The sequence below is a fragment of the Adiantum capillus-veneris genome, chromosome 28 (genome assembly GCF_014529385.1).
Source record: "Adiantum capillus-veneris isolate H3 chromosome 28, ASM1452938v2, whole genome shotgun sequence".
In the NCBI taxonomy this organism is placed as follows: Eukaryota; Viridiplantae; Streptophyta; class Polypodiopsida; order Polypodiales; family Pteridaceae; genus Adiantum; species Adiantum capillus-veneris.
The window spans coordinates 1233225-1305313 of record NC_140958.1 but is presented as its reverse complement, the minus strand read 5'-3'; positions in this window follow the sequence as shown (position 1 = coordinate 1305313).

Sequence of the window (72089 nt, the reverse complement as noted above, 5' to 3'; positions counted from 1 at the left end):
AATCCCCCTTTTTTAAAGATGCAATTCCTTGCACACTTTTTTTGCTTGCAGAGACTAGCTTTTCTGGAGCTTTTGAGATTTACCCCAACTTCGAAAGCTTGTAATTTTTTTTTTTCCAAGAAAAAGATCCTTCTATTAGTTAATGAAAACTGCCCATAGGGCTACATCCACCTCTGCTAGAGAGGGCTACAACAAGCATGATGGGGAGACTCTCCCAATGAAAAAACAGCATATATACAATGGGGCTAAATCAAGAGATGGGAGGAGGGAAGAGCCACACAGGTGGATAGTAGTGCCATCTGAGCACCCCCTGGACCATGGTGTAGAAAGGCCCAGGTCGCCAGAGTCGAAGGAAAGCCTCGCGGCGCTCCCGCATGCGGTCGGAGCTGCCCTGTAGTCTCTCAAGCTTTCCTCTCAGAGTATGGATCAGCTCTAGCCAAAAGTCACGAACAATCTCTGCTGGTGGCACAGGGCGAGCCTCAAAGATGCGGAAACAACGGGCCCGCCAGATGAACCAGAGAGCTAGGCCGCTGATGAGCTCCCAGCACTCCTCTCTCTCACTGCACCACTCCTGTGGAGTAAGGTCTGTAGCAAGCTGGAGTGTAGGTCGCCCCCCCTGTATCACTATCATCCTACTGGTGGAAGATAACTCAAACTGTAGTGCCAGGCCCGTGAGGGTGGACCAAGCCGCTGCCCCCCAAGTGTACTATTGAGTCGTGGAGAGGGCAGGCATCAGCCGAAGAACTCGTAGCCACACCTGCTGGGCCGAGGGACAGTCCCAAAGATAGTGTCGCTGACTTTCCACCAACTGGTCACAGGCTGTACATGCGGCCGAGAGACCACTATGCACAAGCCAGCTCCCTATTGCTATGGATCTGTGTGCAATCAACCACTGGAACAAAGTGACGCGCCTCGGCTGTCTGGAGTCCCACAGACTCTGCCAAAAAGCTACCAAGAACTCAACTGTGAGACCCTCCTCCTGCCAATGCCGTGCTGCAGCGGGGCGGGCCTCTCTCTGCGCTGCAAGTATATGACGTCCAAGCCGAACAGTGTACTGAAAGAAAGGGACTCCTGGGCGGTCAGCAAAAGAGAAGGGGTCCCTCCAAATCCACTCACCAAATCCACTCACCAGGATCCCACTGTACTCGTGCCAGTGGACAGCACTCCCAAGCCCATAGCCTCCAGTGTCCTGTCTCGAGAGCTGCTGGGTCAGAGTCTATGACGCAAGTCCTCCCACAGATGCCCACAACTCAGATCCTCTCGAAACATCACTCTGCTACCTACGGGGCCTCTACTGTAACTCGCTGTAATCGTCCCCCACCCTGAAGCTCGAAGAACAGGGTTGGGACAGTCTCTGAACAAGCCCTGACTGAGATGAGAACCTCCAGTCGTGTGAAGGCTCCCATCCATCGGGGTGCTACTGGCTCGAGAGGCGTGAGCCACTCAGCTGGAACTGACTCGGAGATATCCTGACACATGCTCTGAACCCCTCTCATGCCCTATAGTTCGACACCCTGCACCTCCTCTGACAAACCTGTGAACTCTAGCCAATCACCTAGAGAGCGCGCTGGACCTGCTGCCATGGGACCCCAAGAAACATGAGGCCTACTCCCAACCAAGTGGCCTCTCTGGGTGCTAACCATGGGGTTCCAGACGAGGGGCTGTTGTAGGCGCTCCTCTGTGCATGTCGGCTCTCTCTGCTCTAGGCCACGCCGTAAGAGCTCCCAAGAGCAAAGCAAACTCACAGCGAATCGGTCCTCTAGTCTCCTGCTCAAACCAACTCGGCGCAACTCTGTAAAGATCCATCTGGTCGAAGGTTGCCAAGGGCCTCCTGACTTAGGCACCCTGGCACGAAGCCTCTGCAGCAAGAACTCTTTCCGGGGCTCCTCCCCTGGAAGAAGTCCTCTGACGACGAACTTCCCAAGAAGGGCTCTGCTCTACTGTGCTGGATCAATGATCCCAAGCCCTCCCTGAGAACAAGGGAGTGTGATGACCGACCAAGCCACCTTGGCTCGGGCAACTTGAGTGTCGCGACCTGACCAAAGGAAGTTCCTGATCAGCCTCTCTACCTGGCTGATACAAGAACTCGAGAAGATCCAGCAAGAAGTGATGTACCACATAGTTGCCAACAACACCTGGTTGTTGGCAACTACTACTCTACCTGCCAGCGAAAGTCGTGCTGAGCTCCAGTGTAACAGCTTTCTCCTGATGGACAGGAGAAGAGGAGCAATCTGCTTCTCGGGGGACAAATACAAACCAACCTGACAACCCAAGTATCGAACTGCAGTCCCTCGAGGAATCCACCTGAAACCCTCTCTTGGAATCCACTCTGGCACAGGAGCACTGCCAACCGAGAAAGCCACTGTCTTTCTCCAGTTGATCAATGCGCCCGATGCACAGCAGAAGGTCTCTAGAGCCTGCCCACACCTGTGTAAATTGGCCTCCTGGCCCTCTAAGTACAAGGCTGAGTCGTCGGCAAACTCAGCGTCCAGAAGCTCATCTCCTCGTATAAGGAGTGCTAAGCCCCTCAAACCAACCTGCTGTGACACCAAAAATTTGTTCATCGCCTCCGCATAGAACAGGAAGAGAAAGGGGACAAGAGGACAACCCTGTCTGACTGATCGTGTGAGCATGAAGCGCTCACCTCTACCTCCTGCCAAAAGCACCTGACTGTGAGCCTGTCTGTACAAAGCTGACACCCCTCTTATCCAAGCATCTTAAAAGCCCATGCTGCGAAGCGTGCCCTCTAGAAAGTCCCAGTCAACTCTGTCATATGCCTTCTCAAAATCGAGAAGAAGAATCACAAGGTCCTCCCCACGGAGACGTGCCAGGGCAGAAGCCTCCCAGAAAGTGAAGATGTTGTCAAGGATACTACGCTCCTTGACAAAACCTGTCTGAGTCCCATGTATAAGGCTCTCGAAAAGTGGCTGAATCCTCAAACTCAGAGCCTTGGCAAGAATTTTGTAGGCTGAGTTGAGGATGGTGATGGGGCGCCACTATCGAATCTCATCCAAGGAGCCACCATCCTTTGGAATGAGGTAAATCAGGCCCTCACTCATGCTATCCGGCATCACTCCTATGTGCAGAATGTATTGAAAGGCACTACAAAGATCTGGGCCAAGCAAGTCCCAGTACTCCAAGAATAAGCTGGGAGTCATCCCATCCTCACCTGGACAGCTACCACGAGGAAGGGCCCTAAGAGTCGTGTGCAGCTCCTCAAGCTGAAGAGGTATCTCCAGCCTCTGGCGCATCTCCTCAGTCACAAGACAAGGCATCTGCGCCCAAACCTGCTCCCTGCATGCATCCTGTCTCTCTGACTGGGGCTCAGCAGATAGTAGCTCACGATAAAAGTCAGTAGCAACTGCATGCATATCCTCATGCTCACAAGCAACTGACCCATCGGGTCTCCTCAGCTGATTGACCTTGGCATGCGAGTGCCGAGGTCCTACTGTCTCAAAAAAAGCACGTGTCACTCTGTCACCTACCTAAGTCCACTGAGATGCCTGTCGGTGAAAGGCAAACTCATGGCGCCTCTCCTCTGTGCAAGCAAGCTCCTGTCGAGCCTGCTATAATTGCTCCTCCAACCATGGACTGTCTGGATGCTGCTCGTGCATCCTCTGTAGTGAAGCAATATCTCGTCTGAGATGCTGCTCCACCTCTCTCGCTGCAGCCCGTCGAGCCAAAGACTCCTGGAGAAAAAAGTGGCTAAGCTGAGCTAGGCCTAAGGCCACTCTGTTTGCCGGTAGAGCCTGGCTGTCCATGCCCTCTGTCCAAAGAGCCTCTACCCTCTCTCTGAGTGCTGTGTCCAACAAGACCCGCTCTGGGATACGAAGCATCGTGCTCCCACTCCTCTGCCTGTATGCCACTGTGAGGATCACTGGTGCATGGTCCGAGAAGGATGTCCCTGCCAGGATGCCCACTGATCCCCCCAAGTCACTGAAGTGGTCACTAGTGTAGAAGCTAGTGTAGAAGCGATCTATCCGCGATAGATTCACTCCTCCCACTCTGCGGTCTGATCTAGAGAAGGCAAGACTCTCTGGAGGCCTCACAAAGCCAGAATGCTGCCATGTATCCGAGACCCTCAAAGTCATACACAACCTCTCCCAAGCTGCTAACTCGACTCCATGCACAATAGCATGGCTGCCTCCGATCCTGTCAGAGGGGTCCTCCAACATGTTGAAGTCCCCTCCTACACACCAATGGTCAACCTATGGCAAAGACTCAACAATCTGTGACCAAAACTCTGCACGAGCACTCGCCACATTGGGCGCATAGATGTTTAGGAAGCCCCCAAGGCCACCCTGAACCTGCACAGTAATCCACTGATCCCTGCCTGTCACAATAATCCCTCTGCCTACAATGGCCTGCTGCAATGAGTCCGCAATAGTCATACATACCCCACCCTGGATGCGTCCAGGTCCAAAAGCAACTGACCAAAAGGTATCATAACGTCCACGCAAAATCTGACCACATCGCCGAATGCAGCTCTCAGACAAATGGTGCTCCTGAAGCATAAGGAGATCAATCTCTCCTCCCACAAGGCAACGTTGAAGCTCCTGACGCAATCGGCCCTGCTGTCGCTGAAACTGGGGTCCACCTAATCCCTGCACATTCCATGAGACAATCCTCATGGGGAGCGAGAGAGAACAGATGCTGCCGCAGCAGCAAGACGGGCTATCTTCGAGGCAGGCTTGGATGGGGAGTAATCCGCATCCGAGCGTCCTCTAGATAGGCGAGCCTGTAGTGAGTGCCTGGCCCAAGCCCAAGCAGAGCGAGCCGTGCGTAAAGCAACCTCCTATGTCCAGGAGTCCTCATGTATGTATACATAGCAAGGCAAACACTGTGTATCAGCAAAAAAGTACACCACAATGTGCCTACATCCTGCTGAGTCTGGGGGTGTCACCGCAAACTTGGCCAGTGGCCACAAAGTCTGCAGCAAATCTGTAACTCCAAGTTCTCCCATGTGGTGAGAGAACTCGAGAACCTGTGTATGCAACCATCCCACCACTGAGTCGAGGGACCACTCTATCTCGGTCCTACCACAGAGGGGAAAGGAGAAACCAACTGCTGAGTCCAAGGACTCTGTCCCCCTAGCGGCGAGGAACAGAGCGTGGACCCTGAAGCAGGCTCCCTCGTGGTCTGTTGCGGAATCACTGAGAAAGCGAGTGAATCCGTAATCGAAGAAGTCCCAGCGGCGTCGGAGGTCAATGCTCGTCACACCACGAGGGATAGCTGCAAGGGAAGATGTCTGAATCTGCAAAGGGGGCCGCAAGAAGGGCTGGCCCTCTCTTGCTAGGTGACTCGTGGCAAAAGCGCTGCCAAGAGATCTCCTAGCCGCCGGCGAGGGACCAGTCTCCTGAGTCGACTGTGGTACTGAAGCAGAAGGGGGGGGAGAAGGAGCTGGGGGGGGCAGAGGAGAAGAGAAGCGGGGCGGGGAGACAGAGACGGGGGGGCGAGGTGAGGAGTGGGCGGGAGCAAAGGGCGGGGGAGGGGATGAGGAGGAAGAGGGGAAATCTGAAGGTGGGGGGGCTGGCGAGGGTGAAGCGGAAGAGGAGGCTGGCGTAGGGGGCTCCTCCTGCTCAAGAGGACCAAAGCGGTTCCCCGTGGGAACCCACTGCTGCTGAGTAGGCACCTGAGGGCCACTCTGAGTGCCAGGCTGTCGCTGTGGCCCCTAGCGTCGACGGCCATCGGCCTGCTGCCACCCCTCTTCCGCTGGAGCCTCAGGCTCGGAGGGTGGCTCAAAATCTGTGCGCTGTGTCGCTGGCTGAGGCTGCGGCCCAGCCTTGGCAGGCTGGGGCTGAGGCTGAGGTGCAAGTCGAGGCCTCCTCCGTGGACAGGCCTTCGCTAGGTGGCCCATCTATCTGCAAATGAAGCACTGGTTCGGGAGACCCGAGTACTCCACACTCTGCCTAAACCAACCCCCACTCACCCGAGGCAGAAGGATGACCTTCAGGAGCATGTGGGTATCTCTAACCAAAACTCGAACTGAAGGGATGCCGGCCGCCTTGGCAGCTACTGATGCTGCCGTACGAGGTGTCTCCAGAACAGTCCCGATGCAGGAGCCAATCTTGGAGAGCAGTGGAAGGTACTCCCTCCGTAAACCCGGAAAGAAGACTGAGATGGGGATGTCTGCCTCCTCTACTAGCACATCCTGAACTCGGGTCCAAACCGTGTCGCCACTGTCGAAAGTGGGCACGTGATGCTCGGATAGCCAGTGGACTCATAGCTATGACCTTGGAGGCCATCTCGGAAGTCTCGAACTCGATCTGGTAGTGCCCACCTCTGCGAGAAGGCGGGCTTGGAGAAGGTCTCACAGCTCTCCTCTGCTAGGACGGGTGCCGAGAACCTTGCAGATGACAGAAGTCGCCTGCAAGCGCTCTACCTCTGCGGCAAGGCTTGCTTGCTCTGTCGGCGAAAGAGCAAGTCGAATGGTGGGCTCAGCGGGGTCGGGCGAGGGGGCTTCAGGCGAGTCCCTCTGTGGCGGAGCTGGAGCCTCCATCTGTGTCTACTGCTGAGTCGAAGAAGCGGACGGAGAACAACAATCTACAGCTGAGAACGCCGAACACTTGTCTGAAGAAAAGGTGTTGTAGAGCCAGGCGCAGAAAACCCTTCGGAGATAATGCGGAAAAAAAAAGGGGGGGATGGAGGGAAGGAAAAGGAGGCGAGCACGGGTACAGAAGGCTGCGGGGGGGGGGGGGGGGGGGGGGGCAGGAGAAAATAGCCAAGGAGTGGGGGGGGCAGCGGGAGGGCTAGGGGGGGAGGGCGGCGGGCAGCACGGGGCCGGAGGAGGCGGGCTGGGCAGGGTGGGGGAAACAGCGCGAAGGCGGGAGGAGGGAGGGGGTGCAACGCGAGGGCGAGGGGGGGGGGGCAGCACGGGGGTGGCTGAGGGCAGCGCGACGGTTAGAAGGAGAAGGGGAGTGAGGGGGAGCGATGGCGCAAGGGGGGGGGGGGGGGAGCGTGCAGCAGCAGCGAGCTCTAATTCGAAAGCTTGTAATTCTCTCGTATGTTGTCAGAATCAAGCATATGGATACTCTACGGAGATCTATACAACACGAGCTTCATCTTTATGGTCTTTTTTTTCAGCAATTTTAATCATGGTTTGGGTTAGGGCTGTTTCCCACCCAACTTTACAGGTGTTCGACGTAGGTGTTTTCCGCAGCTTTATCGTGTTTCCTTCTCACGGTGTGGTGTGTGCAAGGCTATAGAGATTCTTGTTTTCCTTCTTGTTTGCACGCTAACAACACCATGTTTAGTATTGATTCCGTTAACGATGCTTTTGTTACCTTGTTCTCGTGAAGCTTTAATAGATGTTTCCACTGCTATTTTACCCTTGATTTTGTGATTACTCCATTCACAAATTAGGCTTGCTTGTACGATTGCTCCGATCACGTGGTGCCAAGTGGCACAACTCTCCTTGTAAATAGCCAGAAAACAGTCTTAGGATATACAATCAAGGGTAAATATGAATAGAAACCTCCTTGGAATGAATACCTCTAACTTTAGGGGTTTCCAAATAGGTTTTATTCCATCCTTGCAAGCTTCTACGCTTTTTGAAGTGAGATTGTTGGCTATGGCGAGCAAGGATGTATCCGTTTCATAGCAAGTTCTTCTTTGTTGTTGTGCTTCATCTCTTTCTTAAACAACCTCCCCCACACACATGGGTGAGCGCATGCATGCGTGCATATACTTTAAATCTCTCTCTCTCTCTCTCTCTCTCTCTCTCTCTCTCTCTCTCTCTCTCTCTCTCTCTCTCTCTCTCTCTCTCTCTCTCTCTCTCTCTCTCTCTCTCTCCCTATGGATTAGCGAGGAGCTTACGACAAATCAACTGAAGATAAAAAAGAGGGAGCTAAAGAAGATTCACGAAGACCCCAAGCAAGGTAGTGGCCATTATCCAAGAGTTCAGAGCCCCTAAAAAGACTATGTCTAACCCTCCTTAGATCTTGTTTTTTTTTCTTCTTCCTCTTTTTACCCTCTCAATTGGACCCTCAATCCTTAATTGATATGTATCTAATGGCTTTACTTAGAAGCAATTAGCAGATGTGATGTTTTTGTGATGGTCCCATGCATTGGGGTAAAGGCATTGAACCTTTTCCTAGGGCAGGACATTCGGTGTCCACTGTATGTACATACAAATTCCTTATTCTTCATACACACAAAGAGAAAGGAGCTTCTCACCACATTCTTGGAGGTTTCTTCACCCACATAGTGTGTCTTCTACTCTTCTCCTCTTTGTTGTCGGGGGGATATGTGTTCAAAAAGTGAGTCGAGAAGATGCGAGGACTTTGCCTGTGAGCTATGTGTGAGAGAGAGAACAACATACACTAACAATGTAGACAAATCTTAAACACTTAAACCTGACAGCTTAAACAAGAATCCAAAGCTTGATTACCCAAAATGGATCGTTAACGGCACCGTTACTTAAGTTTCAATTGAGGAGTTTAAGCTCCGAGCTCAAGAGGATGAAACGTGACTTGTTGAGGCCTTTGGTAAGAATTTCTGCAATCATCTGGTCACTCAGACAGTGTTCAACCATTATGGTGCCTTTGCATACTTCATACCTGACATAATGATAATGGATAGCAATGTGTTTTGACTTATTATGTTGAACATTGTCGTTTGCAAGAGTAATAGCACTCTGGTTGTCACATCACAAGGGTGTACTAGAAAGAGGAGAGTGACCAATATCAACAATCATTTGTCGAAGCCAGATCAGCTCACGTGATGCAAGTGATGCCGCAACATATTCTGACTCAATTGTAGAAGCTTCAACACAATGTTATTTCTTGGTGGTACAAGAAACAAGACAACCATTTATACAGAAGCAATTTCCACTAGTAGATCGCATAGATAAATGTGAGCTTGCCCAGTCTACATCTATGTAACCCAAACGAGAAAGAGATTGCATAGAATCCGACGTGAGTTGTCGTCGATAGACCAAACCAAAATTTGTAGTGCCTTTTAAGTATTTCGATACACGCTTTGCTGCAGACCAATGCTTAAGATAAGGATGTGCAAGATGTTGTCCAAGATAATTAACAACAAACAAAATATCAGGATGAGTGTTCATGCCAACAAACTGAAGACATCCAATCAAGTTAGCATAAGGTTGATTTGTGACAAGTTGACCGCCACTATCAGAAATGTTCTTCGTAGAGCTTGCAAGACAAGGCGTGTTGACCGAATGTATAGATTCCATACCAAATTTTTGAATAGTATCTACAATAAACTTTGACTGTCAAAGGAATAAAATACCTATTGTACGGTTCCGTTCGATCTGAATACCAAGACATGAGTGAATCTCTCCAAAATCCACCATATCAAATGCAGAAGACAATAACTTTTTAACTTGCTGAAGAAATCCCAAATCATTGGAAACAAAGATGGTATCATCCACATAAAGAGCAAGAATCAAAAAACTGTTGTGTTGACATTTTATGTATAGATTGGGGTCTGAAGAGCAAGAGATGAATCCTTTAGAGGTGAGACAAAGATCAAATTTTGTATACCAGGCTTGGCGAAGCTTGTTTGAGACCATATAGTTCCTTATGGAGTTGAGCAACAAGGTCTTCTTTACCTGGAATAACAAACCCTTATGATTGTTTCATTTAAATTTCCTCTTCCAAGTCACCATTAAGAAAAGCAGTTTGCACATCCATTTGATGAGCTTCTATATCAAATTGAACAGCAAATGCCAATAAAACTGGAACACTTGTAATGCAAACAACTGGTGAAAAGTTCTCTTGATAATCAACACCAACTACTTGGGAGTAACCTTTTGCAACTAAACATGCCTTGAACTTGTCAAAAGATCCATATCCTTTTACTTTTGTCTTATACACCCACTTACACTTAATAGCTGTACGACCATGAGGTAGTTCAGTTAGTATCCATGTACCTTTAGTATCATGTACTCTGCTTCCATAGCCTCTTGCCATTGATCCTTTTGTGGTGAAGAGATAACTTCATTATAAGTAACGGGACCTTCATAAGTAGAGAAAGCATTAGCAACAATATCATCATCATAAACATGACATGAGCCATGTTGAAAATCAATAGGCAAATCAACAAAAATATCAATATCATCATTGACAACATTTGAAATGGGTGGTTGTGAAGAGGAAATCTTCTATATAGGAAGATTTTTATCATCTAAAAGAAATGGAAAAGCCTGAAGCAATAATTTAGTATCATCAGAATCATCCATGGACCATGAGCCTCCCATAAGTTGTTCGTTAAAAGCAGCATCACGATTCACAATTACTTTCTTGGAGGAAGGGTCATAGAATTTATAGCCTTTGGAAGTGTCAAAATATTGAATAAAAATAACTTTAATATCAGGAGCGTCAAGCTTTGTTCGTGTTTCTTTGGTAACATGAATATAAGCAATAAATCCAAAGGTTCAAAAATGAGATATACAAGGAATGTCACCTGTCCATGCTATGATGGGTATCTTTCCAAAGGGTGCAGGTAGGAAGATGATTTTGAATAAATATTGTTGCCAACGTAGCTTCAGCCTAGAAAACACGAGATAAACCACAATGAATCAGCATACATCTTACAACATTGAGAATAGTGTGATTCTTTCATTCAGCATCGTCTTTCTGTTGAGGTGAATATGAAATAGTGTGTTCATGATGAATTCCATTGTCAACATAGTAACTCATAAACTCTCAAGAAACATATTCGCCTCCATTGTCACTACGAAGCTTCTTAAGGCGGTGACCAGTTTGAAGTTCTGCAGCCTTGTGGAATTGTTTGAAAATAGATAAGGCCTCAGATTTTTGTATAAGTAGAAATACAATCGTATACCGTGAGAAATCATCAATGAAAATAATGAAGTAGCAATATTGTGATCTCGAAGAAGGTAGAGGTCCACATATATTAGTATGAACAAGTTCCAATATGTCATGAGAATGATTTGTATTCGAGAGAGGAAAGGGTTTACGATTATATTTCCCAAGAGCACAAAACTCACAAATTTACATATGGAGATGAGCTTTAAGATCCATGCCATGAATAAGATCACGACGCTGAAGATCAGGGAATTTTGAGAAATAATCATGAACAAAATTCGGAATTTGGTGTGTTCAAATCCAACCAAGAGACCAAGATCAACAAGTCTAGCAAGTGAAAGAATATTACGTTGAAGATCTGGTACATGTAATACTCCTCGCAAAATTCGAGTGAAAGAAGATAAGGTACCAAGATATAAATCTCCAATACCCTTTACTTGACAAGTCGTATCATCAATAAGATAAACAACACGTTGAACTGGTAGTGGATGATAGTTATGGAACCACTTAGACTGATATGTCATATTTCCTGTAGCACCAGAATCGACAATAAAAAGTGATCCATCATGTACATGAAGTATTCTGTCTGGAGCAATTGAACATAGGATGCAGCTTGTTTCTGGTACAATATTGTTTTGATGTTCAGTAGTATATGCTCTATTACAATCTGTGTCGAATCAACGCTTATAGCACATATGAGTAGGATGATCAGATCGTCCATAATATTCACAAGAAGAAGAATAAGAGTCTCTAGGTAAACGTGGTTGTTTATTGGTAATATTATATTCTTCATCATATTGATATGCCCAACAATCATCTTCAGTATGGCCAGTAAGAACATTGCTTATTAGGAAATTTGAGATTTCTGTAACAAATTTCTTTTGAAAGTTTGCAATAAGGTACTTCCATACGTCATGGGAAGTAGGCAGTTCATATATATCAAGCAAAAGGGAATCAGTAAGAGCATAAAGAATATACCGACGTGCTGCTTTATCATGTCGTTGCCAATCCGTAGATGCAACATTCTAATATTCAAATATAGGTCCTTCAGTGATAAGCACGTTGTCATGATCTATATCAACAGGCTGAGGTGGACAAACACGATTTCCAAGGAAAACATCAGAGAGTTCATCGCCTTCAAGAATTAGCAACATCTTTGCTTTACAGTCTGGAGATCCTTGGCCTTTGAAAGGAGGAACAGAACGCTGGCCAGAAGGAAAGTTGTTGACGAGAATAGTCATAGCCATATCTGGTTGTGAGAAGATGTATAAGATAAGATCACGGAATCTGCACACTATATATGGTGAAGGCTGTAATTGAGAACGAGAGAAATATGACTACTATGTTCTGTCAACGATAAACACAAAAAGGATGCTCAATAAATGTCCAAAGATGTGAGGGACGTCACGCAAAAAAGCAGGGAAAAGGAGACGTTAATAAAAAAAGAGTCCTCAAAATAGAGTGACGTGAGACGTAAGATTGATCGCCACAATATGAAGAGCAAAAATCTAAATTTGCTCAAAAAAGTTGACGCCAAAATTAAAAAAATGATTGCGGACGCTTCACGAAGACGCACGAGGACGGAAGTTGTGTCAAGCTCAATTACAGTAAAAACAGCTTAACTTTTTGCTGCGAACTCGGATTGTTGCAAACCTAGAACTCAAATCAAAGAGCTCAAGGAGACGAACAAGAATTGGATTAAACATGTCATTGCGATTTTCCCATTTCTCTAAATTTCAACAGAAGACCCTCAAAAATTGAGACGAAGTTCAGGGTGTCAAAAGACAAATCAATAAGGAAACGTAATCAATGATATTTCACCATATTCATTAGCAATAAACTCCACACAAAACACTAATCATATTCTTATGAATAAAAAACAACCACATTTAACAAGAATCAATCCTCAAAAATAAAATGTATAGCAATTCTAAATCTTACATGCGAATCGCATACACATACTCTTTTGTCACCCTGAATTGAATCGGTGCGTGATCGTTACCGCTCTGATACCAAGTTGAGATGTAGAGACAAAGAGAGATACGAGACAAGAGACACACCATGTACGCTCCCAAAGACTGATTCATATTGAGGACAAGATATAAATATATAGGTGAGACCAAGTTGAGTAGAGTGAGCCATATATAGCTCCAACAGGGTTTTGTCTGCTCTTCTAGGTTCATGTCAAAAATGAGAAGATGTGGAGTTGGAAGATTGAGCTTTGGGTGTGTTGTAGAAAAGTTTTATGATGCAAAATATGTCTCAATGAGTAATATTTATGAAGTTGGTGCCATACAAGCGGAGGCACAAAACATTGTTCACCATGAAAATCAAGAATGGTGCTAGGAAGCAGCAAGGAGGTAGTTGTTGAATTGATGCAAGTGGAAAATTTTCCCAACAAGGATATGATGAGGGAGCTCTAGCTATTTCTGGCGGATGCAACTAGAGGGTACATCCCCAACTGCAAATCTCTTGTTTTTATGCTCAATGCATGTAGTGACACAGGTCTAATGGATGTGGGGAAATGTTTTCCAAAAGCATGAGGAAAAAACATGACAATCAAAGTATTAAACATCTTTCATCATACGTTCATAATATAATTTTTCTCACCCATTTTGCATAATTAAATACGAGAAATTGATCCTGCTCTAATGTATTGAAAAAACAATCTGCATAAGCAATCAAGGAAGACTAGTTCAATCGGCTTTAGGCCAAGCTGAGAAAACACACTTTTTCCCGAGCAACGCATCCTGGTCATTTACGCTAAAGAATAGTAATGGGAGTTGAACGTCACACACCATAGATCCCAATAGAAGAAACTTATTATCTTATTTTCCTACAAATCTTAGAAAATTAAAGTGTCATAGATTTTTTGTCCAAATACCACCAAATTTCCTTAGGTTTTTATTTATTTTGGAACAACAGACACACATGTGCGTATTTGAATTTTGGCACTTGCAAAGAGTAGCAGAAGAGATGGCGATGGCAATGGGGTTCATTTTGTGCATGAGAACCTGAAGCGTCTCTCTCGCTCTACACTGGATTGTTCATTAAACACATTCTAATTATATGATCCGGAAAAACATTCTTCTTCGATGTGATTTTGGTGCATCTATCATTTACGTGCATCCTCAAGATCTGCTTTGTCCCCCTTGTGTGGCGCTCTTGCCTTTCAGCTCCAATTTTTTGAATCTCTTGGCTTTGTTTCCATGATGCACATTCTATCCCCAAGATTTATTGTCAGCGTTCCATGGCCATTTGCATATCAATGCATCCAATCCTTCTTACATTGGCCCATCTCTCTATGTACGAGATGCTTAACAATGTTGTCGATCCCTCTCAGCTTCAATACCCCATGGAGTTGATACAGTCTAAGATCATTAGTTCTTGTGATCTCGATCATCACCCTCGGCACCTCGGCACTACATGAGCCTGAGAATGTTGCAAAGGACCCTAAACCTCTTGCAAAGGATTTACAGTGACGTAATGCAGTGCTCAAACCCTACCTCCAATCTAACCAACGTTGATGTTTCCCAGCCAGAACAACAAATTTTTTTTACTCAAGCATGTGATTGACCATCTTCTTTTGGAAAATTCATATCAAGTATTTGCCCTAAGCCTGCACCTCCTATACGGACCTTTCTTATTGCTATGCTTTGCAACACAAGCCACATCAAATGAACCTTGCATCTCTCTATATACCCAAGCCATGCATGACTCATACGCTGTTTAGGAATCATACAAAGGCATTGTATTGCTTGTTGACATGAAGGAAGCCCAATGTATGGCAGTGTGGAACCCTTTTCTAAGTAGTTGCAAAACTCTCCCACTCCCACAGTGGCATTCCTTCTTGAATAACGATCTCCATGGCTTTCTTGTCGAGGACGGGGAAATTTTCTGATCATTCTAGGATGTCAAGTCTATGATTATTCCTTGAACAAGTGATCATAAGCCACTTATTTGAGAAATGATCATAGACTTGACATGATCAAAAAATTACCCTGTCCTCCACAGGAAAGCCATGGCAATCGTTATTCAGGAAGGAATGCCACGGTGGGCATGGGAGAGTTTTGTAAACACTTAGAAGAGGGTTCCACACTGCCATACATTGGGCTTCGTTCATATCAACAAGAAGTACAATGCCTCTGATTGAGACCTAAATAGCATATGAGTCATGCATGGCTAGTGTATATAGACAGATCCAAAAATATGTCACTCGACCTTGATTAATACAAGGTCCATCTGATCCAGCCTACGATCTACAACATAGCAACAGCAAAAGGTATAGGAGGTGCAAGCCTAGGAAAAATACTTGATATGACTTTTCCAAAATCCAATGGTCGATCACGTGCTTGAGTGAAAATAGTTTGGTGATGTGGTTGGGCAGCATCAATGTTGGTTTAATCGGAGCTAGGGTTTGAGCCTTACACCACGTCATTAATCGGAGCTAGGTTTTGAGCCTTGCACCACATCATTAAAAACCATTTGCAATAGGTTCAGAACCTTTGCAGCATTCTCAAGCTCATGGACTACCAAGGGTGATGATCAGGATCATAAGAAATAACGATCTTAGACTCCATAGTCTCCATGGGCTATTGAAGTTGAGAGGGATCAACAACATTGTTAAGCATCTAGTAGAAAGAGAGATGGGCCAATGTAAGAAGGGTTGGAGGCAACGATCTCCAAATGGCAATGGAACACTGACGAGAAAGCTGGGGACAAAATGTGCATCGGGGAAACGAAGCCAAGAGATCCAAAAATCTGGATTTGAAAGGCAAGAACTCCATCCAAGGGAGAAAGAGTGGAGCTTGAGGATGCAAGTAAATGATAGGCGCACCAGAATCGCATCCATGAAGAGGTTCGAGTGAAATAGCAATTTCTTGCAAAACGATTGGTGAAGGTTACGGTACCGTATAGAGGAGACATCATCTCCATTTTTTATATGCTACAATGAGCAACCCAAGTCTATGGCAACCAAAATGATGATGGTCCCGTTCAAAGTTGAATGTGAGGCACAAGCTGGAAACAAATGCCACAACAGAAAGGATTAATCCAAATCAAAAAATTAGAATGTGTTTCGTGAGAAATCTAGTGTAGAGCAAGAGAGAAGCTTCAGGTTCTCATGTACAAAATGAACCCCATCACCATCACCATCTCTTCTACTTCTCTCTACAAGTGGCAAAATTCAAATGCGCACATGTGTGTCCATTGCTCCAAAATAAACAAAAAGCTAGAAAACTTGAGAAAATTGAGTGGTATTTGGACAAAAAATCTACAACACTCTAATTTTCCAAGATTTGTAGGTAAATAAGGTAATAAGTTCCTTCTAGTGGGACCTATGGTGTGAGAATTTCAACTCCCATTTCTTTTCTTTTGCGTAAATGACCAGGATGCGTTACTAAGGAGAATTGTATTTTCTGAGCTTAGCCTTGAGCCGATTGAACTAGTTTTTCTTGATTGCTTATGCGGATTGTTTTTTCAATACATTAGGGTAGGATCAATTTGCTCGTATTTAGTTATGCAAAATGGGCAAGAAAAATTGTATTGTGAAAGTTGGAGAGGGAGATGGGAACACACCTAAAAACACATACAACTACCTCTCTATAGCCCAAGGCCCTCACAACACCCACATTCACCTTCAAAGCAAGACAATTTCCTCACCAAAAACTTGCCACACAATGTAAACGAGCACAAGCACTCCTTGGAGAATTTGAACTTACATCACACACTCAGCTTCTATTACACACACCACGATTGCACAACTCTCTTTTCCTCTCTATTTGCACCACACACATCTTCGTCCAAGGGAACACACACGGAAATTGGCACCGACTTCAAGGGGCAAGAACACAAGAGAAGAGAAGAGGGGCTCGGAAAATCGACAACGCAAAAAAATGGCAAGCTTCTTTCTTTCTAAGCTTGAGTATAGTATTCTTTGTTTCCCACTGTGGCCCTCTTTATCTGCTCTTCTCGTTGAGAACTCTCTCCCAAAAATTTTAAAAGAAAATACCTTATAGGGGATTTTGTTTTTTTGGCCTCTTGCTATTTTGATTGACCACTTCTTTTTTAGTTCCATGCATGATAACGGCACCTCCTATTTTCGGCTTACTTGCACGCTAAGGCCCGTGTGAGCCTACCCCTTGGGTCGCCGTGACATTCCCTTATTGGGAACATCCTCCTCAACAAATTGATTGGCCCCTATAGGGCGCGGGAACGGCCTCTTGAATGCCATGCCATGTCAGCACTGCCGAACAGGGACGGCCATTGCCTACACCATCGTCGACAACAAACAAAGCCATCGGCACCACCTGTGCGTGCAATGCAGCACCCGACATGGGACCCCATGGCCAAGCCATGGCTTTGAGTGTTTCTCTCTCTCTCTCTCTCTCTCTCTCTCTCTCTCTCTCTCTCTCTCTCTCTCTCTCTCTCTCTACTCATGCTCAAAACTAGGTCGCACTCCAGCTCAAATACCATGCTCGTCTGCTCCATGGCTCCACATGTGGGATTATCACTGGCCACGTGGCGTCTCCTGTTGGAATTAGGGTTGCAGAGAAACACACAGCTTGGAGAAGACGAAGGAAGCTCAAGGCACACAATAGAGAGTGTGTTACTTAGTGTACAATAGAAAAATTGATATACCTAGAGTGATGGGCGTATATACAATGCACGGGGGAAAAAACCTCCTAAAGAGGGAAAAAATGCCCCGGCGGTCCTAGTGTGTTCACACACATCACTACCACATGTATATGGTAACAAATCCCCCCTGGAGTGATGCGGTGAACGAGAGCTGGCACATGAGTAAAGGGAAGTGCCATGCCCTGAGGACAGGATCACTCCACAAAGGGGAGTAAGCCCAAAGCTTTGCGGAAAGCTTCAAGCTTCTCACGAGACAATGCCTTTGTGAAAAGATCTGCAAGGTTGTTCTGTGTTGGCACATAAGCCAAGCTGATCTCTCCTGTTGAGAGCCTCTCCCTAACATAGTGGTAATGCACCTCAATGTGCTTTGTGCGATCATGAAAAATTGGGTTCCTCGCAACTGCCAATGCGCTCTGACTGTCAGTGTAGATAGTGTTGGCAGTGTCCTGTCCAACACCCAAATCAGCCATAAGGCATCTGAGCCATACACACGCAACCGTAGCTGTGAAGACTGCCCTGTACTCAGCCTCACAACTCGAAGTGGCCACAATAGGTTGCTTCTTGCTCAACCATGATATACATGAACTGCCAAGCATGAAACAAAAACCACTTGTGGACACTCGCGTGTCAAAACAACCAGCCCAATCTGAGTCCGAAAAAGCATGTAAGTCTGGCGGCAATGATCACCCCTTGGGATAAAACAAGCCAAGATGTAAAGTGCCACTAAGGTAGCGGAAAATCCTCTTTACAGCCTGCCAATGCTTAGACCCTGGGCTATGCATAAATCTGCTGACCGGTGAGACTGCAAACTGAATATCTGGCCTCGTGTTGCATACATAAATGAGGCAGCCAACAACAGTTTGGTAAAGAGTGACATCAGCAGGATCACCAGCATCATGTAGACTCAACTTCAAACCTGTTTCCATGGGAGTGGCAATAGGTTTGCAATCCTCAAGTCCAAACTTACATAGCAATGTCTCTATGTAGCTTTTCTGACACAAGGCAATACCACCATCACACTGCTTAAACTATATAACCAAATAATGATGCAACAGCCCCAAATCTTTCATCTTGAAAGTAGCATTCAAATGAGCCTTAAATTCAGCAATATGTCTCTCATTTGGTCCACTGATCAGCAAATCATCAACATAAAGAACCACGACGAGAAATACATCACCCTCACGCTTTACATACAATGTGCTTTCTGTTGGACTGTTACAAAAGCCTTGTTTGACCAAATGAGTTTCAGATTTCTCATACCAAGCACGAGGAGATTGCTTCAACCCATACAAAGCCTTGTTACATTTGCACACTTTGTCCTCTTGTCCTTTTATGACAAAACCGCGAGGCTGCGTTACATAAACTTCCTCAAATATGTCACCATTCAAGAAAGCAGTAACAATGTCTGATTGATGTACATCCCAACCAAAATGAGCTGCCAATGCACATAGAAAACGCACAGTAGTCATACGACAAGTGGGAGCAAAAGTCTCTTCATAATCTATGCCTTTTTGATGTGCATAACCTTTTGCAACAAGTCGAGCCTTATGGCAATCGATCTCACCATCCGGCTTGCGTTTCAACTTGTAAACCCACTTAGTACCAATGGCCTTTTTGCCAGGAGGCAAATCACATAAAGTCCATGTGTCATTTTCTATAAGTGCATCATATTCTGATTGCATGGCAGCCATCCAATTTTTTGAATTCTGTGCTTCATCAAAAGACAGAGTCTCCTCAACATCATGTAAACTAGACACAGCCAAAGCATAACAATCTGATGCATAAGATGCATGGCGAGAGCCTGAACGAGTACGACTAGACAAAGGTGCATCCAATTTACTGTCACGCAAGGTGTGCACCAGCCATTTTGGCGTACCTCTAGCCTGCTCATTTTCAGCCCTTTCCTCATCAAGTACATCATCTACATCTACATCAGTAATAGGTTGATCTAGAACATTTTCAGAAACCCCCATAGGCTGTACATTTTCCTCATTGGAACTTACATTCATATTTCCACCACTAAAAAGAGGCAACAAAGTGTCATAAATGTCCCGTGAGCTTACATTACTGTCTCTAGGACATGACAGCAAGGGCTGAACAGAATCTTCCACAAACACTACATTCCGAGAAACCAGAATACGTTTTGTTTGCGAATGATACAACCTGTAACCTTTGCTTTCAGAACTATAACCAACAAAAATACATTTGACAGTCTTATCATCCAATTTTCTGCGCTGCACTTGTGGCACCAAAGCATATGCCAAACATCCAAAAACACGCATGTGCTCAATAGAAGGCTTTCTATCATGCCATGCTTCATATGGAGTAATAGACTGCAAAGCTTTCGTAGGACACTTGTTAAGTACATAAGTGGCACACATGATGGCCTCAAGCCAAAAAGAATGCGGTAAAGCTTGACTTTTGACCATACATCATGCCATTTCCGTCAGTGACCTGTTTTTCCTCTGAGCAACACCATTTTGCTGAGGTGTATAAGGCACTGTACATTGGTGTTTTATCCCACGACTAGCCAGAAATGCATTAAATTCATGAGACATATACTCCCCCCCTCGATCGGAACAGAGGGTGCCCATCGGAACGGAGGGTGCCCATAGTACATTTCGAGACATTTTCAGCCATAGCCAGAAATTGTTTGAAGCACATAAAAACTTTGGACTTCGCTTTAAGCGGAAATACCCATGCATGTCTGGAGTAATCATCAATGAAAGTCACGAAGTACAGGTAATTGCCCAAGGACGGAGTTTGCATGGGCCCACAAACATCACTATGCACAAGATGCAACCTGCATGTGGCCCGAACTAAACCATCCTTTGGAAACTTAGAACGCTGCATCTTACCCAAAATACATCCTTCACAAACATGTTTGATAGGTGCTTCAAAAGGCGGCAAAGAAGCAACCATATCAGATTTCTGCAAACGCAGCAAAGTGGCAAAATTCAGATGACCAAAACGTGCATGCCAAAGTTTTGCATCTGAAATAGCCCTTGAATTTGCAACAACATTTGCAAAATTTTTTCCACACTTGTCATACAAAGTGAGCTTATACAGCCCACGGCACAAAAGCCCAGATGCAACAATTTCATCACCAAAACTGTGATCATGAACTGTACATCTGTCATCCACAAATTTGACTACAAGTCCAAGTCTAGCAAGTGCGGATACAGAGAAGAGATTCTTCTTGATCCTAGGTACATAAAGTGCATCAACAAGTGTGAAGGAACTGCCATTAGCAGCAGTGAGCACAATCTTTCCAACTCCCTGAACTGGATAAGAGGCGTTGTTGGCACAAGTGACTGAATTCCAGTGAGGGACAGACTCGAGAGAGGTAAACAATTCACAATGTGAGGTAATGGGCTTTGTAGCACCACTGTTGAAATACCACACATGTGAATCTGCAGCAACTGACAAGCATGCATCATGGACAGCAGGATTGTAAGTGCACTCTGCGCTAAATGCCCATTCTGCATCAACATCAGCAACACAGTCTCCTTTCACTGAAGACTCAACAATGGCTGCATTTGTAGTGGAACCAGCATTTGCAGTGGAACCACCCTCTTTCTTCTTAGCCTCTTTGGACTTCAACTTAGGACACGACTTGATCAAGTGATCATTGGCTTTACAATAATGGCAACGCATCTTCTTTTTGCCCTTATCACCAGAATTGCCAGACGAAGTACTGTCAGCAAAAGCATTAGGAACAGAATTTTTGCCACTCGCAGCAGAACCATAAGAAGTGGCTGCATTACTGTTACCACCCTTTCTTTGAGAAGCAATAAAAGCCTATTCAACTGCACGCTGCCTAGACCTGTTTTTTCTAGAAAGTGACTCTTGCAACAGCAATGTGCATAATGCATCAAACTTGACAACTTCAAGATTTCCTTGCGTCATCAGTCTCCAAGTACTAGCAAAAGTCTCGTAGGAATCTGGTAAGGTGTTGGACGAGAAGCGACTCACACACCCATGAAGTGCATGCAAACACTACCTAGATCAACATAATGTCAATCGAGGACACAGATGACACGATAGGCACACGGAGGAAATCTCTTAAGCTTATCAAGCTGAGACCATCCTACACATACAACACTCTGGAAGGCCAACTAAACCACAATCAAGAACCTCACTGCCCTCAGCTACACCACCTAGCCACATACACACATGCGAAAGGTAACTCACCTAATCATGCCAGATTCATACGAAACTTAAGGAACACCATCCCCCCACTAGGATACACCTATCCCTAAGCTTCTACACTCAAAACCTTCACTCTAAACCCATCTGCGGAAAACGCGTAGGATGACAGAGCTGAATTTCGAAAGTGCCCGAAATTGAAATTTATGAGTACCTATGCGTATCTTATGTCGCCACGATTCTATAGACTACTAGCACGCAGAAAACAGACATCGTTTGATACACTTACGGCCACAAATAGCTCGTAGATGCGTTGGCGTGTGCGCTTCGTCTCGCGTGGAATGCTTGGCGTTGTCGCGTAGCTCTCTTCAAGCCTACAGAAATGGTGCAGTCGGATTTCCAATGCGTTGAGCGAGCCGGGCGTAGCGAGAGGATGAAGCTCACGCTCACTCTCTTTCTCTCTCACACACAGTAGACGGCAGCGCTAAGTTTGATTATGAAAAAAAGTCTTTTTTACAAAATGACCTAGGTACCTTATATACTAAGGCTACCTTAGGTTTAACCAGAAATGGGGTTGAAAGGGTCAAATGGCTTTGTATTTACAATCTGGAAGTGCCATTGCACCCCGGCTTCTGAAACTAGAATAACTACTCATTACAAATGACGTTTATAGCCATAATCCGCAGCATTTCATAACTCGCAAAAGATAAGACTTTGGTACGAAACTTGACTTATGTTGTGTTGTTGACCCAGCCGTCAACATTCCCCCCTTCTGCGTTCATGTCGTCCCCGATATGACCTGATTGTCGATGGCGATGTGGTCTTTGCTTTCGTTTTGGCTTCATCTGTTGCACTACTTGTAACTTTGTCGAACCACAGCAAGAACTATGATCCATTAGAGCGGACGTCTATCATCGTAACCATTCATCTTTTGAGATCCTCTGATTTCTTTTATGTCTGCTCTTCTTCATTGGGGACTTCTTTGTTCCTGTGCAATCATGTTGTGAGTGTTGTCTGCAGCTTTGTCATTGTAGGCCATTCTTCAACTCGCCATTGAGGAAAAGTATACTATGATCTGAAATTGGTGCTTCAATTCATTTGTCAATTGATTTGAGTAGCATTTCCTTATTGTTGATGTAGAAGGAGTATGTACAAGACGATGGTGATAGGTGTCTTTAGATTAGGGTCTAAAACCTGGATGACCAAAGGGAAAAAACCCGGTGGGAAAAAAATGCCTTTGGTATATGCTCTTATTGGAGTTGAGCAGTTGAACGTGAAGTACATGTTCATGAAAGGTGAGTGCTTGGGTGAAACACGGAAAGAGTTCCTGATGCAAGTGCCAATTATGGGACACTCTATATGCATATGAGAAATTTGTCACCAAAAGCATGCAATGTGAAAGAAGGAGATGATGGGTGTTTCGAGGAATAAATGTAGCACATGTGACATCAAAAGATGTCTCAATAGCTTCCACCTTTCCAAGAAGGGTTTTCGATGTAGAAGTTTCTCCACTTGTATCTCATTGTGCTCAGTAGGTGAGTGTCTTTGGGACCTTCTTCTTCACTTCACCAGACTTAAGTACTTAGACTTTGACTCTTTTGCTCACCTATACCAGCATGAGCGACATAGCGTAAATATGCTCAACTCTTCCATCTTGAGCAGTACCTAGAATAGCTAAGACGCTTAGACCACAGATAGTATTACTTGAAGCTTTGGGACTAACACCTCACTCATTTTGTGGCGTAGCTACTCGACTCTGACTTGTATGACTTGTCGGTTGCATGTTGACACTGCTTTGTGACAAGTTCTTCGGCTGTTGTAGTGGTTGCTGAGACATACTTCGTGAAGTCTCATTGTTTCCCTGTACCTTCGTCTCTTTGTAGTGCTCAGACCTTTCGTCAGCCTTTTCTTCATGTGGATTATGGATTTTTTTATTTTTTTCTTAATAATAAACAAAGAAAATCTTAAAACAACTCAACAAAAGAAAAATCATTCAAATAGAAATCTAAATGCTATGTACACTATACACATGTCCCTAGGGACTCATATATGGATTTTGTCCCCATACTCCTCTGTAACACTACTATGAGGGCATATACTCTAAATTTCGTCAAAAATTTATCACAATAAAACGCAAAAATTCAATGCATCTCACAAAACATTGCCCTCTAATAGTCATAATGTTAGGTCCGCATTCAGAATGCCTCCCCTCTTCCTATTTGGAGTCATCCTTTACGACAGGGTATCGCAAAGGGTATGTGTTGTGCTTGGGCAATTAAAATTTGTGCCTATGCAGGCCTTGTAATGTAGCCCTATTATGCATACACAGTCAATGCATGGAAAAGATTTATGTTGTGCAAGATGTGGGTATAAGCAATTTGCTTATTGGCATTTGTTGACGAGGCTTCCTATTCTAAGCAATGTAATGGTCTTTGAAGCTCCTGTATCGTTGCTTCATTGAAGCGACTTGCTCTCTTCTTACTGTACTGTAATCGTAGGAAGAATTGTAAGAATTCAAGCGGCGATGCACTGACAGCAATTTGGTTGTTCTTCTTTGGGACCCATTTCTTTGCGTTTATTGGATGTTTTGTCGTTGCTGACGCTCGTTTGGGAACCCATACTTGCCCGTGCTTCGTTTGTGTTTGAAGAGACTTCTTTGGGATCCACCTTTTTGTTGTGTGAGTCGACAGTGGTCTTTGCTTCAGTCCTTGTATGCTTGGTTGTTGACGGGATGCAGGCTTTGAAAGTTGATACTGTGGTTGTTTTGGAATCCAAATGAATTCCTGACTTTTTGGTGCTTGAATCAACTTCTTTGGAGCCCAAACCTGAGTTGTGAAAGCTTGCGACTTTGTGATATTCTTACCCGTTAGTGCACGCTTTCCTTGTTTTTGTTTTGGTGTTGGATCTTGTGATTTGTCATTAGAGATCTTTGTCTTCTTGATCCATATCTGTTTTTGGCCGATCTGGCTTTTTGGTATCCAGATTTGTCGAGCTTTTTGGTTTTGACTTGTTGTCCTGTTCTTTTGACATGTCATGGTTGTTGCTGAAGGGGTTGGTGATAGTGATGGCCTGAGTTGATGATAGGGGATGTCGTAAGATTCATCACTATCGCTACTATCCTCAGCAAGGTTGACTTCTTGTACTTTCCCTTGAGTTTTTGGCTGGTAGTGGAAAGTTATTGTCTGTTTGCTTGTGGGTGGTAGTTTCTTGGAGGACTTTTCTAGCCCATTGATTAGAGCATTGTTAGCTCGTTGCTTTGGTCGTATTCCTCCTAGCCGAGTCTTTGCATCCTTATTAGGAGCCATGTATGAGGATGCTTGTGGTGGCTGTGTCTTTACGAAGGACTTTGGAATCCACTTTTGATGCACTTTATTCTTGTAGTGATGACATTGATTCGTGGGTCGTTGATCTTCTTGAAGCTCGAAGTGTTCTACAGAGTCATAGAACTCGTCGTCTTCTTCATCTTTTGATTCTCTACATTTCTTTGTGTGCTCCTTATTTCGAGAGCTTGTTGATGTCTGGTTCTCTTCATTTTCGTGGATTACACTCACTGAAAAATAAGGAACGACATCATAGCCATTTTCATCACAAAACTTTGTTGTGAGCATCCTCCACGGCGCACACGTCCAGAGTAGCCAAGATGTGTTCCCATCTAAAAGGCTCTAACTCTTCTTCAGGAAATGGTTCTGGGATATAGTCCTTATCCTCTATAACCCGCTCTAGGATACATTCCTCACGTTTCAAGCTACCACATTGTGAAGCTCCACACATCCACAATTCTTTAGGCTTACCTAACCAAGCTGGAAGTTATGATCCTGCTATGTGGCGGAATCAAACTCCTCAACCGGTGTTCTCGTCACATCCCTATAGCTATGGTCCCTCAAGTTTATCTTTGTTATGGTTTCCATATGTCTCAGGTATATATGGTCATAACCCCAATCTTGGACCATTTTCAATTGTTGCATGAATGGTCTTCCCAGAATGATTTCATAGTTGTTCTTCTTGCCAAAGTCAACAACAGTAAAAGTGTGTTCATATTCAATGCCACAAGAAGTAACAAGTACTTTTTCTAGCAGTCCTAGGGGCTTTTCCTTGTGTCCTTCTGCAAGCTGCAGGGTCATTCGTGTGGATATCAAGGCAGGTTGTCCCCATTTTTTCCAAACTTCTTTGGTTGCAATGGCCACACCAGCTCCACTGTCAAGGATTGCCATGGTTTTTACATTATTGAATTCCACAGGAAGGGTGGTGTTTCCATCTTCTCCCTCGTAATACTCGCCTACCTTGTTTAATGGCACTGGACTAGTATTTAGTTGAGGCATTTCAAGCTCTTTGATTCCTTCCTCGATTCGAGTCATTGGGGTTTTTACACCAAATTTCTCTAGACATTTACCCATGTTAGCCCACATGTTTGGTCTTATTCTGAGCAACTTGGCTAACATTATTGTACAGGTGACTGGGGTAGATAGAATATCTACTAGCCCCTTTGAATCGATGGCCTTGTTGGGAGACAGTCTCTGTGATGGGACTGCAACCACATCTGACTTGGTCTCGTACTCGCCCATGTAGGACGGTAGTGTTCTTAGCGAACGGGTTTGACTATCCATAGATTGTACAGATCCTTTGTCGCCCCAACACGATTGCACGTCTAGATTTATTTGAGATCCAGTCTCAAATTCCTCTATTGGTGGTAGAAACATTCCTCGTTCATCACCAGTCTTGTCTACTCGTCTTCTTAGGTCATCGGCTTCATTGGCCTCTCTGACTTGTTTCCACAATTCGTCAAGACCATCTATCTCTTTACAATCCTCAAGTATAGCTTGGTGAAATCCCTCGGAAGAGTTATCCGTGGTATTCAGTACTATCCTTGGTTCTAATGTTGGGTCTTTGAGGTTTGGTCTGTGCTCATGACGAGAATCTGGCTCTTTTAGTTCCTGGTTTGGTGGGATTGGTTGTGTAGGCATGACACGGATCACATCCTCAGGTTTTGCAATTGGTGGTTCTAGTAAAGCTTGGGCTGCTTGAATCATTTTCTTGCACATTTCAAACCTTTGCTTTTCTAGTTCTGTATAGGGATATGTCATCCACCTTTGTTCTTGGGTTTGGTTGTTTTTGAGCCTCGCATCATAGGCTTTCAAGATGGCATATAATGTCTCATTAACCTTCTCTACCAACACAAATCCTCCTGAACTAGCACTTCTCGGTTTCTTATCCGTGGATGGTTCTTCGAGAGGTTTAACCATCTATGTAAGAGAAGGTGCCTCCTTTTCCTCATGTTGTTTTATCTTCTCCTGAGCTTTGGTAAGCTTCTCAGCTAGGGATTTTTTCTCTCGTTTTCTGCGTGCTTTCATCCTAGTCTTTCTAGCTTTCCAACTATTTCGTTTGCTCTTGGTTTTTTGACTAGGTGCGCCTGTCTTTGGTCCATCATCTGTCTCTGGACTCGTGTCACTTTCCGTGTTCTTTGTCTCTGGATTCTCATCAGCTTTCTTTTGAGCTTGTGCTCTCGTAACCACTTGAACTGGTACGACATTTTCATTTTCTGAGCTACTAGGGAGCTGAACAATCCCTGATACATTTGTCGTGATTTTCCTGATTTGGTTTGGTTTTTTCGGGCAATCGGGGATCAAGTGAGTGATGCCACTCTCAAGACAATAGGCATTTACTTCAGTGATCTCCGTATGAGGACATTGTTTGACCAAGTGGTTGTCACGACTTTTGTGACAATCTGTCTCTGGTTGAGGAGATTCTTTTAGCATTTCCTATTGGCTATAAGCAAGCTTTGACCTAGATAAGCCGCTATTTGCAATGAATCGCAATGTCCTTTCGTCCATTTCATACCTTCTTTCTTTCGACTGAAACCAAGGAGGTGGAGGTTGTACCTGCCTCACTACTCCGTGTGTTTCTCTCACATTTTGTTTCTCCGAAGGGTAGTACCCACTTTGGTTGCTATACCACATTGTAGCTGGTACTGGCATTGGTTTATTTGATGCTTCCATCATTGGCATGTATTCATGTCTACTGGCATTCTGGCACCTGGCAGCAGAGGTTGTTGTCTTAAGACAAGCTGTGGCCTTAAAACTCCTACTGGTCTTGGCGCATTTCCCGTAATGTATCTAGGTGGAGTAGGTGCTTCTGGAACAGGTTGTACATTCCTCTCCCTAGCATTTTCCATGCTATAATAGCACTTTTCCCCCATATGGTTCGTCCATTTTCTCTCAATTTCACACCACTTCAGCTCTCCCGAATTAGACCTTACAAGAGGAATCAACCTCTTGACCAAGTCGTCGATAAGCTTTTCTTGATCAATAGGTGCCTTTCGCTTGGCAATGGACTCACTTATCTATGAAACACTATGCTGAGAGGATGTGTCATCTCCTTGACTCTTTAAGTCCTTTTCTTTGTATGCCTCACAGTTATCCACTAGATAAAGAGCTTCTTTGATCAACTCGTTTAGCGTCATCCTCTTTATCATATGCAGATCCTTCTGAAGGCCGTCATCTCTCATTCCCTGGATAAAGATCAACATCAGTCGTGCTTGCGTAGGTAATTCTGCTCTCGGACAGAGCTTAACATATCTCTTGAGTCATAATGATGCTTTGCGTACTAATTCATCCTCTTTCTGTTTGAATCTATGGATTTGTGAGACCGTGTTGTGAGCAATGCCTTTTGGCGAGAAGTCTTCAATAAACTCCTCAAACAGCTCATCTAGGGTCTCAAAATCCCATTTTTCCACCGAGTCGAACCATGCAGTGAGGCGGTCCGGGGCGGGCAACAAGAAGAGTGGCCTCCAAGCACCCTTGTAGGCTCCCGTGCTGCTCAATTGGGTTGGGGTTGGGAAAAACAACAAACACACACACAAACCCGCAACCTAACCCTACACAAATTTGGGGCACCACCTAGTTTTGGATGCGAACTAGGACGCGTAGAGAGAGAGAGAGAGAGAGAGATAGTGCTCGGGCTGCTTTGAAATGTATCGGCAAGGATCAATCAAACACAATTATATATGTAAGTAAGAAAGAGAGAGAAGAGGGAGGGGGTGCTTGTTGCATTAATACCTTCTTACAAATTTGTCATGACCGATCAAAGTGAGATTAGTATTTGTTCAACATAGCTTGAGTAAATTTCACCACAACACATCACAAGAAAAGCCACCCCAATCATTGTCTTAAGGCCAAGGCCAGGGGAGTCCTCTCCACCCTGTCGCCCTCTTACAGTATGTGGGATTTATGGCTAAATTGATGACAACACCCAGACACAAGCTATCCAGAACTTTTTAAAAAAACTACCAAGACACTTACACATCATTGTTGTCCATTACTTCACGTTGGAAGAGAGACAAAGTATCCAAGCTTACTCCAAATCCACCCTCCTTGATTCAACAAATGTTGGGCTTACACTAGTAGGAGAAATGATAGATTTCCTACTCTCAATTGAATGATCACTCTCTCTTACAATGGCATAGAGTTCCCTTGCTAATCACCCCTAATACAACACATGCATATGCATAAGACAATGAGCTTCCACTCAAGAGCTCCTTCTAGAGAGGTTGAGCTTGGATTCTCAAGCTATATCATAGTGCTCTTGCTTATGGCTCCCTTTTGTGCTAGCTACACCCTCCTTTTATAGCAATTTTGAGGGCTAGGGTACTCCTCTAACCATGGTTGGGTTAGATTTTCAGCAATTATCTAATTTATTTTTCTTGGAATTATCAAGAAGTTGGTGGGGATAGATGAAGAAGAGAGAGAGGAGGGAAGTAGAGGTGATAGGACTTTTCATAGTAGGTTAGTGTTAGTAAATTAGTAGAGTTAGTATTTTTATTGATTTACAAATGCAATTGGATATTTACAATGGGAGTATCCAAGTAGGATACAAATAAGGAAGAAAAAACTCTTAAGGTAAGAAAATATGGATTTCTTACAATGTTGATGCTCCAAGTGTCTTGAGTAGGGTCAATTTTGACGCTTGTTGACGGTCCACTAGCTTTGACGGTACGTTCTTCCACTCTTGACCTTCCTTGAAAGCCAAGGTAAGTAAACATGAGTAATCAATCACCATGATGTTGTCTTTCAAGAGAAGAGGCTGAATTTTCTGGTTTTTTGATAGATATGGGTAATATGGATGAGGAAAAATGAAACTAGGTGGTCAATTTTGGAATGGAAGTGTGTGTAGGAGACATGAGTTCACCATGGTTTCTCTTATTCTTCAAGGTTGAGAAGAAGGTGAGTAGGGTGCAGAGAGGAGTGGTGAGAGAGGTGGGGATGATGAGTGGAGAGGTGTGTGTGAAAGAGGAAAATGGCTCCATAGCATGGGCAAACTGGGGTCCACCAATAAAATCATAGCTCACAACTCGTAGCTCAAAAAAATATGAAAAAATTTGAGGTAAAAGTTCAGCCCACAAGCTACAACTTTTGTTTGTATCACCTTTTCAAATTCGGTGAGCATGTGATCTTTAAAAATTCAGCAAAACTGACTGTTTTTTCCACTGCACAAGGTCCTTGTGAGGTCCTTCTTTGGATGATTCTTTTGAATACCTCCAAGAGTGAGCTCCCCATGGTGCATGCATGCATTCCACATACCCTTGACCTTATTTGGTAGGTCTATAATTGAAGATATTGTTGAGATCATGATAAAAGAGAATAGTACAACTAAGAAAATCAAATATTGAGGGGTCTAAAAAAATATATACATGTCAAATATAAATAATATAGGTGGAAAAAATATAAAGGGGTCAAAATAAATCTCTCTCATTATAAGTCTACCATAAAAAGATGAATATTTTTGGTGTTCTAATTTATGAGAGTAAAAGAGAATAGATGTAGGAAGGAAAAATCACAATAGTGAAAAAATATACACATAAATAAAACTAGTTTTTTTGGATTTTTGTTGGGATAGAGTTACACCAAAAATAAGAGAAGCTTGCATGAAATTATTTTTATATGGAATAAAGAGTATGCAAGATGGTAAGAAAAAATATGGTAATGGTGAGTCAATGTACATAGCATAAATAACACACCATAGGTAGAAATATTTAAATAAATACCAAAATAATTATGAAAAATCCTTTTATTTAGGCCCTATATACAATGAAATATTTACACACAAATGGGCCATAATATACTTATATTTTTTATATTTTTTTGGCTCAACTAGCCCAGTGACTAGCTAATTGAGGGTTTTTAAGAAGATATGGGAAAAGTCCCCTAACTCACACACGCCTATGTACAGTGAAATGGTAGGGATAACCAAAATGTTTGAGTGATTTGATAGGGTGAGGTAGCTTACTATGGCAATTATGGAAAGCCGAAAAACGACTATCAATAGCTGCATCATCTTCTAGAGTCAATCCAAATCCCGCAAACTGTGTCGTAAAATCTGAAACTTCCTCTGCTCTAATCACTCTTCTAAAAGCCGCTACGTGATCTCTCGGATCTTTATCTTCGGAGTATTTTCTGTTTACCCATTTTTGGACTTGGGATGGTCTAACTCGTCGATTGTCTACAAGTCTAACTAGAGACTCTCCCAATCCTTCTCTCGTTATCGCTCTTGAAGGGAATCCTGGTGGCTCTCTTCTTGGAATTCCTATAGGAATTCTCGTGTTTGGTGGAGGCATTTGTGGTCCTTCATTGACCAAATATCCACCTCTTTCTAGTACAGTCTGTGGAATTGTGCTTTCTACAACTCTGTATTCTTGTCCATACTTGTCGACAACTATAGGTCTCCATTGACACTCGACTCCGTATGTGTAGACATATAAGAGCTTGTAATCCGTTATCTCTTCTAGGTATGGATCTGAGCACCTATAAAGATTGACCTCATTGTCGTCAATGTATCTATATAGTCCTTCACTCTCATGACCAATCATCCAAACTCTCTCAACAAGATGGGTCTTTATCAAGTGCAAGTTTGGAAGATCTATTGTGGGAGGATATTCCTCTATCATCAGGATCTCCAAGCTTGTGTAAGCTTCGTTTGAATCTAGGGTAGACATGATTTCTGGGCTTCAGAGCTTTTGCTTGGTTCAAGTAGACTTAGTCCACTGTGTTCAAGTGCTTTGGTTAGGGAAGAGTCGAAACTATGTCCAAAACCGCAACCGTTTTGTCACAATTCTCGTAAATTGTCGCTTTTAGACACCCCCGACTTTCGGATGAATTTTGAGCCGCTCTCAGGCTACGTTTTGATAGAAAAACTTTTCGGTTCCGATACCGTTTGTGAAGGTTATGGACCAAACAGTGAAATGCAGTTTAGAATGGTCAAAATGAGTCCAAATTCAATTTTGGAAAAAAGATTTGGGATCTCTGTGACACTGTGAACACTTCTGTATGGTCAAAATTACAGTTGGACCCTAAAACTGGCCTAGAGACATCCTACGCGTAGGATGTCTTTTTGCTTAGAATGACTTGAAGTTTTCACCCCAGCTTCTCCTTGGTGTACTAAACTCACAGCTATTTTTACTTTTTGATTCTGACACCTATAGGTTGGTCAAATGATCAAGAATCTGCTTCAAAAGCCAGATGTCTGTTCTGATGAATTTCCAAATCAAATCAACTCCAAATTGGACCAAATTTTCCTAGGAGGCTTATCTAAGGCTATATGATAGCATGGTATGGTCACAATAGAATTTTGGTTTCAGAATTATGCAGTAGACATCCTACGCGTAGGATGTCTTTTTGCTCAGAATGAACCCAAATTTGAACCACAGACTCTCCTTGAGGTGCTGATCACTGTGGTATGTTCAAAATTAAGTTTGGAGTGCAAAATCACACATATGACATCCTACGCGTAGGATGTCTTTTTGGCCTGTTTGACCCCAAACTTGACCCAAAGCTTCCCCTTGATGTTAGCAACCCAGTGGTATCCTTAGATTTTAATTTGGATGTCAAAAGACCCCAAAGCTAGCTATCCTTGCCTTTTTCAATCAAAATGCTAAAGTCCGCTCAATCTTCCCTTTCACTGACCCAAATGAGATGAAATTTATCACATGCACTCAATACAACATTTAGAACATGCCTTTGAAGTCACCCTATGGTTTGGTCTCAAAATTATGCCTTGGGCACAATTTGGGTAGGATGTCTGGCAATTCTCGTCTTTTGGCTTTGATCTGTCAAAATTTGGTCAAATTTCCACTTTCTAGGTAGAAATAGGGTAAAACCTACCTTCTAAACACACTAGTAACCTCAGAGTTTCAAAATTTCCACCAGATCACGCTGTAGACATCCTACGCGTAGGATGTCTACTGCTGATTTTTTGAGACTGAAGTGTCCCTGATGCTTCCTTATGCTCTCAACAAGTGCAAATATGCTTCACAATTGCAAAAACATGCAAAAATCACTCAATTTAAGCCTTTTCTGAAATTTGCGTTTTCTGACTCCGCCTTTTGGCTTTTGGTCAACAAAAATAGGGAAAAACACCCAAGACAATATGTTACTAGGGTAAAACCTACCTTCTGAACCCACTGATGTAGTCAAAATTTTCAAATTTGGTCTCCAGAACCCCCTTGAGACATTCTACGCGTAGGATGTCTGTGTTTACAGAATTGCAGGTTTTCTTCACAGAACCCTTGCAAATGCTCTTTTATATGCACAACATCAGTCAGTCATACAAAAATATCCACAAAAGCTTGTTTAATGCATTTTTACCCTCAAAAGCACACTTTTTCGTGATTTCAAATGCAATCAAGCACTTTAGCAAATAATTCAGTGTTGAATAGCTCTAGATCAGAATCGGATCACTTACCTAAAGCTACTCCTACAAATCATATGGGGTTTTGCATATATGAGTAGAAAAACGCTTCACTTCCACACACGGACTAGTAAACGCTTTTATCACCTCACAAATCACTCGACCACCAACAACTACTCTAATCCACAGATCCTAAGTAAACCTATCTGGTCGCAGACCCTCGGTAAGACACACGCTTCCTGGCTATCCACTTGATCGTGGAATATCCTCTTCCGGATCGACTTAAGAAAAACGCTTTCTTTAGCCAAAACTAAATCAAGCAACCATCACACGAGTGTTAGTAGGAAACCTACTTAGGTCCTTGTGTCCCCGGCAGCGGCGCCAATGTTGGACGGGAAGTGACTCACACACCCATGAAGTGCATGCAAACACTACCTAGATCAACATAATGTCAATCGAGGATACAGATGACACAATAGGCACACGGAGGAAATCTCTTAAGCTTGTCAAGCTGAGACCATCCTACACATACAACACTCTGGAAGGCCAACTAAACCACAATCAAGAACCTCACTGCCCTCAACTACACCACCTAGCCACATACACACATGCGGAAGGTAACTCACCTAATCATGCCAGATTCATACGAAACTTAAGGAACACCATCCCCTCACTAGGATACACCTGTCCCTAAGCTTCTACACTCAAAACCTTCACTCTAAACCCATCTCCGGAAAACGCGTAGGATGACAGAGCCGAATTTTGAAAGTGCCCGAAACTGAAATTTATGAGTACCTATGCGTAGCTTATGTTGCCACGATTCTATAGACTACTAGCACACAGAAAACAGACATCGTTTGATACACTTACGGCCACAAATAGCTCGTAGATGCGTCCGCGTGTGCGCTTCGTCTCGCGTGGAATGCTTGGCGTTGTCGCGTAGCTCTCCTCGAGCCTACAGCAATGGTGCAGTCAGATCTCCAATGCGTTGAGCGAGCCGGGCGTAGCGAGAGGATGAAGCTCACGCTCACTCTCTTTCTCTCTCACACACAGTAGACGGCAGCGCTAAGTTTGATTATGAAAAAAAGTCTTTTTTACAAAATGACCTAGGTACCTTATATACTAAGGCTACCTTAGGTTTAACCAGAAATGGGGTTGAAAGGGTCAAATGGCTTTGTATTTACAATCTGGAAGTGCCATTGCACCCCGGCTTCTGAAACTATAATAACTACTCATTACAAATGACGTTTATAGCCATAATCTGCAACATTTCATAACTCGCAAAAGATAAGACTTTGGTACGAAACTTGAGTTATGTTGTGTTGTTGACCCAGCGGTCAACATAAGGCATCAAGAACAGTCTGCACAAGGGAACTGTCTGAAATGACTTCACCTACATAAATAAGCTGCTCATTGATATCCTTGACACTAGCAAGGAAAGTGTCCATATCATCTTCCCCATGCATAATATTTGACTCCAGCTCTTTATGCAACAAAGCAATTTTAGCCTCATTGCGGCTTGCATAAAGACCTGGTAAAATATCCCAAGCCTGTTTTGCAGATTTTGTTGAACGGATGTGAGGAACAATGGTGCACTTCACAGACAACGCAATCAATGCATGAGCCTGCGCATCCTTAACATCCCAACGAGCTTGTTCTGCCGTAGGCAAAACAACTCTAACAGTTGCAATCCTTGCAGCAAGACCTGCAACATCCTCAACATCGCCTACATCCTCAGAACCAGGACGCACATCAATGCCCTGCACAATGTTCCAGACACCCTTTGACACAAGAACATGTTGCATCATATAAGCCCACATAGGATAGTTGTCCCCATCCAACTTGTCCTCAGCAGTAAACATCTTGAACACATTTGTGTTGTTGTTGTCAGCCATGGTAAATGTTGCACCTGATGTGAAAACTGCCCGAAAATAGGAGAAACGGAGCGTGAACGACCTGTGCTATATAGCACAAACCGTAGAAGACTATAAGGCACCTATTATGCAAAAAACGGCACTGACAGAAATTCTACACAAAATGACGAAATAGCCTGTGCAGTACTGCCTGTAGTGGAAACGGAGGCCGAAATGAGCCCAAATCAAAATTCTGAGCAGACCGAGCTCTTCGAGTGCATCCAACGTATTTGTCGACCTACGAACACTTGCCAAAGCTCACTAAAATCGGAGAAAGTGAGCAGGCGTGTGCTGGAGCAGCTGGCGACTAAGCCCGAGAGGACGTGACCTGCTCTTATACCAATTGTTGGAATTAGGGTTGCAGAGAAACACACACAGCTTGGAGAAGACGAAGGAAGCTCAAGGCACACAATAGAGAGTGTGTTACTTAGTGTACAATAGAAAAATTGATAGCCCTAGAGTGATGGGCGTATATACAATGCACGTGGGAAAAAACCTCTTAAAGAGGGAAAAAATGCCCCGGCGGTCCTAGTGTGTTCACACACATCACTACCACATGTATATGGTAACATCTCCTTGTCCTCCAAGGCTCCCAAGCTCATTAAAAAAAACCTTAAAACCTTTTCTTTTCTACAAACTTCTCACGCCTGCCACTTGGTGCCCAATTCTCCAATGACCGAGCCGTAAAGTGCCCCCAAAACTCCCTTCCCCAACTTCAACCTGTAAGAATCCCACCGTTTTTCGAGTTTGCCAAGACCTCGATTCAAGGCCACCACAACTAACCAAATTCATCTGACGCCACACTCTCGGCAGTCACACCAACTTCAAACTTCACTATCTTGCCGATCCGAGTTTTGATTGATGTATTGTAACTTTGCCAGGCCTTCACATGCGACATAGAATCCATACAAACCCTAGCAAGGCTGCAAGAACCCTAGATGGCACACCTACCAAGGAAATCAAATCGGCACATAACTGTTCCTCGGCAAAACTTCAATTGATCATATCTTGGCCGTGTGAACTCCGATTATCGACCCGAAAAGACCGACATGCATCGTAGAATGATCACTTTATGCCCATACTCACTTCAGCTCTGATTCATCATCTAGAATGGCTCAATTTGGTAAGGATTTGCAACCTAATCTGTACTTCAAGCCACCATAACTTTCACTCTGTAGCTCTATTTGAGGTTTCTTCATTCACCTTCTCTTTGCCCTTCCTAGCCTTGGTTTCCCGTTTTGTCTCGATCTCCCTTCCATTTGTTTCCCTTTTGTTTGCCATAAAATTGACGTCCTGCTTGTCAACCCCAATAATATTAACTCTAGGTACTCCATCATTACCTGGTGGAGCCGACGGTGCCTGGTTTTTGACTGCTTGTTGTTCCATTTGACCATTGAATTGCGCTTGTCCTCTACCTCGACCAAACAACAAGTACAAACACCTCTTTTCCTTGGTGGATGAGGGTAGTCTAGAGCATAATAGCCCTCTTCTCTGCAGTATAACACCTGCCAAGTAATTTCCTAGGCCTGCCTCTTTCATCCCCGACTTCGATCCGTCCATTACACTCAAACAAAGCTCTTGCATTCGCTCAATTAATCTTGAACAGTAGGTACCCATTTTTGAGGAATTACCACCACACCCCAATTTGCTTGATTCTTTGCTTGAGTTTCCTCCCTTGGACTTCGAAGCGGATTGGGAGCCATCACCTAGTATCCCAATATACCTTGTTCAATCTTCTTTTTTATTTTCCTGCTCTTTGCCTGTGCAATCGCAACCGTCCCGTTGTAATTCTTTGGGATTTCAAAATCCAAATTTTCTCGAATCTTGGGATGCAAACATGCCATGAATTTCTCCAATTTAAAGTACTCACCATTAGCCAATTGCATGGTCAGTGCAAACTCCCTTCAACACTCTTCAAAACGGTTGAGAAAAGCACCAAACTCCTCATTCACATCCTACCTTAGAGTCTTCAACTTGTTCACATTTGCAATTTGCAACTCACAATGTATGGGAAAATTTGTTGAAGAGGATCGTGAAGCAATTTCAAACGTACAAGGAAGACAAAGATGTGAAAAATGTAGCAAGATAGAACCTCTCTCAATTCTTTAATGGTCATCTGGCCATATTAGAGATGGACTCATGGAAGGGAAAGACATCAGCGATGAGTAGAGAGATTGGACTTGGTTGTGATAGAGAGGTAACAGTTCTTTCTTTCATGTATCTATATTAAGTTGTATGTAATTTTAGCGATGTAACTTAAAGTTCACATATTTGATTCTTGCACTTTTAGGTACACTTGTACAGCAATATGTGGGCCTATGGTTAACATCTTTGACTCGGCAGAGTTGACAAACTATATCAGACTCAAGATTCTTGCATTGTCTCATCTTTTATGCAACAATCACGTGCAAGCATACGAGACACAAATCTTATTGAATCCGAGTTAGGCTATGTGGGAACCATAGTCGATATTTATTATCTATGCTACCGTATTTTCAAGAGGGTAATTTCTACCAACGATAGTTGACATTCGTCACTTTAGCCTTTCTTCTAAATGTTATGAATCTTGTGTGTTAACTAGTTGTGTTAACGGTTGAATGGTTTTGTGTTGAGTACAAAAGGACTGGAGCCACAATGTGTCTATGGGTATAGTGTTTTTAGTAAGCTTCTCAATCTCTTTATTCTTCTTATTCAGATCCTTGATGTTGTCATTCTTGATGATAGATAGCACTTCAGCAGTTGCCCAACGTAAAATATCTTGAGGTTGGTTGCCAAAATGCTGGTGTATGAGGATCAGGCTTTAGAAGCAGCCCTTCTTCCTTTTATTTTGGATTACTTGTACATACGATCCTCCACGATGGTAAAGACGTTGCTATCCTTACAATCTTCCATGATGGTAAAGACGCTGTGAAGTACACGGTCGTGTGCTAGGCTTCTTGGGCAAATCGGTTGCGACATCATTCTCTTTCTCTTTCATATCTCTATTACGATTGGATTTCTTAAGCTACTCTTCAAGCTGAGGAGGTTTGCCATAGTAAACTCTTCCGCGATCGAAGATGTGGGGTCAATCTTTCCCCACAGGGATTCAGGTTTTCTTGTGGGCTTGTGTGTGACATGGGTGTGTGTCTATTATGAGAACAAGACTAGGATTGGTTCTGTATTCATATTGCTTGTGTCGAACATGTGCTTTTGTGGCTCCTCCTAATTGTATTTAGATTTTTGGAGCAATGCTTTTGCACGCTGATTCCAAGCTGTGGTCAAATTTTTTATTAGCACCGCTTTATTTAATCATATTTTGGTACATTCAAAAACTTATGTAGTTGTATTCAGGCTTATTCAGCTTGCAGATTTCTTCAAAACAGTCTTAAACAATCTAAGGTGACATTCTACTTCCTTTGGCATCCATGAACTGTTGAACCCCCTCATTGGTGCAAGTGTTATTGTCTTGGTTTGAGATATTCGTGTCCTTGGTAATACTACTTTTAGTGAAAACAAAGATAAACACCCAAACAGTTGTTGTAATTGAGTCACCAATTCTTTTTTATTGGAGATGATTGGCATGAGTGTATAAAAGCTCTCCGTGTAGACGGCTCATGATAAAGTGAGCGCTTTACTGATCTCCTGCTTTAGCAGAAGCCTCGGTACTAAAGCTCTAATCTTGACTCTTTATCAGCTACTCGAGCACACCAATATATATGCGGGCTGGTCTTCAAGGCAATGTTTCAATGTTGTCTATTGTGCATTGTTGGTCACCAAGCATGTTTGCATCTTCTTTTGATCTTGTCCCTCCTGCCCTGCAATTGGTTGTTCTGCCGTCTTGGTGTCGTGCAGCTCCGCTTCCATGATGGGAAAACTATCAGAAGGATGCACATTGTGGTTGATTGAAGTCTATTTGATTATTTATCAGTGATCAAGGCTTGATAACAAGCAAGGTTTGATGATTAATGTATACCAGATGTGGCTTCAAAGGGCCAACTAATGCCTTAATGATGCTAAACAGGAGTATGATTGAAGTGAGATTAGATGGTAGATTATGATCTAGAACTGTAGTGTTTGAATCCTCTACCATCCTATCTTTACAGCTCGTCGATTGGAGCTACCGTGCAAAAGTTATGGTATTTTGAAGTTTAAGTTGATGCAGACCCGTACCAGATTAAGCAATTGCAGCTGAGGGGACAGAGCCTGAAGTGCTCACTTTGTGGAGCACGTCGGTCTTTTTAGATCAGTGATCGGATTTACGATTGCCAAGATATTGGCCGTTAAAAATTCACCGGGGGCCAGATCCGTATCAGTCTGGTCTGCTCGATCGGTGTGCCATCTGGGAATTTTTGACTTCAACCAAGTTTTAAAACGTTATCTTTTGTGGTGCACTGATAATTATATATGTGAGTGGATTTGAACTCGGCACTACTTTCATCAGTGTGCTTGGCAGCACTAGATCCGGACCAAATGTGGTGCCGTACAAAAGCACATAAGGCTTTTGAAGAGCTTCATGTCCGGAATCTCGTCTCGTGGAATGCAATGATTGCGGGATATACCCAACAAGGCAGGGCCAAGAAGCTGGCTATTTTGAGTAGATGCAAAGAGAGGAATGCTCTCCGAAGGCAATCACTTATGCTTGCATATTGAAGGTGTATGACGTTGTCAGGAGTTTTTTGGAGCAAGGGATTGCGCATATGTACATATACATGCATGGTGCATCAAATGAAGAATTGCCCATTTTCCAGAGCCAGATGGTTACGTGGGGCCCACATGTGTACAGGTAGGACAGCATGTACATAGTGCATCGATTTTCACCGATACTAGTACCAGTGTGTTTTTTCTACAATAAAGTGAAGTTGGTAGCGCGTAAAACTTCTCGAGGAAGCTATCCGCGGGCCGACGACGTGAAGTCAGCAGGTGCGTCAGATGGCATCTAGTGGCGTCAGGAGGGCGAACGAGGTCAATATTTGCACGCGGATGAGGACCGACACAACGTGGGTGTTTTCTGGTGAGAGTTATGCAGAAAGGTCATCATTAGGACCACTTTTTGGGGCCACTTCACGTGGTGGCGAGATGCATTATTGGAAAAAAGCTGAGTGCCAGGTGTGCGAATGATGCAAAAAGGTGACAACTATGCATTGTGAGGTCAGTTTTTGGCCTGTTCGGGATCCGTTTGAGGTCATCTAAAAGGCCAAGGGTGTCCAACTGAAAAATCTAAGTGTGGGAACGGAAAAACAAGAGAGAAGACCAGAAAAAACGTGGAGAAGAGAGGAGGAACAGCCGCAGGTGTGTTTTTGCTCATTTTGGAGCCTGTTTTGGCCGTAAACTGCTCATCCGAGGTCGGATTTGAACACTTTGACATTGTAGACTGGGGTTTTGGGCCCTTCCGGACGCGATGGCGCTGTCCGTTTTGCCAAATTCCTCACTCTTTTCCTGCTGTTTTTCTGTGTAAGTTTCTCCTATGAGCGAAGTTTCTGCTCCAATTTGTGATTGTATCTGGTATCTTTTACCCATATTGTGTGAGCTGTTTGCCCCATTGGTGTTGGCCCAAGCTCAATTGTATCTAAACATCAGAAATTCTCCTCTTTTGAGCTGAGTTTTTTGGGTGTGTGTGTGTGTGTGTGTGTGTGTGTGTGTGTGTGTCTGTGTGGAGTGGGCAAGTGGATAGTCTCTCTCCTCTCACTCCAGAGGTGTGTTCCCTGTCTCGGTCAGGTGTGTTGTGTAAGCCGAGTGGTGCCCCATAGTGTGTGTGTGTATCTTCCCAAGAGTGTGTGTCGGGTCGTTATAGAGGCGCTGTGTGTGTTTTCATCCCGCTCACATTCTTTTGGTGCCCCCACGGAGGATCTTCTTCGAGAACCTTCTGCTTTGAGCTTCGAGCTTCGAGCTTCGGGATTACAGGTTGCAGGTTGCAGATTACAGGTTACAGGTTACAGGGATAGGTACATGTACAGATGATTCACACAGGTACAGGTAGCTGGAGTACAGTGATATACTAGCAGTGATGTCACTTGCAGTTGTTGTGGGAATGCATCACTTGGCGCCTATTTGAGCGCATTTTCTGCTGGATTGTACGTTACTTGTGGAAACTGCCATTGTACGCATTTGTGGAGCCATACTTGGTTGTATTTGGCAGTCCCAGCCATTTCTGAGACTTGGTCTGGAAGATAGTCATTTCTGAGACTTGACTATATGCGATTTGCATTAGCCTTCGTGTGAGGGTCGATAGCGTGAGGTTTTTATTGAGCTGGGGGATTCTCAAATGTAGAGATCCTTTCGGTGATACAGGTAGCTGGAGCACCCTTTTTGTGACCTCGCCATAGGCTATGTACTAGTGAGTCCTATTTGATGCTCGGGTTCTATTGTTGGCAGTTTATGCATACAGATACAGTCTATATTTTGGGTTCCTACTGCTCTACTTCTGGGGAAACTCTGTCGAAATTTTCCCAAGTTATGATGGCTGGTTTTTTGGTATTTTGAGCCATTTATGCTGTTATGCTGCTGAAATTTTGGCAAAATCAAAGGATAAGTCAGGTGTGCCTTCTTGGGAGCTTCATGGTTGGCTTTAATGGATGATCAAAATGGCCCTCAGTTCACTCCTTTTCATTTAACTCAAAGAATTCAGATTAATGTTCATGTGTCCAGGAAGATCTTTTTCCAGCAGCGCATAGTCTTTATGTTTGGGCCAAGAAGATTGAGAGAGATCCTAGAATGTCCTTTGCCTGTTGTCATTCCGATGATTAACTATGAAAACTCATTTGATGTGCATGTGTTTGTCCTTATCTAAAGTTGAGCTCCATTGAAGTTTCTGGGGATTGGGAAGTGAAAAGTTTTGGGTTCTTGCACGTGTGTTCAAAGGGATTCTCAAAGCATTGTAACTTGGGTAGCCATGGCTTTCTCTTATCCCGAGTTTCATGGAAGAAGTGATGAAGATGTGGAGGACTTTCTGGAAAAGATGGAGGTTGCCTGCATTAGCAACCAGATTCATGACCCTACGCAAATGTTACGCCTTCTCCAAATTTGTTTGAAGAGTGATGCACGAGCTTGGTCCAAAGCATTTGAAGAGGAGTTGCGTATGGCTGATCCACCTATAAGATTGAGTTGGGACAATCTAAGGCATGGATTGGAGGTGGAGTTTGTGAAGATAGAAGATCCTGACAAAGTGTGGCAAGAAGTACAGGCTTTGGTACAAAAGGAAGGTGAGCCAGTAGATGTGTACATACGAAAGTTTTCATTGGCATGGGAGCGAATGTGCAAGGCTTTAGCACCACAGGTACCCCCGCCTGACATGATGAAGGAGGACAGGTTCTTGGCTGGTCTTTGGGAGAATATACGTTGGAGAGTGGAGCTAAAGAAGCCTAGGACATATGAAGATGCACTAGAGGTATCAAGGAACAAAGAGTGGAAGTTGAGGAAAATGAGCCAGTTAAGGGTGGAGTCTTTGCCAATGAGGTCTGAATTTCAGCCTATAGAGTCTTTACAAGGGCGCATGTCGGTGATTCATCATGAACCAGTGGTTCCTGTTACTACTCAGGTTATGCCAACAGTGGTCACTACAGTAGTGCTAGATGATGGGCTAAGGCAAGACATGAGGCAAGTGGTTGATTTGATGAAGAATCTCAGCCTAAACATGCTAGGTCAAGTGGGAAATAATCGAGGTCGAGGGAGGTTTGCAAATCAGCCAGGAGGTGAAGAAAGGCCTAGGAATGGTGTTGGACAAAGTAATAGTAGGTTTTGGAGGCAGACGCCCACATGTTATAATTGTGGAGAGTTGGGTCACATCAGCCCGCAATGTGATAAGCCACCAAGGATGGGGGGAGACATGTATCCATTGCCAAGACAGGTGTTAACTAGGTCAAATGATTATGGCATCGAAATTAAGGGAGACGAAGGAACCAGTGGACTGACCCAGGAGGAAAAGGGAAAGACAAAAGTGCTAAGTGTAGTCACCTTGGAGAAGGCATCAAAGCTAGAGGATACATTAGGGATGCCTATTGGGAAGAGGACCACAGAGGATAAGGAAGGAAGAAGTGCCCCAGGTCCTAGTAAGAAGAAAGGAAAGAGCCATGAAGGCGAGGATGTCAAGGCCAAGAGGAAAAGGAGAGCTCGTCGAAAGTTTCATGTTTCAGATTTTCCACTAGGGGATGGGCAATTAAGCTATGACTTGAAGGAGGATCTGACGAGCAGGAAGGCAGATGTTACTTTTGGGCAGCTTATAGAGATGGTGCCTAAGCTAAAGCGACAGTGGAAGAGGATGGTTAACCCAATGGAGAAAGAGCCAGAGAGAGGTTCAGTGAAGGTGTTGGCAATGGACGAGCTACCAGACATTTGTCCAATAGTAGATGTGTGGCATAAAAGGAAAAATTTGGGACAAGGTTATGTGGATGGCGGAGCCCAAGTATGCGTCATAACACATTCATGCGTTGAGAAGATGGGTCTCACAGTGCTGGGGTGTCAGGTTTTCGGATCAGATTGGCAAACCATCAAAAAGTAAAATGCTTGGGTGTTGTAAAGAGCTTAGAAGTGGAGGCATATGATGCAAAGGCAGTGGTTGATTTTCATGTGATGCCAATAGGGTTGGGAGCATATCCTATTATACTGGGCAGACCATGGTTACGTGCAGTGGGAGCTGTTCAAGATTGGCGACATGGTACGATTAGCCTCTATGGAAAGACAGGTACCAAGAAGCTTTATAATATGGACACAAGGAAACGATTAGAGGAGCTTTATGAAGATGAGGATGAGTCTAGTGATGAAGACTCTTCCACGGTGACAGATGAGGACAGTGATAGCACTACCAGCAGTGATGAGGATGCTGATGTTGCATTTCTTTTGATGGACAAAGAAATCCAGGAGATTGGTTTAGTTGCATTTGCGAATAAGGTTGAAGATGAAAGTGAAGGGCCTTATGAAGTGATTGAAGGGCTGATGCAAACCAAGGTTGAGTTTTCAAAGAAGCAGGAATTAATGACGCAAATGATTAGTGGAGACCTCTCAGCTATGGAGAAGGATATATTTTTGCATATGCTGGCTAGTTTTCCTGATTTGTTCATTACTTCATATGAAGAGATCAGAGGGTTCAAGGGTGAAGAGATGCATATAGAGCTGAAAGAAGGTGCTAAGCCAGTGCGGCAAAGGCTAAGAAGGATGGGTCAAAAGCAAATGGAAGCCTTGCGAGAAGAGGTGGACAAGTTATTGAAGGCAGGGTTCATAGTCCCTGTGGAAACCACAGAATGGGTGAGTCCAGTTGTAGTCAGTCCAAAGAAGGATGGGAAGTGGAGAATTTGTGTAGATTTTAAACCCTTAAACGCAGCCACTAAGAAGAACCCATATCCTCTTCCATTCATTGATCAGATCTTGGATTCAGTGGCAGGTTATGAGAGGTACAGTGTGTGTGATGGTTTTTCAGGCTATTTTCAATTGAAGATTGCTCTTAAAGACCGCACAAAGACAACTTTTATTACGCCATGGGGCTGCTATTGCTACACAGTATTGCCATTTGGGTTGTCAAATGGACCTTCCTTCTATCAAGAGAGAGCAAATTGGGTGTTGGAACCATTCATTGGTAGTTGTGTTAAAGCTTTTATGGATGACTTCTGTGTCTATAGCAGTAGGGCTAATCACCATGAGAAGCTGCAGATGGTATTGGCTCGATATGATGAATGTGGAGGACAACTAAATCCAAAGAAATGTCATCTAGCACAGCCAAGGGTGAAGCTATTGGGCCATATGGTGTCAGAAAATGGCATTGAGGCTGATCCAGACAAGGTTAAGTCTATTATTCTTCTTCCATCACCTACGAGTACGAAGCAATTGGCAACCTTTATACACAAAGTGAAGTACATGGCACGGTTTATTCCATTGTCTTCGCAGCTTCTTTATCCATTACAGCAAGTGGCAAAGCATGATCCATTGCAATGGGATGACAATTGTGAAGAAGTGTTTCAAGAGGTGAAAGAGGTGTTAGGGGGGTTGTCAGCCATGCAGGCTCCTGATTGGGAGAAAGTTTTTTATGTAAATCCATCAGTAGGGGATGATGCCATTGGAGCCATGCTATTGCAAAAGGGGAAGGGCAGCCATTATATGAGGCCAGTGTATTGTGCAAGCCGAGTGAAGTTGGTAGCGGAGAGAAAGTTATCGGAAGTAGAGCTAGTGATGGCCAGTGTAATATTTGCTTGTCGACAATTTCGTCATTACTTGCTACCACGGCCTTTTGTTTTCTTGACGAGTTATGCCTTTTTGCCACAGTTAATTAATGGTATTAACATGTCAAATGTGGTGAAGAAATGGGTAATTGAGCTGCAAGAGTTTGAGTTCTCTTTTCTAGTGGAAGATAGTACAAGGGCTACCCTAGCTGATTTGTTGACCTACAAGGAGAATCCCCTTATTGTTAAGGAAGAGGTGGTGAGAAAGGTAGTTGAAGAAGTTCCACAGATCAGCAATGCACATGTGTTGTTCTTTGATGGTTCATACAGAAAGAGCCATGATGCAGCTTCAGGGGGTATAGCACTTTATGATTCAGAGGGGAAGCTAGTATGCAAGAGAGGGTTCAAATTAGATGCGCATAGTAACAATGAGGCTGAATATGCTACATTGGAAGCCGGATTACACATTTGTTTGAAGCATGGGGTTCGAAGGTTGAGCATAAAAGGTGATGCCTTGTTAGTGGTGAAGCAAGTGCTGGGTGTGTGGAAGAGCAAGAACACCTCATTGAAGGAAATGTGCTTCAGAATTAAAGGCCTGTTAAAAAAGTTCGAAGCATGGATCATCAGACACATTGAACGTGCTCTAAATGGAGAGGCACATGAAGCAGCTCAAGGCATGATTGGGGAGCTATTTGTGTTGAGGACCAATTTACCTCTTTATCATGGCCGGGAAAGTTTGGCTCAAGAAGAGGAGTTTTTGCTAACAGGAATCATTCCAAAGGAGATTCAGAAGTCTAAGAAGTATGGCTTTGTGCGTAGAGCATACAGGTACAAATTGATTGGTGATGTCTTATACATGAAAGGGGCTGATCTCGTGTTGAGACGTGTACCTTGGCGGGAGGAGCTTTACAGAGTGCTGGAAGAGAATCATGAAGGCGCATGTGGTGGCCATTTTTCTCTAAAGATCACCTTGCATAAGATCTTGCAAGAAGGGTATGTATGGCCTAGTCTGCACAAGGATGTTCACCATTGGTGTAGGTCTTGCAATAGGTGTCAAGCATTTGGGAAGAGAGTGTTGAAGCCAGAGCTACGAAAAACCATTATGGCATTTGATGTGTTTGAAAAGTGGGGGATTGATGCAATAGGCCCGTTACCTATCACAAGCAGGGGCAAAAGCTATATCTTGACAGCAGTGGACTATCTCTCTAGATGGGCAGAGGCTATAGCAGTAAAACATATCACTGCAAAGGATGTGGCAAAATTTGTGTATGATGAAATATGTTGCAAGTTTGGGGTGCCATTAGAGCTACTTTCAGATAAGGGGCCAGGATTTAGAGCTAAACTGCTAGACTTCTTATGCACAAAGATGAAGATTAGGCACCAACATACCACTCCTTATTACCCGCAGTGTAATGGCTTAAATGAAAGATTCAATGGTGAGTTGGTACAAATTCTTTCTAAAGTGACAGAGCACCAAGGAAAGAATTGGGATTTGGAATTGCCTAGTGCATTATGGGCTTACCGTACTTCGGTGAAGACAGGTACATGGTTTACTCCATTTCATTTGGTGTATGGAAAGGAAGCACTATTGCCTGTGGAGGTAGAGTTGCCTGCGGTCAAGATGTTAGAAAAGTTGCTTGGGTCGCCTAGTGATGCATTCAAAGAGAGGCTCTTGCAGTTACAAGAGGTCCAGTTGGATAGGATGAGCGCATTGGAGCATTATGGGCAGATGCAGGATAAGGCTTTGGCAAAGATAAATGAAAAGGTCAAAAGTAAGGGTATCAAGAAACATGACTTGGTTTTGCGCTACAACAGTAAGCTGGACAACACCTTCCAAAAGAAGTTTCAAATTAAGTGGGAAGGCCCTTTCAAGGTAGTGGAGTGTTTTCCAAATGGCACATATCAGCTGGCTAACCTGGATGGTGTTCTACATAAGTCAAGGGTAAATGGATTGCGTCTTAAATTGTATCATGCTAGATTGATGATGGTGGAGCAAGATGAGCTGTCTGTGGAGCAAGCAATGTTGGTGAAGGATGAGGAGACCTGTGATGCGGCGAGTCTCATATCTCTTTTTGCTGTTGCTGATCATGAATGATCTAGCAGGCTAGGGGATGGGCAAATTATGTCAGGAGTTTTTTGGAGCAAGGGATTGCGCATATGTACATATACATGCATGGTGCATCAAATGAAGAATTGCCCATTTTTCAGAGCCAGGTGGTTACGTGGGACCCACATGTGTACAGGTAGGACAGCAGACTCACTCTTTTCCTGCTGTTTTTCTGTGTAAGTTTCTCCTATGAGCGAAGTTTCTGCTCCAATTTGTGATTGTATCTGGTATCTTTTACCCATATTGTGTGAGCTGTTTGCCCCATTGGTGTTGGCCCAAGCTCAATTGTATCTAAACATCAGAAATTCTCCTCTTTTGAGCTGAGTTTTTTGGGTGTGTGTGCGTGTGTGTGTGTCTGTGTGGAGTGGGCAAGTGGATAGTCTCTCTCCTCTCACTCCAGAGGTGTGTTCCCTGTCTCGGCCAGGTGTGTTGTGTAAGCCGAGTGGTGCCCCATAGTGTGTGTGTGTATCTTCCCAAGAGTGTGTGTCGGGTCGTTATAGAGGCGCTGCGTGTGTTTTCATCCCGCTCACAACGTTGTCAAAAAAGTAATGCGGGCATCAAAACTCATGAAGAGATTGTTAGTCAAGGACTGCTAGAGAAATATGTTGTGCTTGGCATTGCTTTGCTCAATATGTATATCAAATGTGGTGCCCTTACAAGTGGCCGTGCCGCCCAATGAAGCATTAGGGCCACCCTCTTGAAGTCATAATCTAACGGCCGCCCAATTAAACCCTTAGGGGGTGTGAAGCCAATGAAAAAAAGAAGGCATGGCGAGTAAGGGAGGTAGCGAACGGCAGTTGCGCAGGGGGACGACAAGCCCATGGCAGCTCAGGTAGAGCTCAGGTATATCTCGGACCATCGCGAGCATGAAGACAAAATCTCTCATCACGTCATGGCGCTCCTTTTCGGCACGAGTTTTGGCTCATTCTACATTGCTCACGCTACCGGCTGCCACATCATCAAGAGGTCGTTTTTACGCTCCCTAGCAATGACGACGCCGTTGTTGCTAAGGGAGGGGAGGTATTTATAGGGGAACTTAATCTATTGCATAAGAGGAGAAGAAAAGCATAATAAAAGAGGGTTACAAATGTGAGAGCAAGAAAGGAGAGGACGAGCTCAAGATTCAATGGGAGGGCATGCACGAAAGGGAGACGGAGGAGGGGGGAGAGCCGGGGGAGTCTCTCTCTCGCACCACTCCCTCTTGATCAAGTGCAAAGAAGAAATCGGATTGATATCTCTCTCTCTCTCTCTCTTCAAAGCTTGTGCTCTCTCTCTTGGCATGAGGGAGCTGGATCTCTCTCCCGAGTATGAAGAGGAAAAAGAAGTCTCTCTCTCTCATGCTTAAGAACAAAGAAAAGAAAGTAGGTCTCTTTCGTGTTGGAGAAGCAAAGAGAAGCTAAAGGACTCTCTCTATCGCTCTCGAGCATAAGCAAGGGGAAGAGGGGATCAAGAAGCCGCTGTTTTTCTTTCTCTCATGCATAAGCAAGGAGCCCGAGAGGAGGGAAAGCAACTCACTCTCTTTCTCTCGGAGTTAAGCATAGAAGCAAGGTGTTTCGTTTGAAGGAGGTGTTGGTTGTGGCATGAGAAGGAACAAAGAGGGGAGCATAACGAAAGGAAGAATTTCTCTCTCATTCTTGGATCTAAGCAAGCATGAAGTCTCTCTCTCATGTTGAGCATAAGGCGAGCGGCCGTGATTAAAAAGGCAAGGAAAAAACGAGGTTAAGCAAGGAAAAGGAGCAGTGCAAAGAGTTCTTGAAGGCAATTGAAGCAGGTAAAGTGGCACGTGAAAAATATTCTTCACCGATATCAGTCTGAAGGTTGATTAATCATCTTATTAAGCCTCGATGTCGTTAACGGCCCGGTTAATCTTGTAAAATGGGAGCTTAAACTCCTACTTAGCAGATGATCCAAGTGACGATGTTGTTAACAGCCTACCTTGGCTAAGAACTAAGTTGTACTCAAAGAATTATTCAATTAATTGAAGATTACGGTGATTGCCAGAGCCATTTGCATCTATTGTTCTTGTTCTCTCTCACACCTCTCACAGCCAGAGGCTCGACGCCTACCCGGCTCACGTTTCGAACACATAATCCCCGACATTTTTGATGAACCTGACACAAAACGAGCCAGGGTAGGAGATAAAGATGGAGAATTTAGGGCAGATGATGAAGATGATTGCAGAGTTGAGTGCAAACGGTTTTGATGGTAAGGCAGCAGTTCCAGATTTTTCAAAGATGCTTCAATTGGTTCAAGGATCTCTGCTTGAAATGGAGACCGTAAAGAAGAAAAATCAAATGGATCAAGCTTTGGATGCAACGTTAGATGCAGTATATGATGAGACACGAGTCTTCGATGGATATGATCCAGAAGGCCACCTAGAGTGTTATGAGTTGGAAACCAAGGTAAGAGGGATACCAGAAGAGTTAATGATCAGATCTTTTGAGCAATTAGTGAGTTTAGATTTGAAGGAGCCGATTCAAGAGGTTATCAAAGCCTGCAATGATGACTAGGAATATTTCAAAGAAGCTATTGGTAAGTTATGAGCATTATGAAAGCTATCAAGAACAGAGTGCAAGTCTACCAAACTACGAAGATATTTGAGTACAAGTATGATCAAAGTTAGAAGTTGTAATTGATGAGTGTATTGTACAAGATGCTACCTTCTTACAGGCTAATGATGAAGACATAGTTAAAGCTGTGTATGAAAAGTTGGGTTTTGCAAATGGTGTTTGAAGTAGAAGTCTTTGAGAGTGAGGCTTTACAGCTTCAAGATACACATGGTGAATTTTGCAAAGAATCTACACGTGCAGTTCAGGATACACAGGATGAATTTTGTAAAGAACTTATAAATACAGTACAGGAGGAAAAGAAATCAGGGGATCAAAACAATGAAGTGGCTAAAGCTCAAGAAGAAATTGTGCAGGTGAATGAGTGCAGCCATATTCAAGTAGACATGCATGAAGATTCGATTTCAACTAAATTTTTTGCTACTGACTCAGAATTAGAGCAAGCTTTTATTGGTATGGATTCTACCATAGAGCTGATTGATGATATTGGTACAAATTCTACCATAGAGTTGATTGATGATACAGATGCTATAGGCCTATTGAGAGCAGTAGGACCTAGAATTTATGTGCTTACTGGACAAATCTTTGGAAGGGTTCTCAAATACAGATGCTAAGGATGTCAATCAATATAGAATCATGCATGAGCAAGTTTGTTCAGATGCAGTTGATGATGACCTTATGCAATTGTTGGATGATGCTCTACTTGATTTTGAGTCTCTACATGTCATAATAATCAATATCTAATTCTCCTAAATGATTTTCTCATGTTAAACTGATCATTTAATATGGGGAAGTGCCAGGGGAGAAAAAGCTAGAATATTGGTTAAGCTAGCAGACCGGCCACAGTAGGGATCCAAAGGAGGGAAAATAGGGATCCAAAGGGGGGGCCATCTGCAAAAGAGCCATGTGCAACAATGGGCTTAAAAGACCCTAAGGTTCAGCCCATTAAGACTTCCAAATCGCTAAGGTTCCAAAATTCAAAGTTTGTGTCCAAAGGTCAAGCATGGGGGGAATTGGATGCTTTGTGTGTGTCCCAAAAGTCTTTATCAATCCCTACATAGGAGGGGGCGAGCCTTGGGATTAGGGATGAGAGAGAAACTCACACACACACACACACACACACACACACAAGCTCCCTTTACACAAAGGGAATGAGGGACACATGTCAGCTACCTAGCCCAGATGCCCACAAGGTGTACCCAATTCCTATTGGATGACCTTGGAGGTGGACCAATGAGAATTAGGCTAGAGTAAATCTAGTTTAATTAATTTAAAAACACTTAATAAAAGAACCAATGAGAATTAAGCTCTCTAGAAGATTGTTGGACAGTCTCCCAAGGGGTCCAATGAGCATTCAGCAGCCCAATGGCTTGCCTGATTCATATTGGCCAGGAGGCAAAGGGGTCCAATGAGAGTTTAGTTGCATTTATTAATTACATAAAGCTCTCACAAAAGGAGAAAGGGGGACACATGTCAGAAGACTATCACTTATACTGCTTAATTATCATTGGCTAGCTCTAGGGAGGTCCAATGAGACTGTAGCATGAGCAAATAGCAAGAGGGGTCGACCAAGAGAGAGAGGGGGCGGATTTTTGCAAGGCATTATCACACACACACACACACAATATCATGTGTGAAGTAAAGAAGACTCTCTCTCCTTCTCAAGCTTTAATGGAAAGCTTACCACCTACTCCAAGCTTGTGAGAAGGGAGGCCTACACCAACAACTCTTGGCTTTGTGATGCAAATCCAACCAAGATCCAAGCTTCAATGCATGCTCATCTTCTCTACCATGCTAATTACTAAGCTAAGCCATGCTAATATGAGTGATTATGTGAGGAGATGTACATCTTTCTCGTAAGAATACTCCTTCTTCCTCTCAATCTACTCTCATACCCCGCTAGGTCTCACCATCTTCGAAGGTGTGTGAGGTCTTGGGTCTGAGACCGGAGAGAATTGATGTTGTGTTTGATAAGTGTTTGCTTGGTACATGAAGCTTTCATCTTCATTGCACTAGCTAGTCTTGAAGGAACACAAATAATTGTATTGTACAATGTCTCTCTTGATGGGAGAAACCATAATACAAAGCCTTTTGGAGGGGGGACCGGCTGCATGTAAATCCAATCCTCAACTGTTGTCAATATCGTAATTTCTCTCTCTTTTGAAAGTATTGTTCATGCTATCTAACTAGGTGTTATGCTTTTTGTTGCTCTCTCCACCCAAGCACTCTTGTAATTCTCATTAGGAATCTATTCTAATGAAATGCCCACTATGTTCATGCTAATTTCCGCTACACACAAGTTTTTAGGCCATTAAATGTTACATTGGTATTAGAGCACAAGATTTCTCTTTTCTTGCTCAAGAAGGGAGGTCCTCTAAGCTAGCTATAAATGGTTGGTATTATTAATTGCGTGTGAGTAAGTGGAATAGGGATTTTTCAGCCTTGCAGTGCGCCTGCCTTCGTGCAGTTAACGGGGCATCACTGTCGAGAGCTATGGTCTTAATAGTGGAGTCCTACGGGGCTTGTCTATGGCTTGAGCTATTAGAAGCTTGTCAGGAGCCGGTGCTGTTTTGGTGTTGAACGACCCTCTCTTCTATTCCTTGCAATTAATGATATTCGAGCCACGGGTACAGTAGCTTGAGTGCTTTTTCTAAAGGGGTAAAGAGGAGTAGCAACTAGGGCTTGAAGTGCCAAAGTACACCTAAAAAGTTTACACCTAGAAGTTGTTAGGATGGCTGATAATAGTAAAGAGAGTGAAATTAATGTTGATAACTTTGATTTTGCTAATGAGAAAGTTACTAATGATTCCCTGATGCTTGTTAACTATCTTGTTTCTAGGCTTCAACAAGCCATGGGCAATCCATCTCTCCAAAGTGAAGTGCAACGGTAGCTCCGTGCTCATGGGATTCTCCAAGCTCACCACCATGACGAGGGAACACCTAGGAAGCCTCCTTGTTAGACTTCCAAAAGAGGTCTCTCTCCGATTCGGGAAGAAGAAGAGAATCCATATGAAGGGCTCAAGAATTTACTTCTTGATGATGCACGTCCTTCCCAAAGGAGAACTCAATAGCGTCCACCGAAGGAACGAGAAAGAAGTGAGTCTCCCGCCACCTCGGCAAAGATGGCTCCACGAAGACGGCGGGCTAAACGCTCTCCATCACCTCCAAAACGGAGAAGACCATCGCACCCTTCTCCACACCATAATTCAAACAAGGATGACAAAAAGCAAGAGAAGAAAAAGGCGAGAAAGAGGACACCCTCTTCTCCATCTTCTTCATCCTCTTCCTCTTATGAAAGTGATGGTTAGACGATGAAGATCAAGACAAGAAAAAGGCGAGAAAGAGGTCACCCTCTTCTCCACCTTCCTCAAATTCTTCACCTTATGAAGAAAGTGATGCTGCAACCTTTGAACCATCAAAAAGAAGAGGCCATAGGAAATCCTATGCCGCATGGAAGAGGTCGTCCAAGCTGAAGAAGTTCAAAGAGGGAGGGAAGAGCATCTCTTTCCTTACCTATGATGGCACCTTTGGTGCTACGAACAAAGTCTTGGCCTTTATCCAACAATTTGATGCGGCGTTCGGAGATGAGGGCTTCACGGAGTCCTCTAAGCTCACCATGTAGCTATGCACTTTCAAAAGTCCGCCAGGCAATGGTGGTCTAGCCTACGAGCCAACGATGAAGCTCCACGAACGTGGAAAGCTTTAAGAGCTTCCATTATGAAGCAGTTTTTGGCCACCGATGCCAAAGACAAAGTACTCACCGAAAGGCGAAGCTTAAAGCTCTCTCCCTATGAATCCATCCACAAATATGTAGACAAGTTTTGGGACCTACAACTCAAAGCCACTATCTTCAAAAAGTTGGATTTTGGAGAGCAAAAGCAACAATGTTGTGCGGGCTTATTAACCGAAGAAATGGCGGAGTATGTCAACTCCCAAAGGCCATGTACCATATTGGCGGTAATACACCATACTATGGTGGCCTCTCGAATCAATTTCCAAATGGGGGCTAAAAGAAATAATAAGCCCACGGAAAACAAGGGTTCCAACGAGCCTAAGGGGAAGGACAATGTCCAAAAGTCTCGTAAGGGCAACTCCAACAAAGCTAAAGAGAAGGGAGTTTACAAAGGTAAAAACAAACTCTCTCCTGAAGAGCTTGAGCGTTATCGCAAGCATAATCGGTGTTTCAAGTGCGGCGAACAAGGGCATGCGTACTGCACTTGTCCCCAAAAGAACACCCGCCATGATCCTCCTAGAGCTACCTTGGTTGAAATCCAAGAGGAGGAGACTCACCAAACTCACCACAAAGGATCTCCTCTATGCCATGCTTGGGGAAAGGTAAGAGAACATGATGCTTTTATTCTCTTTGACCCTAGTTCTACTCACAATTTTATATCTATAGAGCTGGCCACCAAGCTAGGCATACAAGCCTATGAGATGGGAGATGTTCTACCTGCCCAGACAGTTCTTTCAAGGGGCAATAAGCTTTAGTCACTCCCTTAATCGGGAAATTGAGGCTCCATGTCCAAAGCAATGTGGACAAAGAGGACTTCTTTATGTCTACTCTCAAGCCTGAGGATGTAATCCTAGGGGCACCATGGTTTGATTGCTTGGCTGCCAATGTTAAATTCCCTGAAAGGAGAATCTCCTTTAAGTTCAAGGAAAAAGACATGTACATAGATGCTAAGGAAATGGGTAACACTATCCCCATTGTACATACACCAGCTTTCAACAAGTCAATAAAGAGCTCTATTTCCGTGTACATGATTTTTGTTAAAGATTCGCAAAATGAACCTAATGCTTTAGCAACAGAAAATAAAAGCAACAAAAAGGAATTAGAGTTATCCAATTTTCTCAAGGGGTTTCAAGATGTTTTTATTGATGACATCCCTTGTGAGCTACCTCCTAAACAAGGTAATGATGACCATGCAATTGAACTTCTTCCAGGAATTTCACCTCCTAACAAACCTCCTTATAGAGTTTCTCAAGCTCAACAAGAGGATATTATGCGGCAAGTGCATGAGTTAGTTGAGAAGGGCATGGTTAGGCCTAGCTCATCTCCATTTTGCTCACTTGTGCTATTAGTGCAAAAGAAAGACAACACATATCGTATGTGTGTCGACTATAGAGCACTAAATAGGATCACTATCAAGAATAGGTTTCCCGTTCCACGGGTAGAAGACCTATTTGATAAGCTACAAGGATCAACCTACTGCAGTAGGATTGACCTAAAAAGTGGCTATCATCAAATAAGGATAGTTGATCAAGACATTGTAAAGACCGCATTTCGCACCACATTTGGTCTTTACGAATACATTGTCATGTCTTTTGGCTTGACCAATGCACCAGCCACATTCAACCTTCACTGGAGTGTTCTTTGATGATATTATCATCTACTCTAATTCATTAGACGAACACAAGCAACACCTCCAGGTAATATTTCAAGTTTTAAGAGAGAATAAACTTTATGTTAATCAAAAGAAAAGTGAATTTTTCTTGCAAGAGATTCAGTATTTAGGTCACATTATCTCTCAAAATGGCATCTAAATGGATCCATCAAAGTTAGAGGTAATAAAAGGATGGCCTAAACCAAAGAATCTTCATGAACTAAGAAGCTTTATAGGTATGTGTGCATACTATAGACGCTTCATAGAAAAGTTCTCACAAATTGCGGGACCATTACATGACCTAACAAAGAAAAGCGTTAGGTATACATGGTCTACTAAGGAGAACACTGCTTTCAAAAAGCTTAAAGAAAAGCTTATCTCTCAACCTGTACTTACACTACCGGATCTCTCAAAACCATTTGAGGTCCAATGTGATGCTTGTGGTGATTGCCTTGGATCTGTTTTGCTTCAAGAAGGGCACGCCATAGGCTATGAAAGTCGAACGGCTCGACCCTATTGAGCAAGATCTAGGCATATATGAAAAGGAACTCCTTGTAGTTCTACATGCCTTAGATTCATGGAAGCACTATTTATTGGGGACTCCTTTCATTCTGCAAACGGATCACCAAAGTCTTAAGTGCTTCATGACGCAAACCAAGCTCTCCGACAAACAAATGAGGTGGGAAAATTTCCTTTCGCAATTTCATTTTCATATTGCTCACATTGCTGGCAAGCATAATCAAGTAGCAAATACACTCTCAAGACGTCCGAGAGTGAATGCAGTTTCCATAGCAACTCACAATGATCTATCTTCAACGATAGATGAGTATGCTATTGATCTTGATTTTAGAGATGTGATTTCAGCCCTTGCATTAGGGAAGAAAGAAGAACCATTTACCTTACAAGATGGTTATCTTCTCTATGGCAATAGACTATGCGTTACTAACTCACTACGTGAGAAAGTAATCTATGAATCTCATGCTCCTCCATACGCGGGGCATAGAGGGATTCAGTCTACCCTAAAGGGAATTGAAACATATTTCTATTGGCCTACCATGAAAGTGAACATACAAGAGTATGTTTCTAAATCTGTGGTATGCCAAAAGACAAAATTTGATAGAGGGAAGCAACCTGGACTGCTTCAACCCTTGCCAATCCCTAATTCACCATGGGAGAGCATATCCATGGATTTTATCTTTGGATTGCCTAAGTCTATCCATGGGAATACGGGAATATGGACGATAGTAGACAGGTTCAGTAAACAAGCTCATTTTATACCTGTCAAAAAGACTATCAAAGCCCATCAAATGGCAACCCTCTTCATTTCACAAATTTTCAAGTACCATGGCTTGCCAATGTCCATAGTGTTGGATAGAGATCCTAGAATGACCATTAATTTCTAGAAGGGTCTCTTTGAGAATCTAGGGATAAGGCTAAACTTCTCTTCGGCCTATCATCCATAAACGGATGGCCAAAGTGAAATAGCTAACCTAACAATTCTCGATCTACTAAAAGCCTATGTAATGGAAGTAGATCAAAGATCCCAATGGGAGAAGTACTTACCCTTAGTGGAGTATGCTTACAATAACACTGTACATACTTCCATAGGAAAAGCACCTTTCGAGGTAATTGAGGGAAGATCAAAAAGTCCCTTGCTACTTAAGGTACATGGGAAGATCTTCGCTGCAGATGAGTATAGCTGAGACCTACAAGAATCTTTTCAAAAGATTAAGGATGCTATCTCTATCTCACAACAAAGGCAAAAGGCTGCTGCTGACAAGCACAGAAGAGCCCAAGCCTTAAAAGAAAATGATTGGGTCTTATTAAAATTTCCCAAGGCTCGATTAAGACACACGATGGGCAAGAATCCTACGGGACACCAAAAGTACTATGCTAAACTAGCAAAAAGGTACTATAGGTCCCTTCCAGATTCTTAGGCCAATCAATGAGATGGCCTATCAACTGAAGTTGCCCAATCATTGGCTCATACACAATGCTTTCCATGTGAGCCTATTAAAGACTTACAAAGGAGAACCACCTCAAGAACCAACTACTGAAGACCCACCGGAGATCGAGGACCAAGAAGAGGTGTTGCAGCCCGAGTCCATTCTCTGACATGAAGACAAGGTACTAAGAGGCGGTAAGACTATCCGATGATATCTTATTAAGTTAAAAATTATCCTTTTGAAGATGCTAGATGAATGCAAGGCATACAATTAAAGGATAGCCTAAACCTTGTCAATGCTTACAATGCTTCCCAAGAGTAAGCAAATGTACAAAATGTTTAAAATTTTAAAAATGAACAAAGTTTTTGTCTTATAAGACTCTCTTTTTCTTTATTGTGCACAAAAATGAAGTAGTATGCATGCTTAGATCAAGTTTGCGGAGACGACGTCTCCCAAACACCAAGTAGAGCTTGTCACTCTACTATGGAAGACTGATAGGACTAATATGCAGACATGCTTGCAGCAGCCTCAGGCTCTCAAGCGCTGTCAGGAGTTTTTTGGAGCAAGGGATTGTGCATATGTACATATACATGCATGGTGCATCAAATGAAGAATTGCCCATTTTCCAGAGCCAGGTGGTTACGTGGGGCCCACATGTGTACAGGTAGGACAGCATGTACATAGTGCATCGATTTTCACCGATACTAGTACCAGTGTGTTTTTTCTACAATAAAGTGAAGTTGGTAGCACGTAAAACTTCTCGAGGAAGCTATCCGTGGGCCGACGACGTGAGGTCAGCAGGTGCGTCAGATGGCATCTAGTGGCGTCAGGAGGGCGAACGAGGTCAATATTTGCACGCGGATGAGGACCGACACAACGTGGGTGTTTTCTGGTGAGAGTTATGCAAAAATTTCATCATTAGGACCACTTTTTGGGGCCACTTCACGTGGTGGCGAGATGCATTATTGGAAAAAAGCTGAGTGCCAGGTGTGCGAATGATGCAAAAAGGTGACAACTATGCACTGCGAGGTCAGTTTTTGGCCTGTTCGGGGTCCGTTTGAGGTCATCTCAAAAGGCCAAGGGTGACCAACTAAAAAATCTAAGTGTGGGAACTGAAAAACAAGAGAGAAGACCAAAAAAAACGTGGAGAAGAGAGGAGGAACAGCCGCAGGTGTGTTTTTGCTCATTTTGGAGCCTGTTTTGGGTGTAAACTACTCATCCGAGGTCGGATTTGAGCACTTTGACACTGTAGACTGGGGTTTTGGGCCGTTCTGAACGCGATGGCGCTATCCATTTTGCCAAATTCCTCACTCTTTTCCTGCTGTTTTTTTGTGTAAGTTTCTCCTATGAGCGAAGTTTCTGCTCCAATTTGTGATTGTATCTGGTATCTTTTACCCATATTGTGTGAGTTGTTTGCCCCATTGGTGTTGGCCCAAGCTCAATTGTATCTAAACATCAGAAATTCTCCTCTTTTGAGCTGAGTTTTTTGGGTGTGTGTGTGTGTGTGTGTGTGTGTCTGTGTGGAGTGGGCAAGTGGATAGTCTCTCTCCTCTCACTCCAGAGGTGTGTTCCCTGTCTCGGCCAGGTGTGTTGTGTAAGCCGAGTGGTGCCCCATAGTGTGTGTGTGTATCTTCCCAAGAGTGTGTGTCGGGTCGTTATAGAGGCGCTGTGTGTGTTTTCATCCCGCTCACATTCTTTTGGTGCCCCCACGGAGGATCTTCTTCGAGAACCTTCTGCTTTGAGCTTCGAGCTTCGAGCTTCGGGATTACAGGTTGCAGGTTGCAGATTACAGGTTACAGGTTACAGGGATAGGTACATGTACAGATGATTCACACAGGTACAGGTAGCTGGAGTACAGTGATATACTAGCAGTGATGTCACTTGCAGTTGTTGTGGGAATGCATCACTTGGCGCCTATTTGAGCGCATTTTCTGCTGGATTGTACGTTACTTGTGGAAACTGCCATTGTACGCATTTGTGGAGCCATACTTGGTTGTATTTGGCAGTCCCAGCCATTTCTGAGACTTGGTCTGGAAGATAGTCATTTCTGAGACTTGACTATATGCGATTTGCATTAACCTTCGTGTGAGGGTCGATAGCGTGAGGTTTTTATTGAGCTGGGGGATTCTCAAATGTAGAGATCCTTTCGGTGATACAGGTAGCTGGAGCACCCTTTTTGTGACCTCGCCATAGGCTATGTACTAGTGAGTCCTATTTGATGCTCAGGTTCTATTGTTGGCAGTTTATGCATACAGATACAGTCTATATTTTGGGTTCCTACTGCTCTACTTCTGGGGAAACTCTGTCGAAATTTTCCCAAGTTATGATGGCTGGTTTTTTGGTATTTTGAGCCATTTATGCTGTTATGCTGCTGAAATTTTGGCAAAATCAAAGGATAAGTCAGGTGTGCCTTCTTGGGAGCTTCATGGTTGGCTTTAATGGATGATCAAAATGGCCCTCAGTTCACTCCTTTTCATTTAACTCAAAGAATTCAGATTAATGTTCATGTGTCCAGGAAGATCTTTTTCCAGCAGCGCATAGTCTTTATGTTTGGGCCAAGAAGATTGAGAGAGATCCTAGAATGTCCTTTGCCTGTTGTCATTCCGATGATTAACTATGAAAACTCATTTGATGTGCATGTGTTTGTCCTTATCTAAAGTTGAGCTCCATTGAAGTTTCTGGGGATTGGGAAGTGAAAAGTTTTGGGTTCTTGCACGTGTGTTCAAAGGGATTCTCAAAGCATTGTAACTTGGGTAGCCATGGCTTTCTCTTATCCCGAGTTTCATGGAAGAAGTGATGAAGATGTGGAGGACTTTCTGGAAAAGATGGAGGTTGCCTGCATTAGCAACCAGATTCATGACCCTACGCAAATGTTACGCCTTCTCCAAATTTGTTTGAAGAGTGATGCACGAGCTTGGTCCAAAGCATTTGAAGAGGAGTTGCGTATGGCTGATCCACCTATAAGATTGAGTTGGGACAATCTAAGGCATGGATTGGAGGTGGAGTTTGTGAAGATAGAAGATCCTGACAAAGTGTGGCAAGAAGTACAGGCTTTGGTACAAAAGGAAGGTGAGCCAGTAGATGTGTACATACGAAAGTTTTCATTGGCATGGGAGCGAATGTGCAAGGCTTTAGCACCACAGGTACCCCCGCCTGACATGATGAAGGAGGACAGGTTCTTGGCTGGTCTTTGGGAGAATATACGTTGGAGAGTGGAGCTAAAGAAGCCTAGGACATATGAAGATGCACTAGAGGTATCAAGGAACAAAGAGTGGAAGTTGAGGAAAATGAGCCAGTTAAGGGTGGAGTCTTTGCCAATGAGGTCTGAATTTCAGCCTATAGAGTCTTTACAAGGGCGCATGTCGGTGATTCATCATGAACCAGTGGTTCCTGTTACTACTCAGGTTATGCCAACAGTGGTCACTACAGTAGTGCTAGATGATGGGCTAAGGCAAGACATGAGGCAAGTGGTTGATTTGATGAAGAATCTCAGCCTAAACATGCTAGGTCAAGTGGGAAATAATCGAGGTCGAGGGAGGTTTGCAAATCAGCCAGGAGGTGAAGAAAGGCCTAGGAATGGTGTTGGACAAAGTAATAGTAGGTTTTGGAGGCAGACGCCCACATGTTATAATTGTGGAGAGTTGGGTCACATCAGCCCGCAATGTGATAAGCCACCAAGGATGGGGGGAGACATGTATCCATTGCCAAGACAGGTGTTAACTAGGTCAAATGATTATGGCATCGAAATTAAGGGAGACGAAGGAACCAGTGGACTGACCCAGGAGGAAAAGGGAAAGACAAAAGTGCTAAGTGTAGTCACCTTGGAGAAGGCATCAAAGCTAGAGGATACATTAGGGATGCCTATTGGGAAGAGGACCACAGAGGATAAGGAAGGAAGAAGTGCCCCAGGTCCTAGTAAGAAGAAAGGAAAGAGCCATGAAGGCGAGGATGTCAAGGCCAAGAGGAAAAGGAGAGCTCGTCGAAAGTTTCATGTTTCAGATTTTCCACTAGGGGATGGGCAATTAAGCTATGACTTGAAGGAGGATCTGACGAGCAGGAAGGCAGATGTTACTTTTGGGCAGCTTATAGAGATGGTGCCTAAGCTAAAGCGACAGTGGAAGAGGATGGTTAACCCAATGGAGAAAGAGCCAGAGAGAGGTTCAGTGAAGGTGTTGGCAATGGACGAGCTACCAGACATTTGTCCAATAGTAGATGTGTGGCATAAAAGGAAAAATTTGGGACAAGGTTATGTGGATGGCGGAGCCCAAGTATGCGTCATAACACATTCATGCGTTGAGAAGATGGGTCTCACAGTGCTGGGGTGTCAGGTTTTCGGATCAGATTGGCAAACCATCAAAAAGTAAAATGCTTGGGTGTTGTAAAGAGCTTAGAAGTGGAGGCATATGATGCAAAGGCAGTGGTTGATTTTCATGTGATGCCAATAGGGTTGGGAGCATATCCTATTATACTGGGCAGACCATGGTTACGTGCAGTGGGAGCTGTTCAAGATTGGCGACATGGTACGATTAGCCTCTATGGAAAGACAGGTACCAAGAAGCTTTATAATATGGACACAAGGAAACGATTAGAGGAGCTTTATGAAGATGAGGATGAGTCTAGTGATGAAGACTCTTCCACGGTGACAGATGAGGACAGTGATAGCACTACCAGCAGTGATGAGGATGCTGATGTTGCATTTCTTTTGATGGACAAAGAAATCCAGGAGATTGGTTTAGTTGCATTTGCGAATAAGGTTGAAGATGAAAGTGAAGGGCCTTATGAAGTGATTGAAGGGCTGATGCAAACCAAGGTTGAGTTGTCAAAGAAGCAGGAATTAATGACGCAAATGATTAGTGGAGACCTCTCAGCTATGGAGAAGGATATATTTTTGCATATGCTGGCTAGTTTTCCTGATTTGTTCATTACTTCATATGAAGAGATCAGAGGGTTCAAGGGTGAAGAGATGCATATAGAGCTGAAAGAAGGTGCTAAGCCAGTGCGGCAAAGGCTAAGAAGGATGGGTCAAGAGCAAATGGAAGCCTTGCGAGAAGAGGTGGACAAGTTATTGAAGGCAGGGTTCATAGTCCCTGTGGAGACCACAGAATGGGTGAGTCCAGTTGTAGTCAGTCCAAAGAAGGATGGGAAGTGGAGAATTTGTGTAGATTTTAAACCCTTAAACGCAGCCACTAAGAAGAACCCATATCCTCTTCCATTCATTGATCAGATCTTGGATTCAGTGGCAGGTTATGAGAGGTACAGTGTGTGTGATGGTTTTTCAGGCTATTTTCAATTGAAGATTGCTCTTAAAGACCGCACAAAGACAACTTTTATTACGCCATGGGGCTGCTATTGCTACACAGTATTGCCATTTGGGTTGTCAAATGGGCCTTCCTTCTATCAAGAGAGAGCAAATTGGGTGTTGGAACCATTCATTGGTAGTTGTGTTAAAGCTTTTATGGATGACTTCTGTGTCTATAGCAGTAGGGCTAATCACCATGAGAAGCTGCAGATGGTATTGGCTCGATATGATGAATGTGGAGGACAACTAAATCCAAAGAAATGTCATCTAGCACAGCCAAGGGTGAAGCTATTGGGCCATATGGTGTCAGAAAATGGCATTGAGGCTGATCCAGACAAGGTTAAGTCTATTATTCTTCTTCCATCACCTACGAGTACGAAGCAATTGGCAACCTTTATACACAAAGTGAAGTACATGGCACGGTTTATTCCATTGTCTTCGCAGCTTCTTTATCCATTACAGCAAGTGGCAAAGCATGATCCATTGCAATGGGATGACAATTGTGAAGAAGTGTTTCAAGAGGTGAAAGAGGTGTTAGGGGGGTTGTCAGCCATGCAGGCTCCTGATTGGGAGAAAGTTTTTTATGTAAATCCATCAGTAGGGGATGATGCCATTGGAGCCATGCTATTGCAAGAGGGGAAGGGCAGCCATTATATGAGGCCAGTGTATTGTGCAAGCCGAGTGAAGTTGGTAGCGGAGAGAAAGTTATCGGAAGTAGAGCTAGTGATGGCCAGTGTAATATTTGCTTGTCGACAATTTCGTCATTACTTGCTACCACGGCCTTTTGTTTTCTTGACGAGTTATGCCTTTTTGCCACAGTTAATTAATGGTATTAACATGTCAAATGTGGTGAAGAAATGGGTAATTGAGCTGCAAGAGTTTGAGTTCTCTTTTCTAGTGGAAGATAGTACAAGGGCTACCCTAGCTGATTTGTTGACCTACAAGGAGAATCCCCTTATTGTTAAGGAAGAGGTGGTGAGAAAGGTAGTTGAAGAAGTTCCACAGATCAGCAATGCACATGTGTTGTTCTTTGATGGTTCATACAGAAAGAGCCATGATGCAGCTTCAGGGGGTATAGCACTTTATGATTCAGAGGGGAAGCTAGTATGCAAGAGAGGGTTCAAATTAGATGCGCATAGTAACAATGAGGCTGAATATGCTACATTGGAAGCCGGATTACACATTTGTTTGAAGCATGGGGTTCGAAGGTTGAGCATAAAAGGTGATGCCTTGTTAGTGGTGAAGTAAGTGCTGGGTGTGTGGAAGAGCAAGAACACCTCATTGAAGGAAATGTGCTTCAGAATTAAAGACCTGTTAAAAAAGTTCGAAGCATGGATCATCAGACACATTGAACGTGCTCTAAATGGAGAGGCACATGAAGCAGCTCAAGGCATGATTGGGGAGCTATTTGTGTTGAGGACCAATTTACCTCTTTATCATGGCCGGGAAAGTTTGGCTCAAGAAGAGGAGTTTTTGCTAACAGGAATCATTCCAAAGGAGATTCAGAAGTCTAAGAAGTATGGCTTTGTGCGTAGAGCATACAGGTACAAATTGATTGGTGATGTCTTATACATGAAAGGGGCTGATCTCGTGTTGAGACGTGTACCTTGGCGGGAGGAGCTTTACAGAGTGCTGGAAGAGAATCATGAAGGCGCATGTGGTGGCCATTTTTCTCTAAAGATCACCTTGCATAAGATCTTGCAAGAAGGGTATGTATGGCCTAGTCTGCACAAGGATGTTCACCATTGGTGTAGGTCTTGCAATAGGTGTCAAGCATTTGGGAAGAGAGTGTTGAAGCCAGAGCTACGAAAAACCATTATGGCATTTGATGTGTTTGAAAAGTGGGGGATTGATGCAATAGGCCCGTTACCTATCACAAGCAGGGGCAAAAGCTATATCTTGACAGCAGTGGACTATCTCTCTAGATGGGCAGAGGCTATAGCAGTAAAACATATCACTGCAAAGGATGTGGCAAAATTTGTGTATGATGAAATATGTTGCAAGTTTGGGGTGCCATTAGAGCTACTTTCAGATAAGGGGCCAGGATTTAGAGCTAAACTGCTAGACTTCTTATGCACAAAGATGAAGATTAGGCACCAACATACCACTCCTTATTACCCGCAGTGTAATGGCTTAAATGAAAGATTCAATGGTGAGTTGGTACAAATTCTTTCTAAAGTGACAGAGCACCAAGGAAAGAATTGGGATTTGGAATTGCCTAGTGCATTATGGGCTTACCGTACTTCGGTGAAGACAGGTACAGGGTTTACTCCATTTCATTTGGTGTATGGAAAGGAAGCACTATTGCCTGTGGAGGTAGAGTTGCCTACGGTCAAGATGTTAGAAAAGTTGCTTGGGTCGCCTAGTGATGCATTCAAAGAGAGGCTCTTGCAGTTACAAGAGGTCCAGTTGGATAGGATGAGCGCATTGGAGCATTATGGGCAGATGCAGGATGAGGCTTTGGCAAAGATAAATGAAAAGGTCAAAAGTAAGGGTATCAAGAAACATGACTTGGTTTTGCGCTGCAACAGTAAGCTGGACAACACCTTCCAAAAGAAGTTTCAAATTAAGTGGGAAGGCCCTTTCAAGGTAGTGGAGTGTTTTCCAAATGGCACATATCAGCTGGCTAACCTGGATGGTGTTCTACATAAGTCAAGGGTAAATGGATTGCGTCTTAAATTGTATCATGCTAGATTGATGATGGTGGAGCAAGATGAGCTGTCTGTGGAGCAAGCAACGTTGGTGAAGGATGAGGAGACCTGTGATGCGACGAGTCTCATATCTCTTTTTGCTGCTGCTGATCATGAATGATCTAGCAGGCTAGGGGATGGGCAAATTATGTCAGGATTTTTTTGGAGCAAGGGATTGCGCATATGTACATATACATGCATGGTGCATCAAATGAAGAATTGCCCATTTTCCAGAGCCAGGTGGTTACGTGGGACCCACATGTGTACAGGTAGGACAGCATGTACATAGTGCATCGATTTTCACCGATACTAGTACCAGTGTGTTTTCTCTACAATAAAGTGAAGTTGGTAGCGCGTAAAACTTCTCGAGGAAGCTATCCGCGGGCCGACGACGTGAGGTCAGCAGGTGCGTCAGATGGCATCTAGTGGCGTCAGGAGGGCGAACGAGGTCAATATTTGCACGCGGATGAGGACCGACACAACGTGGGTGTTTTCTGGTGAGAGTTATGCAGAAAGGTCATCATTAGGACCACTTTTTGGGGCCACTTCACGTGGTGGCGAGATGCATTATTGGAAAAAAGCTGAGTGCCAGGTGTGCGAATGATGCAAAAAGGTGACAACTATGCACTGCGAGGTCAGTTTTTGGCCTGTTCGGGGTCCGTTTGAGGTCATCTAAAAGGCCAAGGGTGCCCAACTAAAAAATCTAAGTGTGGGAACTGAAAAACAAGAGAGAAGACCAGAAAAAACGTGGAGAAGAGAGGAGGAACAGCCGCAGGTGTGTTTTTGCTCATTTTGGAGCCTGTTTTGGCCGTAAACTGCTCATCCGAGGTTGGATTTGAGCACTTTGACATTGTAGACTGGGGTTTTGGGCCGTTCCAGACGCGATGGCGCTGTCCATTTTGCCAAATTCCTCACTCTTTTTCTGCTATTTTTCTGTGTAAGTTTCTCCTATGAGCGAAGTTTCTGCTCCAATTTGTGATTGTATCTGGTATCTTTTACCCATATTGTGCGAGCTGTTTGCCCCATTGGTGTTGGCCCAAGCTCAATTGTATCTAAACATCAGAAATTCTCCTCTTTTGAGCTGAGTTTTTTGGGTGTGTGTGTGTGTGTGTGTGTGTGTGTGTGTGTGTGTGTGTGGAGTGGGCAAGTGGATAGTCTCTCTCCTCTCACTCCAGAGGTGTGTTCCCTGTCTCGGCCAGGTGTGTTGTGTAAGCCGAGTGGTGCCCCATAGTGTGTGTGTGTATCTTCCCAAGAGTGTGTGTCGGGTCTTTATAGAGGCGCTGTGTGTGTTTTCATCCCGCTCACAGCGCCAAATGGACTAGTCATCCATTGTGGAATGATGTCGTAGGGTAACATAGGGATCCTCTACCCGATAAGAAAAGGACTCATGAATATGCTTTATCTTCTCTACACCATAGTTGAGGACGACTATGATTTCAAGAGAGGTAATGTCATAATAATCAATATCTAATTCTCCTAAATGATTTTCTGATGTTAAACTGATCATTTAATATGGGGAAGTGCCAGGGGAGAAAAGGCTAGAATATTGGTTAAGCTAGTAGACCGGCCACAGTACGGATCCAAAGGAGGGAAAATAGGGATCCAAAGGGGGGGCCATCTGCAAAAGAGCCATGTGCAACAATGGGCTTAAAAGACCCTAAGGTTCAGCTCATTAAGACTTCCAAAATGCTAAGGTTCCAAAATTCAAAGGTTGTGTCCAAAGGTCAAGCATGGGGGGAATTGGATGCTTTGTGTGTGTCCCAAAAGTCTTTATCAATCCCTACATAGGAGGGGGCGAGCCTTGGGAGTAGGAGATGAGAGAGAAACTCACACACACACACACACACACACACACACACACACAAGCTCCCTTTACACAAAGGGAATGAGGGACACATTACTAACCCTGTACTTGTCTTTTGGAGCATTCTTGTCATGAGAATGGGATAGCAAAAATCCTAGAAATACATAGAGGGTAGCAAGTAGCAACACCTTGGTTGTGACTAACCACAAGCCCAATTGGCATGAAAACTTATATGTAGTGTAGCCTCAGGTATTAGACCATGGCCCAATGCTCAAAAGTTAGTTTAGACGTGGGCCACATCACTCTAGATACTAAAATTGTCGTTTTACATAGTAGCTAGAACGAGCCAAAATTCACGAGTGGCTTGCCCATAGCATGCTCATAGCATGCCCATACAATGTGGATTGGTTGGGAATCAAAAAAGTCAAAGGAGACAGACCATAACATATGAAATGGCTTTCAAAAACAAAAAGCGCCAAAAGTGTCTCACACATGGCAAATCAAGGTGGAATATGTTCAAAAATAAATACACAGCTTCATACAAGTGTATAGAACATGGCTATATTGCCAAAGACTCAATTTCAATCCCATGAGGGAGTTGAACAATTGCCCACCACTCAATGACTTGGAAAAAGCTTCAGAGAGAAGTCTAGAGGGGAACATATGAAGATGATGACTTCTATGTCTCTTACAAGTGTGCATATATATGTGTGAGTGATTGCATATAAAAGTTAGTTCAAAAAATATAAGGTACGACTATAATCATGATTATAGTCATGAGCACTTGAAAACAAGCCAGAACTCATATTTTGACATCACAAGCCTCATCTACTAGTGCTTTATAGCCTTTGTCCACACTAATAACCAAGCTCAAGGTTCAAATATATGGAAGTCATGGAGTTTTCTGAATCTCACACTTGTGTTATCCACAAATACTTATTTTCATGAACTTTGAATCTCATACTTGTATTATCCACAGATACATAAGCTCTAAATCTCATATTTGTATTATCCACAAATCTTCAAATAGTGATGCAGGTAGCTACAGATGATGTATTGGACAAGGGCATCTTAACCATGTAGAAATATTTGTGAAAAAATTAGAATCAACCTCTGTGATACTATAATCGCGATTATAGTACTAAAATACTGATTTTGTAGGATGTCATATTTGAAGACAAAAATTATTATTTCATGTTCTCAATGCTTTTTCAAGCTTCATCTTCGAGTTTCAACCCAAAAATGTTCATCCATCACATTATAACCTCCAATTTGTAATTTTGTGGTTCTAGATATCATCATAACTCTTTGGATAATGATCCAAACCTTGTGGAAATTTCTCTGAGCTTATATTTTATCATGAGAAATCTTGTGCCAAAGCCAAAAATTAAAAATCTGTCACAAATCTTGTAGCTACCACCATAATTGCGATTATAGTTGGACTTGAAATTTTTTGGATTGATTTTGATATATGCATCATTTGCATCGTGTATAGGATCAAAATGACATATCATATGTAAAACATCATCATGGACACTTCACAGTGTCACGAATAATTTCAAAGAATATCAGAGATTAATCCTATAAATTGGTCTTCATTGCTTCACATGAAAAATGTCATGAGTTAAGACTCCCCATGCAAGCAAAGCATCAAGAAAAGACTGGAGACATTGCCACCATACCAGCTGTAAAGGGATTCATTAAAGGAAACCACGACGTGGATAGGCAAGCTGAGGTTGCAACTAGAAAGCACAACCATCTCCCAAGGATTATACAGAGACACCAAGGGAAATGCATTAGAGGTTTCCATGATCCCAAGAGAAGTGTATGCCCTTACAGGAAGATCTTTACTTATGGATATGTTGGAAAACGTTGATGTACATAACTTTTTTGAATTATCACCTTGTGGGGAGTGGATATCTAGAGAGCACATGAACTATTTGAGAGCAACAATCATAGACTTGACTAGATCTGAAGTTCAAATCAACATCACTATTGATTTGATAGCTGAAGCCTTACATTTGCGCAAGATGAGAATGCAAATGAGGTCCAAAAAAGAAGAAGATACCGAGATGTTCACCAAGAAGAGTGCGGCTCCTACATTTGTTGAGATGGCATGCAAAGAAGCTAAGTTGGTTGTTAAAATATACCATCAGTTCTTCCATATCACTGAGAAGAGACCAACCAGATTTACTACGCCAAATCATGTTGTGGCATCAACACCTTCTCAAAATGAATGGATCAAGATGCTTGAGGAAGACGAGAAGAAGAAGTCGTAAGACCACGAAGGGCACCTCCCATTGCAATGAGGTTGCGAAGGACATTGATAGATCTGGATGAAGAAGAAGAAGTAGAGAAACAACTTGAAGCTAAAGCAAGTATGCAACCACCAAAGGACAAGGGTAAAAGGCCAATGACAACAACAAAAGAAAGAGAAGAAAGCAAGATTAGAATGCATGAAGCAAGCTTACCAAACAAAAAGAGTGTTGAGGAGAGATTATGCGGAGAAATGTAAACCCAAGTTGAAAACAAAGAACCTACAAGAAACAATTTTAGAAGATGAACTTAACAGAATCTATGAAGGAGAAGAGAGAGAACGGCTAAATCAAGAGCAAATTGAGTCACTCAACGAGAAATATGCTCAGCCACCTTCCTCCTCAGAGTCAGTGGATAAACACTTAGACACAAGGGAGGTAGAAAAGAGGAAGAAGGAAAATCAAGAGCAAAGGAGAGTGCAAGAGGAACCGCATATGGAAACATTTCCATCTCCTCCTCCGGAACAAATTTTGGAAATACCAGACATACTTGAGGTAGTAATTGTACATTTGGAAAAGTCGTCTCAAAGGCTGAAAGAGCAGACACCAACAAGGGAAGAAGATGAAAGTCAAAGAGTTTCACCCCAGCCTCATGCTTTTCGAAGATACAAGCCCAATTTTGACTACCCTAACCAACAACCTCTGCAATCATTGGAAAATATAGATTGCTATGCTGTCCAAATGCAACATATGACAAATAGAGTAAGGCAGCATGTGTTTTACTCATAGAACAGAGTCTCTAGACATATGAGTGAGTTGCAAACCATGGATGCATGGGTATTTCCGCTTAAAGCGAAGTCCGACGGCTGCTAAGAATTTTTTGGAGACCGAAATGGATATCAAAGAAAAATCACTTGAAGATGCCTTAATTGAAGCCTAGTTATTGAGGCAAGATTCAAAAGTCCAAGAAAGATATCTACAGCAACAATAAGAGATCACCCATAAAGTGCTTAACAAAGTCCAAGAAAGATATCTACAGCCTAGTTATTGAGGCAAGATTCAAAAGTCCAAGAAAGATATCTACATCAACAATAAGAGATCACCCATAAAGTGCTTAACAAAGTTGGAGACAAGGCAAATACGCAGGACAAAGAGGTGAATCAAAGTTTGTGAGTGGAAAGCTGATAGAAGCGATACAACATGCCAAGATAGTGAAAAATCAATTGATTGTATCAGATGCACAAATTGAAGAAAACAAAGAGTGATTGAAAGCTCAAAAGAGGATGGTGGAGAGGATCAAATCCAATCCTATGATCACTAGCTTGACTGACCCCAATGTTGCTTACATTGTCTTAGAGAGTAAGAATGCAGAATTGAGAAGAAGACTAAAGATGGAGGCCCAACAACAAGAGGAACTAGTGTCCCTATCCATGGTTAGAGAGGAGAAATTGCAAGAAAAAAAGACGCCTTAAAGCCTCTAATAGAGCAGATGCAAGCTCAGCTACCCAAGAGAGGAGAAGATCAACCAAGAACATCACAAGTGCAAAGTGCGGAGATACCATTGGAACAAAATCTCCCACACATAGAGTTCTCTACCTTACCAAAGCAAGAAGGAAATGTTCCATTGGACGAGCCTATTCCACAAGAAGGAATATTACATGAAACAATAATAATTTCTTCAATAGTAGAAGAACGGCTATAAGAGATCTACTTCACTAGCACATGAAAGACATTAGAGAGGAGCCATTGAATGGGAACAAAAAACCATCCATTTGGCCAATGCTAACCTATTGATGTCAAATCAGATAGTGGATGAGTGGTATACTAGAATGCTACCCTATCCTTTGCTAAAGATAGAAAGCTTGAAGCTAACAACTTTGATTGAGGTGGAGGCAGTAGCAAACATCATAGAAGGGGACTTAGCCAGAGATGATCAATAGCAAAGAATCATTGATAGTTAGCCAAAAGGTGGAGAAAGAGATGGTTGTATAAATATAATGCATATCTAATACGTCTCCTGTAAGCACCAAGGCACATATGCAATGATGTCGCCATCTGTCCACCGCCAAGAGTTCCACCCATGCTGAAGTACTCAAAAACCACAAAACTTGCTTAACTACCCAAATCTACCACCACAAGCATACATGGTAAAGACACTCAACAAAGACATAAAGCTCTTCACAAGACTGCCAGATTTAACATGCATAATGATGAATAAAATTTTCAAGATGCTAGTGGCGTGCATACAGGTCTATCACAAGATAGAATGCTCAGACACCCTGGTTTGAATTCCTAGAATGCACAAGAGGATTGGTTTATAACCTTAATGAACAGATTGATGAAGTAATCCTTCATGGATTCTTCACCAGACGTATGCCATCCTACTTCATGCAGACAGTTGAAGAAGCCTTCTACACTAGGTTTTTCACTTACAAATCCGACATTTTTGGTGTATATGTGCAAGACCTTCAAGCAAGGTATGTCAGTTGCACCACAACAATGCTTAAGAAACAGGGTGACAAAATTTCTCTTATTTGGAATGGACAAAGAAAGGAAGGAGGAATACAGAGAAGATATACATATGCTTATCCGAAGAGAGGAACACAAAAGGCCACTCAATTGGATTGAGCCATGTCAAGGACGACATGAACTAGGAAGGGGAGAATGTTAGAAAATTCGGACACGTGGGCATCAAAATCACTTTTGACTTGTAACTTTTCCAGATTTTACATTGTAAATTATAAATA